The following is a 72,089-nucleotide window of genomic DNA, read 5'->3' on the forward strand; positions in this document are numbered from 1 at the left end:
CACAGCTATTTCTTCTGGTGGGAGGAGTGCCCTCCTGGCAAGTATGTTGACGACGGGGGAAAGACAGAACGCCTGACTCAACTGTGCCCCTGGTTCATCATTTTGGCCATTTTTTTTGTTTTTGCTTTCTACTAAAAACAGTTTTGATCAAAATGAGAGTCGGATTAACGTACTTGTTCGATTTTTGATTTGAAAACCGTGCAAGTCAGGCTGTAAGCACTGAAAATTTTCCTTCTTGGGTCCAAGAAAATGGTCCGGTTTTGGAAAATGGAATAGTTTTCGAGAAAGTAGTCCACCTCAGTAAAAAATTTCAAAAACTATTTTTGCAAACAGCAGATGCTCAATGAGCATGGAACTTACCCTTTTGAGATGCGCAACCTCGGATCGGAGGCAATGGAAAATTGCCCCTAGTTTGAAGAACGCCGCACGGCAACGGAAAGTTGCCCCTGGTTTGAATGGCGGCTCGCAACGACTAGTGGCAACGGAAAGTTGCCCCTTGTTTGGATGGTGCCGCAGCAATTTGCAGACAGTCTTCATTCTCGATGGCCGAACTCTTGGACACAGAGATGACAAAGACGGTCACAACAAATATATGGACACAGTCGCCTTTGGAAGCGTTGGCGACTAGACTTTGGGATGAAATCGAAACCATTGCATGGACTGAGATGCTATGAAAGCGTTGGGGGCTGGACTTTATGATGAAGTTGCCTACGTATCCCAGACATGGGAATCAAGCCTCACGTAGTTCCGGGTAAGGTACACTCAGGTATTTTAACCTTTACTTTTCAGGCTCTAACTTTTGCCAAGGTGCCCGATGCGGGTTTTCGACCTTGCAAGCTTCTTTTCATTTTTCCTTTTTTTTTCATTTCTTTTTCTTTTCTTTTTTGCATTTTTTGTCTTTTTGTATTTTTCTCTTGCTCTAACTTTTGCCTGGGTCGCCCTTCCGGGTTTTCGGCCCAGCGAGCCTCTCAAAGGGTAAAAGTGTAGCAAGTCCATGCCAAATGGTTCCTGAAATTGAAGCCCCTCTGTGTCTAGGAGAACGGCTGTTGCAATGATTTGCGAAAGAATCCTTCCCGGTTACTCCACGAGCTTCTTCCGGCGAGATCTACTCCTTCTGATTTGGCTTTGGTGCCTCTTTCTCGAGGGCTACTTCCAATCTGGCCATACAGACCTTACATGACGTTTGATCGTTGAACTTTCTGAACGTTCTGAACGGGTTCAAAGATTGAACGGGTTGAATCTTGAGGCTGAGAGAGATCCTAGGCTGCGCAATCTCAAGAGCGATTCCACACAAGTCTTCACAGGGCCGCGTAAAACATTTGTTTTTGAAAGTTTTTAAGAAAGCGACAAATCGCTCGCGCTGAAGATAGTGTGGAACCAATCTGGATCAAGCCAGGGTCCTTCCCAGTACTCACGCTGACAAGCATGATTCCATTCATTAAGGGCTTAGCATGCTTCTCTTTCTCTCAAAATGATCAAAATTTTGCAAAACCCGAGGAATTCCTTCCTCTTCGTTTTTGTCACCGCAGGGTTCGAAAAGTTTTGAAAAACTTTAGGTGAATGCAATGAGTTTGGTGCGTAGGAGAGCAGGCGAGATGTACTGTCAGCCCAATCAAATTCTCTGGCACTTATGCTGAAAGCAAGCATGAAAGTGAGATAGCAACAGCTGTTTCATTCAGATTTGTTGGTGTAACTGGCCCCTCGGCAGAAACAGACTTACAAACAAAACGGGTAATTACAAGACAAAACGGTGTTCGGGACAACAACCCCAGAATCACCTGGTATTCTATACAAAGGGGACTGACTCGATACAACAAGACAGACCCTTAAGCAAAAAGACTGACTCGAGACAAAGAGATAGACTCAAAACGAAAGACTGAGTCGATACCCAAGCCAGGATTTACAAAGTTAGCGTTCACAGCCACTCAAAAATGCATGCCAGACGCCACATTCAAAATACACCGGACGCCGCCCGCAAGTGGTTAACCTTCTGATTACATACTTGCAGTATCTGTGTCCTCAAAATCCAATAGCTGAGTGGTAACAGACTTGGCTGAGGTGGGCGGGAGGATAACCTCGTTATCAATCAAATCTTGCACCTCATGACGGAGGCGGAAGCAATTGTCGGTAGCATGGCTTGTCTGCTGGTGGTACGCGCAGTATTGAGGAGCATCATGCGTAGCGGGGAGATTCTTCGGGAGAGGCCGAGGCTCCAAGGGTTTAAGGTGCCCTTTCTCGGCAAGGATCTGTAGTGCCTTGGACAAGGGCATGTAGAGAGCATGAAAGGTCCTGCACCCCCGGGGCAGGTATTTTGGAGTCTAAGTGCTCTTACTAGCTGCACAGGCGAAAGGGTCGACAGGCGCCACCTTAGCTTTCTGATCTTTCCCGGGTGCAGGGGCGGGAATAGGAGGAACTGCCTTGGCACGACGGGGCCTATCCCGATTTTCTGACTGGCTTGAACTACCCTCAGATGGAGTGGGGAAAGCATCCTCCACAGTCTTTGCCACAACTGCGGATATTTGTTGCTTGTTCATCCCCCCCGGCTTTCAAAGCCTCGACTGCCCACAGCAGTTGTTCAATAGGATCGGCATCTGCCTTCATTTTGTCCTTTCCTCCGGCCTCAGCCTAGTCAAGGGTTTGGGTTGCTACTTCAGAGCGATGCCCGGTTGTTGCTGACATGTCGTGGCTGTAGCTGGAAGCCACCTCTGGCTGGCTGAGCTCTATCACAATCCGCCCCAGCAGCGGAGGCTCCTGTGGTATGAAATTCCCGGCATACGGTGCCGCTGGGGGTGAAGCTGACATTCCGTAGGCCAGATCCGCCACAGACCTCTGGAGATCACCTATCATCCCCATCAGTTCGAATGTGGTAGGCTTGCGAGCCTGATACAACTGGGGTGCCCAGACCGGGTGCACAACAGGCCACCTGGGTGGATGTGACACATCAGTGTTGGCCTCACTTTGCAGAGTGATCCCCTGCTCCAATGCAGCCGTCATAACTACGATCTCTTCTGAATTCTACGTCATCATAAGCCCTGCCTCGGCAAGGGGGCCGCTGGCTATTCTGTACCGGCTCTTGGACACTCTGAACTGAAAGGAGAAATAAACAGCATTTCAGCCCAAACAGATCAAACACTGGTGTAGCTGAACAACTGTATTCCACAACTGATCACTGTTCCCAGAAATCACTGTCCCCAAAAACTGAACCCGATACCCACAGATAACTGATTCTCATAACTGATCCTGATACTGGTGTCCTCAGATCTGATACTCAAACTTGCAAACTGATATATACTTTCCCTGTAGAAATTCATTCTAAAAGCACATAGCAAGTAAAGAGACCCAAAACACCCCTATGTTGGGGTAGGGTTTCCCTGTCCTATTTTGTCAGGAGCTAGGGTTCTACTATGCACACAGCAGTTCTCAAACAACCTAACATCGGGTAAGCAACCTGTCCTAACTTGGAATGGTCACTATGGATCCGAATATGCACTAGGTCGAATGGTCGAAAAGGGTGCCCCAGTAAAAACCGGGGTTTGTGTTCCCATACTATTAGAGCCCATAGCTGGTCAGCCCTATGGTCATGCCTTGACAAGACAAGCCTCCGGCAAACCGTTCAGGAATGGCAGATGGCAAACACTGTGTTCCTAGGCGCACCAATGCAAATGCAATGCAAAGAGACACATAAATGAAGTCAAAATGGGATATCACGAGTTCGAGTCAAGCTCTCTAAAATCCCCAGTAGTGTCGCCAGAAACTGTAACAAGTCCGCGAGGGGACCCCGCTATAGTTCGGACTCTCGATTTGTGTCACGGTTCTTAATCTGAACCAAAGAGTCCAAATCTGGCAAATCGTTTTGAGAAACAGATTTTTGAAAAAGTAGTGCCAAACATGGACTGCTTTGCATGATACAGAGTCACCACCTAAATATTTTAAATTGGGGGAATTTAGGAAACCCTGACTCGGTGCCGAAGGCCACATGTCCGTCATCACCGGAGTTGTCTCGGCTCGGGAGCTTGGGTACGATCGGGGAAGGTCAGCTATGAGCACCCCCTTTTGCCCGGTTCGAAGACCGGCCTCTACTAACCATGATATCCGATTTTGAAAACGTTTATGTGTTCTTATTCCATTTATTAACCTAGAATTACTATGTTATGCGCGCAACAAACAAGTATAGACTAGATTGCCTAATTTGGAAATAAGCATTGCATATCCGTTTGTTTTGGAAAATGTTTTGGATTTGCTACTCGCAAGTAGGCTAAAATGCGAATTTCAACGAGTTTTTCCAACTCAAACAACCCAACCACCACCCACAGGCATGTAAGCAGTTTAACACATAAGCATTTAGCCGCATGGCAAGCATACTGTCATGGCAACACTCACACGCATGCGGGATGCTAAAGCGTAAATACTTACATCGTACTCCGTGCCAAAATAATAAACTAGTTAGCAAACATGCGTGTCCTAGTTCATGTTAAATTGTCTAATGCAACACATACAGGATGCAATTAGATAGGCTCGGCTAACCCTAAACATGGCGTGTAAAATACGATTAATCGATGCACGTATTCAAATTGGAATTGAAGTACAAATGCAGTTAGCATGATGTACCGAGCCTAATGTATGCAATACAAATGCATGAATGCACGCATGCATAGCATAAGGTATGCTAATTTTAAAGATGCCCTAATCTACCATCATAAGCAGGTAAATAAAAGAGAAGAAAGAAGTGGGGATTGGAAGACATACACTCCACTCACACACACTTATTACAGATTTGCCCTCACTCAGAGGGACCAAATAAATATTACAAATTAATTAACTACGCAAGCTAATTAAATATTACAAATTGCCTAATTAATTAAGCAAATTAAATTAAGCTAAGAAAACAGTAAATCGCCTCGGGAAATGCGCCGCCATGCATGAGCTGCCTCTGTTTTCCTTCCTTCACTCCTCTGGAGGCTGCCAAAACCTCAGGACTGCTTCCTTGGATATTGGGAGACATCATCGGCTGCATGGAATTTCCACCGGCAGTGGGATGTGGCCACCGGCACAAAATGAAGCTGTCGGCAGAGAAATTATTGCCGGTCGGCACTTTACACTGCCGGTCGGTAGAGTGTTCCTGCAGAATCTGCAAATGACAGCAACAAAGGGCAAGGCAAAGCATGGCAGCACAATTCAAGGCATATATGCACCAATCATGTCCCTTATCATGGTAATGACTCAAAGGGGCATGTGTCTCGATTCTCGGACCACCAATCACGCATTTCCATGCATGATGGCCCAAAGAACCAAGTATGCAACTTTGATTTCAAATGCGTGCAAACCAAATCAAACCAAAGTCCCAATCCCTATCACCAAATCAAGGGGCAAGGAATGCATGTTGATGGAATGCAACCTAAGCATGTTATCATTCATGCAACATGAACAATGCAATGTACTTATGCAAAGCATACAAGCAAACATGCAAGGTAAGCATGCAAACCAAATAGAGGATGGACTTAAGCATGAATTAGGCAGCCCCAAATAGTCCTAAAACAGTGGCCAAAATGCCCCAAAATGGAGGCTAAACACACATGCACACATACATATGTTATGGTCCAAGCCTCAAGCATTAAACAAGCAACATTCAAGCACACTCGAAAAGAGATTTCATGGACAATTAGCATGCAACATGAGCTCTAAAATCATGCTATAAAATGATGCCCAAATCATGTTAAACAAGATAGGCAAATGCATGCAAGCATGGTCCAAATACTTGAGGCAAGTCATGAAGCTTTGAAGCAAATTTAGCATAACAATCACGGCATGCATTAAACAACTAAAAAACAGATTTTTAGCATGTTAAAACAAGGCTAAAGGACTACTTAGATGGCATCTAAGTGGCTCAAATTTAGAGGCATGCATAATAGTCAAAACATGGAGCATGCAACACATGCTTCCAAAGCATTAAAGAGGCATGCAAGGCAATCAAGCAAGCATGTTTAAGGGACCGGAATAGCATGGAAAATGATTCCAAACCATTGAAAATTATACAAGCGATGCATGCTACACACTTATGCACTTAAGACCAACAAGCCAAACATGCAAAGAGGCTATACTAAGCATGCCAAGATCAACCCAAACACTTATGGACAGACCTAAAACATGTCAAGATAAGCACAAAATCTTCACAAATGTAAGCCTAAAACATGCTAGAAACAAAGGCACACAACCTAAGACATGTTAAGGGATCACAAGGCATTACATTGCAACTATGCTAAGCATGCATGGAGTACCAAAACCAATTTAAAATCATGTTATATTATGGAAATATAAGCATGAAAAACAGTCTATACATTCTCAACACACACTGGAACATAGGCTCCCTTTAGAGGCCAAAATGGGTCCATTTCAAGGACAACAAGGAGAGGGGGTGGCCCTCCCCTTTTGGAGACTTCAAGGCACCATCTTCACCACTGAAATCCCTCAAGATTTCAGTGGTGAAGAGGCCCAAACACCAAAGTCTCGAAACTAGCACAAAATGGCACAAAATGAGGCCTTTCAAGGCCTAAGAGGAGTCAAACACCTCCAAACCACAAAACACTCTTAATAAACAATCAAGAGGCCTAAAAACAGAACTTTTTTTTGTATTATACACTAAGCTCAAAAACGATTTTAAGATAGGTAGAAATACAATGCAAGATTGGGGAATAAAAAGGCTACATTCTTACCCTTGAAGACCCCTTCACAAATGGTGCTCCAATGGCCCTCCTTAGCTTGAATCCAACACCAAAACTTCAAAATCAGTCCCTTAGAACCTCAGTTTCAAGAGGAAGGTGAAACACTAGGTGCTTGTGTGCAATAGTATGGACTAAAACACACACAAGAGTAATATAGAGATAGGATGTGTATGTAACTCAAACCCTAAAACCAGAGCTTGGTCTGTGTTTTTCTCTCCCTAAAATGTCTAAACTCTCTAACCCTTGCAACAAGAGAGAGCCCCTCTCTATATAGAAGCTTTTGTCTTGAAAAGGTTACAAGACAAGCTTCATAAGAGGGAGATCCCTCCATACACGTGTATGGAGGAGAGCAAAAGCAAGACAGCTGTCTTAAAATATCTGCAAAAGCAGATGCACAGTAGTCGGCCGGCCAAAAATGCCATCTTGGCAAAATTGAGTGCCGACCGGCACTAAAAAGTGCCGACCAGCAATAAAATATGCCGACCGGCGAACTATAGTGCCGATGGAAGCAAAAACCAGCCGATAGCCTCTAGCCACTGCCGGTGGTGGGTGGGGATGGTCTACAAGCCCTACCCTGCCTCTCAAAGGCAAGATGTCAGTGTTTGGTGCAAAACCATACACTAAACGGTCGAGTTCGGAGATCCTGAGGCAAGGCGCGTAGCCAAGGCCTCCGGGAACTCCAAACGAACACAAACATGGATGATCACCGAGTGTTCAAACGGTGACATCCAAGTCTTGAGGACGGTCAAAAATGGGGTGTCTACAAGTATGTTCTTCTGATCACGGCCTCAAATCACTCACAAGCTGATTCACGTAATCTGATGCACGGCACGACACCTGAAACACTGATCTCACAGCGTGTGATACACTGCATACATTGCATTCTACACTGTACTCTGCACTGATAAACTGCTCACGGCATTCATACATTGTACTCATACACCGCATTCTACATTAATAGATTGTCCACGACATTCACACACTGTACTCATACACTGCATTCTGCCCTGATAAACTGTCCACAGTATACTGATTCATCTGCCTTTTATGTACTTTTTTAGCCTCCCTTCCAGATTCCCATGGTAGGAGGTGCTCCAGCTGGACCTTCCGTCCCCGCCCGAGGGAGAGATGGGGAGGGCAGAGTATTCCCCCGCACCAAGGCGGGGCACATTCATGTCGGGAGTAGTTCGCGGGGTCCCGTTCCTGATGATGACGACGATGAGGATGACGAGTCTGAGGCGGAGGTAGAGTTGGAGGCGGTGTCATCGGAGGAGGAGACCGGAGGTGGTTCTAGCTTGGGCTCTGATGACGATGCTAATGATGCTCCTGGACCTTCGTCCAGGAAAAGGACTAGGACAGACCGATAGCCCTCGGAGTCGCTTGACATGGATACAAATTTTTGTTATTTTTTCCTTTTTCTTGTACTTTTCATTTTTGTTGGTAGTTAGGATACTCTGTACTGCCGCAGGCAGATTTTTGTTTTCCTCGAAACATTGTACTTAAAAAAAGATTATGAAATGAACAAATTTTTTGCTTAAAAAGTGTTACATTCACATATCTCATGTATTGCATCGCATGACACCATATTACACCTCGATGTGAATGGAATTGACCTGTTGTCTAAAAAATTGAGCACTTGTACGGTAATAATCAGATAACTAAACAGCCAACAGCAAAATAACCCAAGCAACCCACTGCCTGATTCTGGACACACAACCCTTACTCTACTCGGGATTAATCTGCATACAGCCCGTAACACGGCATTTGGTTCATTTTGCGCACAGCAAACTTTAAACACAATAGCCCAATCTGACAAGACGGCCTTCAAAGGTGAAACCGGCTAGGGTTGAAACATGCTCAGATGCCCCAAATTTTCCCTTCCTTCTTTTGGTTCGCCCAGATGTAGAGAACGGCACTGCATTCTGAGCATAAACGATTTTTGAACTTAAATAAGGGTTTTCAACCGGGGTATCGAGCCTACAACTGGGCACAGCGGGGAGGACTCAACAAAGGTACATGACCTAAACACAACGAGACACGCTCGGAAGAAACCTAAAGCAAAGGTTGAGGTAAACAAAACAAAAGATACGACATACAGACACGTTAACGAAGGCGGGGGACCTCAGATCACGAGGAGCCAGTTCAATCTGGGTATAGTTTCCCACCCTTTTCTCATTTGTGATTCTCACATCACTCTGGCACTCAAGCTCGGTTTTTCTCTCAAAACCCTTTGGCTCGCTTTTTCTCTCAACTTACACCTCTCTATTCTTTATTCTCTCATTTTTCGTCTCTCCCCAAGCTGATTAATGAATGAATAGGAAGTTGTGGGTTCGTGTCCGATGCCGTTAGCTCACAACTATTTCTTCTGGTGGGTAGAGTGCCCTTCTGGCAAGTACGTTGACGACCGGGGGGGGGGGGAGACAGAACGCCTGGCTCAACTGTGCCCTTAGTTCATCACTTTGACCATTTTTTATTTTTGCTTTTTTTACTAAAACAATTTTGATTAGAATGAGAGTCGGATTAACGTACTTGTTCGACTCTTGATTTGAAAACCATGCAAGTCAGGCTGTAAGTACTGAAAATTTTCCTTTTTGGGTCCAAGAAAAAGGTCCAGTTTTGGAAAATGGAACAGTTTTCGAGAAAATAGTCAGCTTCAGTAAAAATTTTCAAAAAAATAACTATTTTGCAAACAGTCGATGCTCAAAGAGCATGGAACTTACTCTTTGAGATGCGCAACCTCGGATCGGAGGCAATGGAAAATTGCCCCTGGCTTGAAAGGGGTAGATGGCAACGGAAAGTTGCCCCTGGTTTGAATGGCGGCTCGCGATGACTCGTGGCAACATAAAGTTGCCCCTTGTTTGGATGGTGTCGCAACAGTCTGCAAACAGTCTTCATGGGCGGTGGTCGAGCTCTTGGACACAGAGATGACGAAGACGGTCACAACAAATATATGGACACAGTCACCTTGGAGGCGTTGGCGACTGGACTTTGAAGCCATTGCATGGACTGAGACGCTATGAAAGCGTTGGGGGCTGGACTTCATGATGAAGTTGCCTACGTATCCCAAACATGGGAATCAAGCCTTACGTAGTTCCGGTTAAGGTACACTCGGGTATTTTAACCTTCACTTTTCAGGCTCTAACTTTTGCCAAGGCGCTCAATGCGGGTTTTCGACCTTGCGAGCTTCTCTTTATTTTCCTTTTTTTTTGTTTGTTCATTTCTTTTCCTTTTCTTTTTCGCATTTTTCTTTTCTTTTCTTTTTTCTTTTTTGCTTTTTTGTATTTTCTACTTTTGCTCTTTTGTATTTTTCTCTTGCTCTAACTTTTGCCTGGGTCGCCCTTCCGGGTTTTCGGCCCGGCGAGCCTCTCAAAGGGTAAAAGCGTAACAAGTCCATGCCAAATGGTTTTTTTTTTTTTGAAGTTGAAGCCTCTCTGTATCTAGGAGAACGACTGTTACAACGATTTGTAGGAGACTCCGTCATGGCTGCCCCACAAACTTCTTCTGATGATATCTAATCTTCTTCATTGGCCTCCGGTGCCTCTTGCTCGAGGGCTACTCCTGATCTGGCCATACAGACCTTGCATGACGTTTGACCGTTGAACTTTCTGAACGGGCTCAAAGTTCGAAAATGAACGGGTTGAATCTTGAGGCTGAGAGCAATCCTAGGTTGCGCGATCTCAAGAGCGATTCCACACAGGTCTTCACAGGGCCGCGCAAACCATTTGTTTTTGAAAGTTTTTAAGAAAGCGACGAATCGCTCATGCCGAAGATAGTGTTGAACCAATCCGGATCAAGCCAAGGTCCTTCCCAGTACTCATGCTGACAAGCATGATTTCATTCATTAAGAGCTTAGCGCGTCTCTCTTTCTCTTAAAATGATCAAAATTTCGCAAAACCCGAGGAATTCCTTCCTCTTCGTTTTTATCACCGCGGTGTTCAAAAGGGGTTTTTGAAAAACTTAGGTTAATGCAATGAGCTTGGCGCGCAGGAGAGCAGGTGAGATGTACTGTCAGCCCATTCAAATCCTCTGGCACTTACACTGAAAACAAGCACGAAAGTGAGATAGCAACAGCTGTTTCATTCAGATTTGTTGGTGTAACTGGCCCCTCGGTAGAAACAGACTCAAAAACAAAAACAGGTAATTACAAGACAAAACGGTGTTCGGGACAACAACCCCAGAATCACCTGGTATTCTATACAAAGAGGACTGACTTGCTACAACAAGACAAACCTATAAGCAAAAAGACTGACTCAAGACAAAGAGACAGACTCAAAACAAAAGACTGACTCGATACCCAAGCTAGAATTTACAAAGCTAGCATTCACAAATGCTCAAAAATGCGTGTCGGACGCCACATTCAAAATATACCAGATGCCACCCGCAGGTGGTTCACTTTCTGATCACATACTTGCAGTATCTGTGTCCTCAAAATCCAAAAACTAGGTGGTAACGGACTTGGCTGAGGTGGGCGGGAGGATAACCTCGTTGTCAATCAAATCTTGCACCTTATGACGGAGGCGGAAGCAATTGTCGGTAGCATGGCTTGTCTGCTGGTGGTACGCGCAGTACTGAGCAGCATCATGCGTAGCGGGGAGATTCTTCAGGAGAGGACGAGGCTCCAAGGGTTTAAGGTGCCCCCTCTCGGCAAGGATCTGAAGTGCCTTGGACAGAGGCATGTAGAGAGCATGAAAGGTCCTGCGCCCCCGGGGTAGGTACTTTGGAGTCTGAGCGCTCTTACTAGCCGCACAAGCGAAAGGGTCGGCAAGCGCCACCTTAGCTTTCTGATCTTTCCCAGGTGCAGGGGCGACAATAGGAGGAACTGTTCTGGCATGACGGGGCCCATCCCGATTTTCCGACTGACTTGAACTACCCTCAGGTCGAGTGGGGAAAGCATCCTCCATAGTTTTTGCCACAACTGCGGATACCCGTTGCTTGTTCATTCCCCCGGCTTTCAAAGCCTCGACTGCCCACAGCAGTTGTTCAATGGGATCGGTATCTACCTTCATTTTGCCTTTTCCTCTGGCCTCAGCCTGATCGAGGGTTTGGGTTGATGTTGATATGTCATTGTCGTAGCTGGAGGCCATCTCCGGTTGGCTAAGTTCGATCACAATTCACCCCAACAGCGGGGGCTCCTGGGGTACAAAACTCCCGGCATATGGTGCGGCTGGAGGTGAAGCTGACATTCCGTAGGTGAGATCCGCCACAGACCTCTGGAGATCACCTATCATCCCCATCAGATCAAATGTAGTAGGCTCGCGAGCCTGGTATAGTTGGGGGGCCCAAACCGGGTGCGCAACAGGCGACCTGGGTGGATGTGGCATATCAATGTTGGTCTCACTTTGCAGAGTGATCCCTTGCTCTAATGCAGCTGTCATAACCACGATCTCTTCCGAATTCTGCGTCATCATAAGTCCTGCCTCAGCAAAGGGGGAGCACTAGCTATTCTGTACCAGTTGTCCGAACTGAAAGAGACAACAAACAGCATTTCAGCCCAAACAAATCAAACATAGGTGTAGCTGAACAACTATACTCTACTGCTGATCACTGTTCCCCGAAATCACTGTCCCCAAAACTGAACCTGATACCCGCAGATAACTGATTCTTATAACTGACACTGATGTCCTCATGTCTGATACTCAAACTTGCAAACTGATATGTACTTCTCCTGTAGAGATACACTCTAAAAGCACATAACAAGTAAAGAGAGCCAAAACACCCCTATGTTGGGGTAGGGTTTCCCTGTCCTATTTTCTCAGGAGCTAGGGTTCCACTATGCACGCAGCAGTTTCAAACAACCTATAATCGGGTAAGCAACATGTCCTAGCTTGGAATGGTCACTATGGATTCCGAATATGCACTAGGTCGAATGGTCAAAAGGGTGCCCCGGTAAAAACCGGGGTTTGTGTTCCCATACTGTCAGAGCCCATAACCGGTCAGCCATATGGTCATGTCTCGACAAGACAAGCCTCCGGCAAACCGTTCAGGAATGGCAGATGGCAAACACGGTGTCCTAGGCGCACCAATGCAAATGCAATGCAAAGAGACACATAAATGAAATCAAAATAGGATATCAAGAGTTCGAGTCAAGCTCTCTAAATCCCCAGCAGAGTCGCCAGAAACTGTAGACGTCCCCGAACGCCCCGGGAGGGTGAATCCCGTTCTGTTCATCTTGGGGTTACTACAGCTCAGACTCTCAAATTGTCACGGTTCTTAATCTTGAACCAAAGAGTCCAAATCTGGCAAATCGTTTGGAGAAACAAATTTTCTTAGAAAAAGAAGTGCCAAACATGGACTGCTTCGCCAGATACAGAGTCGCCACCTAAATATTTTTTAGGGGGGAATTTAGGAAACCCTGACTCGGTGCCGAAGGCCACATGTCCGTCAACACCGGAGTTGTCTCGGCTCGGGAGCTAGGGTACGATTGGGGAAGGTCAGCTATGAGCACCCCCTCTCGCCCGATCCGAAGGTCGGCCTCTAATAACCGTGATATCCGTTTTTGAAAACGTTATGTGTTCTTATTCTAGTTATTAGCCTAGAATTACTGTATTATGCGCACAGCAAACAAGTATAGACTAGATTGCCTAATTTGGAAATAAGCATTGCATATCCGTTTGTTTTGGAAAGAGCTTTGGAAGTTTCTACTCGCAAGTAGGCTAAAACACAGATTTCAACGTGTTTTTCCAACTCAAACAATCCAACCTTCACCCACAGGCATTCAAACAGTTTATCTCATATAAGCACTTAGCCACATGGTAAGCATACTATCATGGCAACATTCACACACATGCAATATGCTAAAGCGAAAATACTTACATTGTACTCCGTGCCAAAACAATAAACTAGTTAGCAAACATGCATGTCCTAGTTCATGTTAAAATGACTAATGCAACGCAAGAAAAATGTGATTATGATAGGCTCAGCTAATCTACGATGACATGTGAAATGCTACAACTAACACTTATTCAATTTGGAAATTGAAATGCAGATGCAGTTAGAATGATGCGCCGAGCCCGGTGCATGTAAGACAAATGAATGAATGCACGCATGCATTGCATGAGGTATGCTAATTTAAACGTGCCCTAATACTAACCATCAAAGTAGGTAAATAAATGGGAAGAAATAAGTGGGGATTGGAAGACATACACACCACTCACACACACTTATTACAAATTTGCCCTCGCCCGGAGGGACCAAATAAATAATACAAATTAATTAACTACGCGAGCTAATTAAATATTACAAATTGCCTAATTAGCTAACAAACTAACTAAGCTAGGAAAAACAGTAAACTGCCTCGGGAAGAGAGCCCAATGCAATGTGTGCTCGGGTCTTGCTCGGAAGTGCACCGCCATGCATAGGCTGCCTCTGTTTTCCTTTCTTTACTCCTCTGGAGGCTACCAAAACCTCAGGGTTGCTTCTCTGGATACTGGGGAATGTCATCGGCTGGGTAGAATGCCCACCGGCAATGGCATGTGATCACCGGCCATTGGTGAAGCTATCGGCAGAGGGAGGATTGCCGGTCGGCACTTATAACTGCCGGTCGGCAGAAAGCTCCTGCAGAATCTGCAATTGATAGCAACAGAGGGCAAGGCAGAGCATGGCAATACAATTCAAGGCATATATGCACCAATCATGTCCCTTATCATGTTAATGACTCAAAGGGACATGCTCCTTTGTTCTCGGACCATCAATCGCGCATTTCCATGCGTGATGGCCCAAAGGACCAAGTGTGCACATTTTGATGTCAAATGCAACGCAAACCAACAAACCAAAGTCCAATTCCTATCACTAGATCAAGGAGCAAGACATGCATGCTAAATGTAATGCAACCTAGGCACACAAGCTAAGGATGCAACTTGGAAATACAAGATGCACATGCAACCATGCAAACAAACATGCAAGGTAAGCATGCGAGCAAACAAATAATGGACTTAAACATGATTTAGGCAACTCTAATAAGGCCCAAAACAGTGGCCAAAGTGACCAAAATAAAGGACTAAACACATACACACATGCGCATGTTAAAGGGGCCAACACTTAGGCACAAATGGGACAACTCTCAAACACATTTGAAAGAGGGTAATCATGGACATATGGCATGCAAGATAAGCATTGAAAATCATGTTAAGATGGTGTCAAACCAAGCAAACAAAATAGACAAAGCATGCAATAAATGGCCCAAGTACTTGAAGCAAGTCAAAGGGGCTTAAACCATGACCAAGTCAACCAAGCCTCACAAGGCTAAGAGGACTTAAAATAGGTTCAAGGCAGACCTAGACCATGAAAAGGGGGCCCCCTAGATGGCATCTAAGTGGCTCAAATTCAAAGGCATGTACAATGGCCAAAACATGGAACATGCTACACAAGCTTTCAAAGCATTAAAAAGGTGTCCGAGGCAAGCATACAAGCATGTCAAAGGGACTGAAATTACATGACAAATGGTCCCAACCCACTAAATTAAGGCAAGGATGCATGCTACACATTCACATACTTAAGGCCAACAAGCCAAAAATGCAAAGGAGCTACACAATGCATGCCATGGCCGACCCAAACAACTATGGACAGACCTCTAGCATGGTAAAATAAGCATAGAAGCTTCACAAAACTAGACCTAAAACAAGCTTGAACAAAGGTTTACAGCCTAAGGCATGTTAAGGCAATAAAGTGGCATTACAAGGTAGGTATGCTAAGCATGCATGGTGTACCAAAACCAACAATAAACAGAGGCATATTATGATATAATAGGCACAAAAAACAACCAAGGCATGGTCAACATGAAGCTTAGCTAGATGCTCCCTTAAGAGGCCAAAAATTGTCCATTTCAAGGACAATAAGGAGAGGGGGTGGCCCTCTCCTTCTTGGGACCTCAAGGCACCATCCTCACCTTTGAAATCCCTTAAGATTTCAGTGGTGAGGAGGCCCAAACATCAAGGTCTCAGAGCTCACTCAAAATAGCATAAAATGGGGCCTTTCAAGGCCTAAGAGGGGTCAAACACCTCCAAACCACAAAACACTCGAAACAAACTATTTAGAGGGCCTAAAAATAGAACTTTTTTATGTTATACACTAAGCACAAAAACAGTTCTAAGATAGGTAAAAATACAATGCAAAAATGGGGAATAAAGGGATTAGTTTCTTACCCTTGAAGACCCCTTCAACAATGGTGGACCAGCAGCCTCTTTTAGGTTGAAACCAGCTCCAAAACCTCAAAAACAACCTCTTAGAACCTCAGTAGCTAAGTGAAGGTGAAACACTATGCGTTTGTGTGCAATAGTAAGACACAAACACACTTGAACACACACAAGAAGGAGATATAGAGATAGGATATGTATCAATCCTAACCCTAGAACTCAAAACCCTAATATGGCTGTCCAAAATCTCTAAAGTGTCTAACCCTAAGCAAGGGAGAGAAGGGCTCCTCTTATAGAGCTTTTTGTCTTGTAAAGCTTACAAGACAAGCTTCTAAAGAGAGAGATCCCTCCATACACGTGTATGGAGGGGAGCCAAATGCAAGACAGCTGTAATAAAATATCTGCAAAAGCAGATGAACAGTAGTCGGCTGCTCAAAAATGCCATTTTGGCAAAAGGGAGTGCCGACCGGCAATAAATAGTGCCGACCGACAATATACATTGCCGATGGCAGCAAAAACCAGCCGGTGGCCTCTGGCCATGGCCGGTGGTGTGTGGGGATGCCTCACAAGGCATTCCTTGCCCCTCCAAGGCAAAATACAAGTGTTTGGTGCAAAACCAGACACTAAACAGTCAAGTTCGGAGATCCTGAGGCAAGGCGCGTAGCCGAGACCTCCGGGAACTCCAAACGAACACAAACATGGATAATCACCAAATGTTCCAACGGTGACGTCCAAGTCTTGAGGATGGTCAAAAATGGGATGTCTACAACTGGTCGGGCATAGGTGGGAGAGGTCAACACACTAAATGCAAGGTGGTGGTGTGGTGGTCGACCAGAAAAGATGGTCCAAAGACCAAGAAAGCCAGTTATCTGACAAGAAAACTAGCTAGAAAAAGGAAAAGTGGTCGGCCAGGAGAAATACTAGTCTCCCACCCTTGTACCACCTTCCAAACAAAGAAAACAAGGCTTGTACCAAAAACAAACCAAAGTGGATGCAAGACGGGAAATTGGGAGGCAAAGCACGCAGCCGAAAGCCCCGAAAACTAGCTGACGAGCACCAAAAGTGGTATGCAACCACAAAAGTGGGCTCCCGGACCACAGTGTTCCTCTAGGCAGAGGCAACAAGGTATGGTTCAAAAACCACGCCAAACAGAGAATGTTAAGCAGTCTCAAGACAATCCAAAAATCCGAAACTAGTCTCCGAACGGAAAAAGTGGCCTACGACCACGAAAAGTAGTCTACGACCACAGAGAGATGGTCTATAAGACCACTCCCTCCCTCCGAGAAGGGAAAACAAGACTTGGTCCGCAAACCAAGTCAAAGCACAAACAGTTCAGAGGCCCGGAGGCAAGGCTCTCAGCCAAAACTCCAAAGCCTCTAAACGAGCACAACATGCACCATCACCGAGCGCTCAAACGATGACGTCTGAGTCTTAAGGCCGATCAAAAATGGGGTGTCTACAGGTGTGTGGGGACATATTTTCTGAGTACCAACACGTGGCCAAGGTGACGCCGAAGTGTCAGCCGAGGTGCCACGTGTCCTGGTCGTGATGCCGAGGTGATCTCGGCTAGGCCGAGGTTATCTGCGAGAATACCAGAATTTGGGATAAGCGGATAAGGGACAAGAGTCCTAGAATGAGGAAAGACCTTAGGATGGATAAGGATAAAGCTCTTTAGGGAGTTTATCTTTATCTATTGGAGAGTCCAAGATAAGCATTGAGCTGAAGTCCATTGAAGCTAGGCTTCTATTGGGCCTAGGATTGAGTTGGCTATAAAAGAGAGGCACCCCCATGGGTCTAAGGTACACAATTTATATTCTGAATAGTGAGTTAAACACTTTGGTCATCTTTGGAAGATATTTAACTAACTTGATTGTCGGAGTGCCCCCGGGTGCACGAACCACCACCGGAACCTTTTCTTTCTGTTACAGGTCATTCAGGTGCCATCTATTCTACTAGTGCTCTCCAGTTGAATACTAAGTTGGCAGTATGGTCAGAAATTGACACACACAATTTGGCGCCGTCTGTGGGAAAGAAAGGAGAATAGATGGCCAACGACGAACAGAAAGAAAAGGTTGGGGATGACACACTTATTGGGAGTGGAAGACCTATTGACCTAGACGTCGAGGGAAACAACTGCAACGAAGAAACTCGTGATAAGAATCACGAAGGAAAGGATGTCGGCCAGAAGGGCGACGTACAGAAGAAATCAGACCGAAACGAGTACTATAACGAGGATAACCTCCAGGTATGGAAGGATAGATGCCTACGGAGGGACGAAGAGATGAAGGGGATGGCGAACAAATTGGTAAACCTGCAATCGGTTGTCAATTTCATGATGCAAAACAACGTCAGGCAGCCATCGTTCCCGCTACAGGACACGCCGATTCCAGTGGCCAATGCCCAGAAATGAGCACAGAAAACAATCCCTGTAGCCCCCAGCACACCAGGAGCGAAAAACACTCTCACCGGCCTTCAAGAGAGGTCAGGCGAGGAGAGTCGAGAAGGGAAGAATCTTGAAGGACACATCGCACCAAGGAAGTAGACCCCAAAGAAAATCGGCATGGTCAAAGGCAGGAGTTGTGCTTCGACGCAACTGATGGAGAAAGGTTGAAGAGGGGTCACAATGAAGTTGAGAGTAGTGCACCTAAAAGGCTGAAGTCAGGAGATAGCCGAGCTCCTAGGTGGACCAAAGAGGACTTGAGAGATTACCTCAAGAGGAAGCAACAAAATGCTGAGGTAACTTCCCCTATTAAGCTGAGAACACCATTCTCGGTGGCCCCAAAAAGATTCAGTATGCTGAGTTTCCAGATATACGATGGTAAGTCAGACGCCAACTTTCACGTTGGTTTATACCTGAACTCGATGGCATTGTACACTGGGAACGAGCTGTTGCTTTGCAAGGTGTTCCCCTTATCCTTCGGGGAAATTGCATCAGATTGGTTTCACAAATTGCCAAAAGAAAGTGTGAAGATCTGGGAAGGCCTGGCCGAGATGTTCGTGGCCAGGTTCGTGACAAACAAACTACAGCCAAAAAGGGTAGACACCCTGATAGCTCTGAGAATTAGTGAGGATGAAGGCCTTAGGGCCTACGTAAAAAGGTATTATGAGGTGTTCAACCGAATACCCGAGTACAACCAAGAGGTGGCAGTCGTGTCTTTCAAGAACGGCCTAAAAAATGATTGTGCACTACGAAAGTCATTGGCAAAGACATTGCCAAAAAGCATGGAGGAGCTCATGGCCAAAATTGAGAAGTATGCCAGAGCCGAGGAAGACACACCAGGGATTAAGACGACAAAGCAAGAGAAAAGAAACAGCTCGCCGAAGCGAGGCCGAGGTAACAACGGATCTAACAAACAAGGGATAGGACTGAGGACAGCACAGGCAGTCATAACTGTATTCCGAATCCCAATTCACAAAGTCCTGGATAAAATCTGAACCCAACCCTATTTTAGAGCACCAGCAAGGGTACCAGAAGAGTTTATGGGAAGAAGCCTCGGAAAGCATTGTGCTTACCATAATGAAGATAGGCATCTGACTTAGGGGTTGCAGAGCCCTGATGTCACACCTGGAAGACCTGGTAAGGCAAGGCCATTTGAGGGACCTTGTAGATGAGGCCAGGACAAAGAATGAGCAAGCAAGACTGCCTCAAGCACCAGCAGCCCCACCTCCCCCGGGACAGCAACCGCAGACAGGCGGACCTCGGGTGATTAATGTAATTCACTCGAAGGTCAACAAAAATGAAATACGGGGGGAGACCCAGAAGGTAAAACACTTGCAGCATGTGTACCGGGTTCGATAGAAAAGACCTCGGGCTGAAGAGTGCCAGGGACCAGTAGTGTCCTTTCCTGAAGCCGACCTGGAGATGGTACAACATCCACACAACGATGCCTTGGTAGTATCCCTCCAGGTTGGGGAGCGCCAAGTGAAGCGCATCCTAATTGACCAAGGCAGCTCTTGTGACGTCATGTATGTCAGATGTTACAAGGAGCTTGGCCTTCACCCAGACGATATGGAGCACTCCAGTGGCCCAATGGTCGGGTTCAATGGAATGCCGATGTGGCCACTAGGAGCAGGAAGCTTGGAAATGCAAGCTGGCACCAAGAAGATAAAGACAGAGTTCACCATAATTGACACGCTCTTCCCTTACAATGTTATCCTTGGGAGGCCATGGTTGCACGCAATGGGGGCTGTTCTCTCAACATTGCCTCAGTTATTGAGGTTCCCAACAGAGCATGGGATAGAGGAGGTCAGACGGGATTAGCTGCAGGCAAAGAACTACTCCATGGCAGCAATGAAATCCACCTGCAGCATACGAGAACCAGAAAGGGCAGAGATCGAAGACAAGGACGTGGAAGTCCTAGAGGACGTCGGCAAGGGGCCAGCCTAAAAGAGTGAAGAAGCCCTAAAGAAAATCCTCATCCAGCAGGGGGATGAAGAACGCTTCTTCCTTCTCTGCTCGGGCTTAGCCGAAGAAGAGGAAAAAGAACTGGAGGCATTCTTGAGAGCAAACATTGAAGTGTTTGCCTGGACGCCTTATGAAATGTCAGGCATTGACCCCGAGGTCACTTGCCATAAACTGAACATAGACAGGTCGGCCAAACCTGAAATCCAACGGGCAAGAAGACCAACATTGATGCATGTTGAGGCAGTGGAAGTGGAAGTAGACAGACTTCGGGAGGCCAGAGCCATTCGAGAGGTAAATTACTAGACATGGCTATCAAATACAGTGCTAGTGAAGAAAAAGAATGGTAAATGGAGGGTCTGCGTGGACTTTACCAACCTAAACAAGGCATGTCCTAAAGACAGTTTTCCTTTACCTAAGATTGACCAACTGGTGGATGTCACTTCAGGGCATGGAAGGATGAGCTTCTTGGATGCCTACAAGGGGTACCATTAGATAGCCATGTATCCCCCAGATGAGGAGAAGACTGCGTTTATCACCCCGAAAGGGTTGTATTGCTACAGAGTGATGCCTTTTGGGTTGAAAAATGTAGGAGCAACTTACCAAAGATTGGTAACCAAGATGTTCAGACACCTAATTGGCCGAACAGTGGAGGTATACATCGATGACATGGTCGTGAAAACCAGAGAACCTAAGGACCATCTAGAAGACTTAAGGACAGCCTTTGACATCCTAAAAACATATTGGCTCCAACTCAATGCATCGAAATGTGCATTTGGAGTTGGATCTGGTAAGCTCTTGCGATACTTGGTGACCAGAAGGGGCATTGAGGCCAGCCCATATTAGATCAAGGCCATCCTAGAGCTGAAGAGCCCGACGTCGGCAAAACAAGTGCAGATGCTGACTGGAAGGGCTGCGGCCCTGAATATGTTCATAAGTAGAAGCTCAGACAAGTGCAAACCTTTCTTCAACTTAGTGAAAAAAGGCACAAATTTTATGGATAGAAGAGTGTGAAGTCGCCTTGGCCGACTTCAAGAAGTATTTGACCACGGCTCCAATTCTCTCAAATCCAAAACCTGGAGAGGAGTTGTTCCTGTACTTAGCAGTCTCAGAACATGCGGTAAGTGCAGTGGTAATCCGAGAAGAAAAAGGGGAACAAGGGGTTGTTTACTATGTAAGTAAAACCCTGGCTAATGCAGAAACCAGGTATTTACCCTTGGAGAAGTTAACGCTGGCTCTAGTAATGGCTTCAAAGAAGCTGAACCACTACTTTCAAGCCCACAAAATTGTGGTGCTAACTGAACATCCTTTGAAGTCCCTGTTTGAAGCAGGGAGATCTGACAGGTACAATAACCAGATGGGCAGTGGCCTTGGGCCAGCATGACCTGGAATATAGACCCAGAACAGCAATCAAAGGCCAAGTTTTGGCCGACTTCGTGGCAGAGTTCACATTAGGAGCCATCATACATCGGGCTCCGTTGAGCCGAGACGAACGATGTCCAAGCGAGCAAAGAGAAGCCCAGCCCAAGGCAACGAAACAAAGGAAGGAAGAAAAACTCAGACCCTGCAGCATTTACATCGGCGACTCCTTTCGACTGTTTGTTGATAGGAGTTCAAACCGACAAGGAGCGGGGACAGGAGTAGTACTGGTATCTCTAGATGGACAGATATTAGAACAGTCCATTCATTTGGGGTTCAAGGCCTCAAACAATGAAGTAGAGTATGAAGCACTGATTGCAGGACTGAAACTGGCAGTAGCAGTAGAAGTAGATGAGGTGATAGTCTTCTGTGACTTTTAACTTATAGTCAACCAGACAACAGGCGAGTTTGCAGCCCGAGACGAAAGGAAGTCGGCCTATGTAAAGGAGGTCGGCAGATTGGTGGCAATGTTTCAGAATTGCTGACTACAGCAGATTAGCCAAGATGATAACAGTCACGCTGACGCCCTACCCAACCTGGCTAGTGCCATACAACCTGGAAAGGCAACGACGATAATGGTTGACTACTTGTCGGGCCCAAGCATCAAACCACTGACCACAGAGCGTGAAGCAATGTGTGTGGACATGGGACCAAGCTGGATAGACGCAATAATAGCATTCCTGAAAGAAAGAAAGCAGCCAGATGATCACAAGGAGGCACACAAGATCATATTGAAGTAGGCAAGATTCAGTCTGACAGCAGAGGGACATCTCTACAGAAGATCCTTCACTGGACCCCTTTTGAGGTGTGTACATCCTTCACAAGTCGAAGATTTTTTGTACGAAATACATGAAAGAGTATGTGGAAACCACGCTGGGGGCAGATCACTTGCTCATAGGACCATTACCAAGGGGTATTGTTGGCCCCACATGCAGAGAGATGCAGAAGCCCATGTCAAGAAGTGTGAAAAGTGCCAAAGGTTTGCACCTCTGATACACCAACCAACAGCAGACCTAAACCCAATATCCAGTCCTTGGCCATTTGCCCAATAGGGCATGGATCGTGTGGAAAAACTGCCCCATGCATCTGGGCAAAGGAGGTACCTTCTGGTAGCAACAAATTACTTCACCAAGTGGATAGAAGCTGAACCCCTTGCCAAGATTAGAGACGTGGATATGAAGAGCTTCATATAGAAGAACATCATCACCAGGTTTGGGATCCCAAGAGCAATATTTACAGACAATGGAACACAATTTGACAGTAAGTTAATCAAAAGCTTCTGCCCAAAATTCAAAACCAAGAATTATTTTTTGACCCCAAGTTTTCCTCAAAACAATGGACAAGCAGAAGCGTCCAACAAAGTTATCTTGGACGGGATAAAGAAGAGGCTGCAAGTAGCAAAAGGAAAGTGGGTAGATGAGTTGCCCAGTGTACTCTGGGCATATCGGACTATGCCGAGAAGATCAACGGGAGAATCCCCATTTGCCATGGCCTATGGCACAGAAGTAGTCATTCCGCTGGAGGTCGGCATCCCAGGAATTAGAACCCAGGCAGTGGAGAATGGAACTAATGATGTACTCTTAGCCCAAGATCTGGATTTGCTAGAAGAAAGAAGGGAGAGGACTGCAATTTAGCTGGCGGCATACCAACAGCAGCTTGTCAGGGCTTATAATAAGAAGGTCAACCCAAGGGAGTTTTAAGTCGATGACATGGTCTTGAGAAAAGTCATCGGCAACAAAAAGGATCCCAGAGAGGGCAAGCTTGGCCCGAATTGGGAGGGACCCTATAGAATCATCTCGGTATTGGGCAATGGGGCATATCGGCTTGAAGATAATAAAGGCAAAAAGTTGCCAAGGCCCTGGAATACTTGCAATCTGAAATTTTTTTATCATTAGACTTTCTTGTTCTTTGTTATTAGCCAAAGTAATAAATAAAGTTTAAGCTCGATTTTTTTCACTTGTGACTGATAAGATAGTTAACAATGTTTCTAGAATGCATGCATAATGAGAACCCAAGTGGAAAAAGGTTCCTGGAAAGGTTGAATGTATAAGCTAAAATTGGTTTAACACTTGTTGAAATTTGAAAAAAATTTATAAGTTGAAGTTAAACCGAGATCATGTTTAACGTTTGTTGAAACTTGAGAAAAATTTACAAGTTGAAGTTAAACCGAGATCATGTTTAACACTTGTTGAAATTTAAGTTTACAATTTGAAGTTAAACCGAGATCATGTTTAACACTTGTTGAAATTTAAGTTTACAATTTGAACTTAAACCGAGGTCATGTTTTAACACCTGTTGAAATTTAAGTTTACAAGTTGAAGTTAAACTGAGGCCATATTTAACGCTTGTTGAAACTTGAGTTTACAAGTTGAAGTTAAACCAATGCCATGTTTAACACTTGTTGAGTGGAGCCGATGTAAGATAAATCTCGAATACCTACAAATTGTGTGTCTCAATTTCCAACCACACTTCCAACTCAGTATTTAACTGGAGAGCATTGGCAGAATAGATGGCACCTGAATGACCTGTAATAGAAAGAAGAGGTTCCAGTGGTGATTCGTCCACCCAAGGGCACTCCGACGATCAAGTTAGTTAAATATCTCCCAAAGATAACCAAAGTGCTTAACTCACTATTCGGAATATAAATTGCATACCTTTGACCCATGGGGGTGCCTCTCTTTTATAGCTAACTCAATCCTAGCCCCAATAGAAGCCTAGCTTCAATGGACTTCACCTCAGTGCCTATCTTGGACTCTCTAATAGATAAAGATAAACTCCCTAAGAGCTTTATCCTTATCCATGCTAAGGTCTTTCCTCATTCTAGGACTCTTGTCCCTTATCCGCTTATCCCGGATTCCGGTATTCTCGCAGATAATCTCGGCCTAACCGAGATCACCTCGGCGTGACGACCAGGACACGTGGCACCTCGGCTGACACTTCGGCATCACCTTGGCCACGTGTTAGTTCTCAGAAAATATGTCTCCACAACTGCCCCCTAGGTTCTATTACCTCGGCATCCTGAGGTGATGGAAACTATATCAGTACTCCCTCCTAGCATGTCGGCTAACCTCACTTCTTTATTCATTGCCGAAGTAAGAACTTGTTGGCTCAGTATGACCATGACCTATAGTTTGCATCCATCAATGCCTCAGAACCATTAACTAGGTTTGTTTCAAGCTTCTCAGCCGAGATCATTCTCCAGGCCGAGGTACTGCTCCATTAAATCAAGAATTCCAAGAGCTCCTTCACGCGTATGAGTTGTCATGCATAACAACTCAACCGTTTTAGCCACACGCCTTCCCCTCACTGGATCGTACTTGATACGCACCTGTAAGTTGTCTTGTGTCTAGGTGCGCCGTGTGACAGGCACGTCACCCTAGACGTATTGATGGTATTTCACTGCCATTCTTCGCGTTTGATCAAAATCAACTTTCTCTCTTCATCTCTTCACTTTTGCATCCTCGTTCTCAAGCTCCCAACTCCTTCTCTCTCTAACTTTTTCTCCCAAATCTGCCATTGTTGCTCTCGCGAAGCTTTCTGCAATTACTTCCATTCATTCTCTTCCGGTGAGGATTTTGCTGTACTTTTTTCGGTTGCTGCCACCGTCTGATCTCGGCGACCCTAATCTCCCTTGTAAGTCACTATTCCTTCGTTTCGATTTTTGTTCTTTCCTCAAACTGTTATATCTGTATACTCCAATTGCAATGTCATTCACATTTGTATTTTTGAATCCAACCATGTATTCTGAGCACATTTATCTCATGATTTTGCTTTTTGCCCAAACTGTTCTTTAATATACACACAATACCCACATACTTTTTCATTCTGCCACTGTTCTTGGCCTTGCACCCTGGCACACACTCTGTCACAGTGTTCTTGATGATTCATCACTATTCTTGGTTCTGAATCGTTGCTCTTGTTTCTGTTTGCCGTGTTTTTTCTAGATTCTTGCCTTCAATCTCCATTTGCTTAGACTTAGGTTTGAGATTTTCCATAGAACACACGAATCTTAGGGAAAAATTGAAATAACCTTTACTTTGGATTGCAAAAAATCTTTACCGTAGCGTTTGTTTAGGTTTTGCCGAGGTCTTATGAGCCTTTACAGAACACTTTATTTCCAACTTATACACTTTCCCCCTAAGCCGACGTCACGGGTATGTGGGAACATAGGGTAAACACCCCAACCAAGCTGGAATATTTTAGGCAGGAGTTTTCCATCCCCGCCGACATCCATCTGAGGTTTGGCTGGGGAGGAAGACTCCATCATGCCCACAACTGATTCTATGCCTTTTCCCGTTGTAGCTTTTATTAAGTGTGGACTTAGGCTCCCACTAGACACCATCTTCCGTGAGATACTCCATTACTATAAATTGAACCCAATGCAGCTCGCCATCAATTACTACTGTGTCATCAATGGTATAATAGCCTTAGCCGCACAGGAGAATACTAGGGTCACCTTAGCCAATATCCAATACTGCTACACCATGTGTAGCCTCTGTAGACACCCCATTTTTGACCGACCTTAAGACTCAGATGTCATCAATTGAGCGCTCGGTGATCGCGCATGTTGTACTCGTTTCGAGGTTTCGAAGTTCTTAGCCGTGAGCCTCACCTCCGGACCTCGGGACCCTTTCTACTTTAACTCAATCCGCGAAACGAGTTTTATTTTCTCTTCCTGGAGGGAGGGAGAGGTCTTGTAGACCATCTCTCAGTGGTCGTAGACTACTTTTCGTGGTCGTAGGCCACTGTTCCCGTTTGGAGACTAGTTTCCAGTTTTCGAAGCCGTCGGTCGTGAGCCTCGGTTCGGGACCACTTACCATTCTCCGTTTGGCACGTTCTTTGGAACACACCTTGTTTCCTCTATCTAGAGGGACACTATGGTCCGGGAGACCACTTTTGTGGTCGTACGCCACTTTTTGTGCTCAACAACTAGTTTTCGAGGCCCCCGGCCGCGCGCTTTGCCTCCCGAACTCTCGTTTTGCATCCGTGTTGGTTCATTTTTGGCATGAACCTTGTTTTCCTTGTTTGGGAGGTGGTACAACGGTGGGAGACCACCTTTTCTCCTTGGAGACCACTTTTCCCCGCCAGCCGATTTTCTTGTCGGGAAACTGGTTTTCTTGATCTTTGGACCACATTTACTGGTCTCCCACCACACCTTGGGCTTGCTTTCAGTGTAGAGACCACGAACGCCCTTGGCTGACCACTTTTTATCTAGGAGACCACTTGCCCTGGTCGGCTGACCAGGGAAAGTGGTCGGCCGACCACCTTTTCTGGTCGGCTGGTTTCCTCCTGTTTTGTCAGATTGTGTGGATGCCAGCTGTGCCCGCTGGAAGGCACAAAATGTATCCTCCATGATTGGAATCCAAGATTTTAGCTTCTTGAGGAAGCTTTATCTTCAAACCTCTATAAGAGAGGCCCTCCCTCTCCTTTGCACAGGTTCAGAATTTGGTTGAAGGCAAAATACATATCTCTCTCTATATCTCTATATTTTGGCTCAAAGTGGGTATTGTTGTTGACCTATTGCACCACACCTCATAGCCATACACCTCCACCATTGATCTGAGGTTCTTGGAGGGTATTTTCAAAGGTTGAAGAGTTAGTTTTTGGTCCCAAAACTTGCTGGTTTTGCTGAGCTTCAAGGGTAACTCATTTTCTCTCTTTTTAAGCTCTATCTTGATCTTTCCCTTAGCCATACTTTCATGCATATTTAGGCTTTTTTGTCAACTGAAAAAAGCTTCATATTTAAGTGTTTTTAATGTTTGTTTAAGGCTCTTTTGGTGTTGAGGGTCATCTACCCTCTTGCATGCTCTATTTAGCCTTGTTTTGTGCCATGCCATGAGACCTTTGTGTTGATCTTTGCTTGGCCTTTTAGCCACTGAAATCCAACGGATTTTCAATGGTTGGCATGTGATTTTGAGGGCCTAAATCAGAGAGGGGAGACCCTCTCTCTTTTGGCCTTGTTTGTTTGCATTTTTGGCCTTTCAAAGGAGCACATACTTTCATACTTCCAAAGCTTGGTTCAGGCACTTTTTGGTGACTTTTGGGACCTGCCTAGACTCTGTCTATGGCTGGTTTGGTCAGCTTGTGTTTGCCTCTTGCATGTGTAGAATAATCCCTTTCATGGCTTATCAAAGTAGCACCTCATTCTTGCATGTATTGGTCATGTCTCAGTGGGTTTTTGGCCATCATTTGGCATGCCATGATTCTGTTTTTGGCTGGTTTGGTTGCCTCTCATATGCTTCATATGCTTGTAGTGTAAATCATGTTTACTAGCTTGAAATGCATGATGTTTTGGCCCTCTATTCTAGCATATTTTGGCCATGATCCAAACTGATTTTGTTCATATTTTGGGCTGCCTTAGCTCTGTTTTGAGGCTTCTTGGTCGAATGATGCTTTCCATGCATGCTTGTAGTGTAATAGCCTTGCCTAGCTTTCAGTTTTTGAGGTCCCTTGCATGCTTAACTTGAGGTATTTGCACACTTTGGCATTATGAGGAATGTTATTTTAGAGCTTATTTCTTGGCCATATTCTCATGTTTGTCACTCTTTCAATGTGCTTGAGAGTTGCATCATTATACCCCATTTGTGAGCCATTGCATGAGCTTCATTTTTGTGCCTTTCAAGCCATCATCTTAGTTCACTTTTGCTCCTATTATGGCCTGCATATGGTCTGTTTGGAGTTGGTATGGCCATTTGAGCATTGCCTTGCATGCCTATAGTGTAATAGACTTCATTAGTTTCGGTGCTTGAGCTATTCAACATGCATTGTGTGAGTTGTTTACATCATTTGGAGTCATTTTGTATGCCATTTCAGAGTTGGAACATGTGTCCTTGCACTCCATATTTCATCCTTTTCAATGCATTTGGAAAGTTGTGTTTTATGCCTTAGACTTGGGGCTATTGCATTGGGCATGTTTGCATGAGTTTTGGAGCCTTGTTTTCATCATCTTTGGTCACTGATTTGGGTGTGGCTGAAGCCCATCTAGTTTGGTTTAAGTCCATTTTGCATCGAGTATTCCATTGTAGTTCATAGCATTGAGTATGCCACGTTGTCGCATGATTGATCATTGCATTGTGCATGCCTTGTTCATCCCATTGTGTATATTAGATCCATGTGCATTGTGTATGCTAGTGTCATGAGCATTGTGCATGCCATGTAGCTTATAGCATAGTGTATTCTAGTTGCATGTTTGCATGCTATCCCTTGCATGTTTGCATCACTTAGTTGCATTGCATTAGGATTGCAATGCTAGAGTTGTATTTGTGCATTATGTGTTTGTTGCATTGTGTTTGGGATAGGAGTTAGTCTGAACACGGGAAACGAGGGACGTCTCGTACTTGAAGTGACGAAATGTGCCTCGATTCCTGGTTGCCGACATTCTTGACTACCCATGATGGAGTTGTTGGCTTTAGGTGCTTGTGTGTGCATTCATTTCACAACGAGTCATGCAATTCGGCTCCTTGGCCATCATGCATCGAAATGCATGATTAGTGGCCCGAGGGTCGAGGACTACACTCCCTTGAGCTTATGCAATGATGGGGAGAGTGGTCGTGCACACATGTGTTGCAAATACTTTGTCGTGCCTCTCTCTTTCCCTTTGTTGCAAAAAACCAGAAACCAGGAGAGGAAACTAGTCGGCCGACCAGATTTACTGGCAGGCCGACCACTTTTTTGGTTTCCACCACAAAAGGTGGCCGGTAGTTGGTCTCTCATGCCTATAAGCTGGTCGGCAACCTTCCCACAGATTCCTGGAGTGGAGTTTCATCTCTCTGGAGTTTTGTGCAAATTTCTGAGATCAATTGCAAACAAAGGCGAGTTGGGACGTCGCGAGGGATTTCCGAACAAGGCAATTCAAGCACACATGCGTCCTTTGTCATTCAAAGCAGAGCTAAGGCAGCCCACATTCATTTAGTTTGTATGCTCATTTAGATTGCTTACTTAGTTAATGTTGTGTAATAATTAGCTGTAGCTTATTATTCATTCCGTTGTGTAATAACTTGTTTAATTAGATTAGCTTAGGTTAGCTAGTTGGTTTTGTATTATTTATTCGGACCCTCCATCGAGAGGGGAAATTTTGTAATAAGTGTGTGTGTGTGTGTGATGCATGTCTTCCAACCCCCATTTCTTTCTCCTTTTTATTTACCAGCTTACGATGGTTAGTTTTAGGGCATGTTTCCATTAGCATCCTTATCCTCGCATGTTTGCATCCATTCATTTGTCTTGCATGCACCGGGCTCGGCGCATCATACTAACTGCATTGTATTTCAATTCTTGTTTGAATACATGTATCAAATTACATTTCACATGACATTTTAGAATAGCCGAGCCTATCTTAGTTGCATTTTGCATGTGTTGCATTAGGCATTCTCCACATAGCTAGGATCATGCATTGATTTCTAACATAGCTTTTGTTTTGGCTCGGAGCACTCGGTAAGTGTTTATGCTTTAGCATCCTTGCATGTATGTGAGTGACTGCCATGATAGCATGCTTACCATGAGGCTAACTGCTTAAGTGATATAACTGCATGAATGTCTGTGGGTAAAGGTTGGATTACCTGAATTGGAACAATTCATTGATTGCGAGTTTTAAGCCCACTCGAGGGTGGCAAAATCCACATTTTAGCGTACTTGCGAGTGACAAACCGCTTTCAAAAACAAACATGAGATGTTTTTGTTCCAACTTAGGCGATCCAGTCTATACTTGTGTGTTGTGCGTATCACATAGTAAATTCTAGCCAATAACCGAAATAAGAACGCATATGTTTTCAAAAACAAGATATCATGTTTAGTAGTGGCCGATCTTTGATTGGGTGAGCGGGGGTGCTCATTAAATGACCTTCCCCAATCGTACCCAAGTTCTCGAGCCGAGGCAACTTTGGTGATGACGGACACGTGGCCTTAGGCACGAGTCAGGGTTTCCTAAATTCCCCAAAATAAAATATTTAGGTGGCGACTCTGTATCTGGCAAAGCAGTCCATGTTTGGCACTCCTTTCTAAAAATCAATTTTTCAAAACGATTTATCGGATTTGGACTCTTTGGTGATTTATCAATCTTACACTACACGTTGTGAGGTCAGATTAAGAACCGTGACATTTGAGTCCGAACTATAGTGAGCCCAATGAACAAAACAGGATTCTCCCGGGACGTTCGGGCGCGTCTACAGCCTCAAGTTGGAGAAAGGCTATATTTACTACCTCAAGCTGAGGTCCACAGAGTATAAAATCGTTGCCGACCTCCCAAACTCCAACAAGGGAGCCGGGGAGGATTACTTCATTATCTCGGGGAACTGGGAGTTCGCTCCAGATGAGGACCTCCACCTCTACCCTCTTCCTCGAACAGTTTTTGTAGAGGGTAATGGTAAGAGCCGAGTGTTTATGCTTACTTGTTTTTAAAGTCTTTAATACTTCGTTTGTTCTAATGTCTGTTTTTCTTGCAGCTCTTCCTCAACCAGCAAAAGACTTCCGCAAGTCCTTTTTCCCCAGCAAGGGCTTGAAGAAGTTGTTCGATCTACCCATTCCAAAGCGGAGAGCTCCTTTGCTACTCAACTTCATTCCCACCTATAAGTCGGTTCTTCCTGACGTTCAAAAGAAGAAGAAGAAGAAGAAGAGTCAGTCTCCTCCGTCCGTCACTACTCCTCCCACAACTACTTCATCATCTCGGCCAGATCTGGGGTCAACCTCTGATCTAGCAGAGCAGCCATCTACCTCAACTCCACAACCGATCTCACCATCTCAACGCCGATGACGACACCGAATTGTTTTTGATGCTAGATGGGCTGCAAGAAAGCAGTCGCTGAAGACCTCTTGGTCGACATCCCATCCTTCGTCGACGCTCAACTAGTACCAACTCAGCCTCCAAAGCCAAAACAAAAAAGGCTGAAGAAGGCTTAGCCAAAGGCAATGGTGACTCAGATTGATACCGAGGACACCTTGTCAATTTCAAAATTGGCTTCAATCAAGAAAACCCCCTCCATCCTCGAGAAGAGGCCCACCGAGGCCGAACCATCCCAATCAACTCAGTCAAAGAGGCCGGGGTCCGAATCTACCACGACCTCGGGGCCAATGAAATCAGATGCCCCCTAGGCCCCCCCAATCACCATCGAAGACAAGTCGGTCAAAGCAGGCGACAGTGCGACCGACCTTGAAGTCGGTGTCACCCTCTCAACGGCGTTCCTCCTTCCAAACGATCTCAACCAAAACGCCGAGATGAGCCAGTATGAAAACTTCGCCTTGATGTTGCAACACTCCGTTCAAGTAAGTCCCTTGACTTGGTAATTTTCTTTCTTTATTTCTCCATGCTTAGAGAATTTCTACTAACTTTTGTTCTGTTCATCTTCTTTCAGGCGATCCAGCACGCTCACTCCTTCTCAATACAAGCTTTTGAGGTGAGGAAGGAGTTGGCCGACAAGATTAGGGAGGTCTCTGGTTTACAAAACCATCAAGAAGACTGAGGCCAAGATGAAAACTTTATCCGACCAGGCCGCGGTGGCCATTAAAGCCAAAGACGAGGCCGAAGAAAAAGCTAATGCTGCTGAGGCTATTGCCAAGGTCCTCGTGGCTGAAAAGAAAGAGGTCGAGACCAAGATGGCCGACGCCCAAAAGGAACCACAAGATGCCTTGGCCACAAAAGTTGCCGAAATCAAGGCCGCAAATGAAAAGGCGTACAATGAGGGGGTGGCCGATGTCACGGCAGACTACAAGAAGCAAGTAAGGCAGGCATGCAACAAGGGTTTCACCCTTAGTTGGATGGCTGCCCTCAAAATGCTTGATGTCCCCGAGGACTCCCCCCTCAAGAATGCCGACGTCCTTGGCTTACCCTTCCCCCCTACTCCAAGCCAATCCGAAGACGATTCTGAGTCTGAGGAGGAAGCTTTGGTGAGGAAATCGACGGAAGCTGTTGGGGCCAAGTCCCCTACTCCAAATGAGCAAGTCCTAGACTTGACTTAGGATGAGGAGGGTGAGGAGGTCTCCCAAGATGCTACTCCGGAGAAGGCAACATCGGACGTGCCTATTGCCGACAAGAGCCTCGACCAAACGCTTCAAGAAATAGATGCCGAGCTCGCGGCTGAGAAGGCCGCTGAGATGTCTTCCCAGCAGTCTTTGGAACTCCAGACCCAACCAGCAATGGCGCCAAAGAGTCCTAGTTTGGTGTTTTTCTCCTTTTTTCTGTACTTTGTACTTTTTTTCCTTTCCTTGAAACAATGTAAGCTCTCCATGTGACCAATGTGCCTTCTTTTGAATGTTAATACAAATTCCTTTCCTGAATGTTTGTATCTTTGTCTTCTTTTTATTGTCTTGTACAATTCTATACTTGGAATAATTTGGATGTCTCCAAAATTCACCTTATCTGTGCGATCTTCTCGGGATGATATACCTCGGTTATACCCACCAACGATTTATCTCAGCCTAGACTTAACACTTTAAACCAACATCCTCTAACATGACCTCGGTTTAACTTCAACTTGTAAATTTTAAAATTTCAACAAGTGTTAAACATGACCCCGGTTTAACTTCAACTTGTTTTTTTTTACAAATTTCAACAAGTGTTTAAACATGACCTTGGTTTAACTTCAACTTGTAAATTTTTCACAAATTTCAACAAGTGTTAAACATGGCCTTGGTTTAACTTCAACTTGTAAACTCAAGTTTCAACAAGCGTTAAACATGGCCTCGGTTTAACTTCAACTTGTAAACTTAAATTTCAACAAGTGTTAAAACATGACCTCGGTTTAACTTCAACTTGTAAACTTAAATTTCAACAAGTGTTAAACATGATCTTGGTTTAACTTCAACTTGTAAACTTAAATTTCAACAAGTGTTAAACATGATCTCAATTTAACTTCAACTTGGAAATTTTTCTCAAATTTCAACAAGCGTTAAACATGATCTCGGTTTAATTTCAACTTGTAAATTTTTCTCAAATTTTAACAAGTGTTAAACCAATTTTAGCTTGTACATTCAACCTTTCCGGGAACCTTTTTCCAACTCTCTGTCCCCTAATGTGAACTTAAGTTCCACTTGGGTTCTCATTGTGCATGCATTCCAGAAACATTCTCAACTATCTTATCAGTCACAAGTGTAAAAAATCGAGCTTAAACTTTATTTATTACTTTGGTTAATAATAAAGAACAAGAAAGTCTAATGATAAAAAAATTTCAGATTGTAAGTATTCCAGGGCCTTGGCAACTCTTTGCCTTTATTATTTTCAAGCCGATATGCCCCATTGCCCAATACCGAGATGATTCTATAGGGTCCCTCTCAATTCGGGCCAAGCTTGCCCTCTCTAGGATCCTTCTTGTTGCCGATGACTTTTCTCAAGACCAGGTCACCGACTTGAAACTCACTTGGGTTGACCTTCTTATTATAAGCCCTGGCAAGCTGCTACTGGTATGCCGCCAGCTGAATTGTAGCTCTCTTCCTTCTTTCTTCTAGCAGATCCAGATCTCAGGCTAAGAGTGCATCATTAGTTCCATGCTCCACTGCCTGGGTTCTGATTCTTGGGATGCCGACCTCCAGTGGAATGACTGCTTCTGTGTCATAAGCCATGGCAAATGGGGATTCCGCGTTGATCTTCTCGGCGTAGTCCGATATGCCAAGAGTACACTGGGCAACTCATCCACCCACTTTCCCTTTGCTGCTTGCAGCCTCTTCTTTATTCCGTCCAAGATAACTTTGTTGGACGCTTCTGCTAGTCCACTGCTTTGAGGAAAACTTGGGGCCGAAAAAAAATTCTTGATTTTGAATTTTGCACAGAAACTCTTGATTAGCTTACTGTCAAATTGTGTTTTATTGTCAGCAACCATTGCTCTTGGGATCCCAAACCTGGTGATGATGTTCTTCCATATGAAACTCTTCCAATCCACGTCTCTAATCTTGGCAAGGGGTTCAGCTTCTATCCACTTGGTGAAGTAATCTATTGCTACTAGCATGTACTTCCTTTGCCCAGAAGCTTGGGGCAGTTTTCCCACAAGATCCATGCCCCATTGGGCAAACGGCCAAGGACTGGATACTGGGTTTAGGTCTGCTACTGGTTGGTGTATCAGAGGTGCAAACCTTTGGCACTTTTCACACTTCTTGACATAGGCTTCTGCATCTTTTTACATGTAGGGCCACCAATACCCCTTGGTAATGGCCCTATGAGCAAGTGATCTACCCCCAGCGTGGCTTCCACATACTCCTTCATGTATTTCGTACAAAAAATCTTCGACTTGTGAAGGATGCGCACACCTTAAAAGGGGTCCAATGAATGATCTTCTGTAGAGATGTCCCTCTACTGTCAGACTGAATCTTGTCGACTTCAATCTGACCTTATGTGCCTCCTTGTGATCATCTGGCAGTTTTCATTCTTTCAGGAATGCTATTATTGCTTCCATCGAGCTTGGTCCCATGTCCACACACATTGCTTCACGCTCTGTGGTCAGTGGTTCGATGCTTGGGCCCGACAAGTAGTCAACCATTATCGTCACCTTGGCCACGTGTTGGTATTTGAGAAAATATGTCCCCACAAGTTGAAGTTAAACCAAGGCCATGTTTAACACTTGATAAATCTCGAATACCTACAAATGCACATAATTATTCAGTAAGGTGTAGACACCCCATTTTTTACCGACCTTAAGACTCAGACGTCACCAGTTGAGCGCTCGGTGATGTTGCATTTTGTGCTCGTTCTGAGGTTTTAGAGTCTCGGCTGCGAGCCTTGCCTCCGGACTTCGGGGCTCTTTTTGTGCCTTGCCTCGATTTGCAAACCGGGTCCTATTTTCTCCGTTTTCTCTTCCCAAAGGGAGGGAGAGGTCTCGTAGACCATCTCTAAGTGGCTATAGGCTACGTTTTGTGGTCGTAGGCCATTTTTCCCGTTTGGAGCCCAGTTTTCGATTTTCAGAGCCGTCGGTCATGTGCCTCGGTTCGAGACCGCTTAACTACCTCCGTTTGCTCCAGTTTTTGGCACACACCTTATTTCCTCCCTTTAGAGGGACACTGTGGCCCGGGAGACCACCTTTGTGGTCATACGCCACTCCCGGTGCCTAACAGCCTATTTTCGGGCCCCCGAATCGCGTGTTTTGGCCCCCAAACCTTCGTTTTGCACCCGTTTTGGTCCGTTTTGGTAGAGACCCTATTTTCACTGTAAGGGAGGCGGTAGTACGACCACCTTTTCCCTTGAAAAACCAATTTTCTCATTTTCTCTCTCCAAAAGTCATTTTTTCTGACAGAAAGCTAGTTTTTTCCACTTTTGAGCCACTTTTTCTGGCTTTTCATACCACCATTGTGTTCTACTCATCTGGGAGGCCACCAATATGGGTAGGCTGGCCAGAAATTCATCCTGACCCTTTTGAACCCCCTCTAAAAGACAGCTTTTCTATCTACTGAGTCACATTTTCTAGTTTTTCTCTACCACAGTTGTGTTGCACTCATCTGGGAGGCCACCATTTTGGGGTGGCCGGCCAGAATTTCTTGTTGACCCTTTTGACCACTGGTCGGCCAGCCACCTTAGCTGGTCGGCCAGTTTCTTGCTTTTTGCGCTTCTCAAGTGCAACACAACTGCGCCAGCTGTTTTGCACTTGACCCACTGTTCGAGGGTTTTGTCCCTGTTTTGGTCCTTAAAAGGGGGTTTTCACCCTTTCCTTAGAGAGGAAGATGGTTTGGCCCCTTTAGTCAAGGTTCTTGAGGAAGTTTGACCCTCTTTGGTCTAGCTTCTTCAAGAACCTTGACCCTATGGTTAAGCTTCCTTTAGAAGCTTTGAACCCCTCTCTTGGCTTCTCCAAGAAGCCTCACCCTTCTCCCTATATATAACACACACTCCACCTCTGTTTGAAAAGGTTAGAAGCTTTGGGTTGAGATATATACACACAAATCTCCATCTTCCCACTTCAAGCCTCCAAACACCCTTGTTCTTGGCCACTTTACACTACAACTCCTAGCCTACCACCTCCACCATCCATTCCAGCACCTTGGAAGTCATTTGCAGAGGTTGAAAGCTCACCAACGTGGTCCAAAAGCTGCTGGAGGTCGGCTCTTCAAGGGTAAGTGTCTATTTCCCTTAAACTTGAATTTTTTTTGCTTCATTGCTTAGATTCACTTGCAAGTATTTCTGGGCTTTGTGATAAACTAGAAAGTGTCATATTTTGAGCTCCTCTTCAACTTTGTTTAAGGAAACTTTGCTGTTTGAGGTAATCTACTTCCCCTTACCCTCTATCTCTCTTTTAGGGTTGTTTTTGCATCATACTTTAGCCTTACTTGTGAACATTTTCGAGATTTGTTATAAACTGGAAAAAGCCTTGTTTTGACCTCTTCTTTAATTTTTCTTGAGGTCACTTTTCTGTTTGGAGTCATCTCCTTCCTTGCATGCTTCATCTCTTCATGATTAGGGCTATACATTAGAGCATTTGCATTGGACTTATTTTGGCCTCTTAGCCACTGAAATCCAAGGGATTTTTAGTGGCTTTGATGAGATTTTGAGCTTTGAAATCATAGAGGGGTGACCCTCTCACCCCTCATTTTCTTTACTAGCATCATTGGCTTTCCAAAGGGGCTCTATTTTGCATGCATTGGAGTCACTTTTTGGGCCTAATTTTGTGGGTTTTAAGGTCTGCCTTAGGTCTGTCCGGGGCCCTTTTGATCATATTTTATGTCTATAGTGCATGTGTAGAACAATTCCATTCAAGGCCTTTTGAGAGGGCCTTTCATCGTATGCTTTCTTGACTGATTTCAGGGCCAATTTTGTGAGTTTTAGGGCTGTCATAACTCATTTCCAGAGTTGGTTTGGTCATGCTAACTGTCTATCTTATATGTGCTTAACAACCCCTTGAATGGCCTTCCAAAGAGGCCCCTCATTTTTCCATGCATTGGCTGCATTTCAGTGATTATTTGGGCATATTTTAGCATGTTTTATTCACTATTTTTGGCTGATTTGATGAGTTCTTAGTTGCTTCATATACATGCCATGTAAACCATGCTTGCTAGCCAATGTTGCATGCTATTTTTGTCCATCATGTTACCATCTTTTGGCCATGTTCTAAACTAGAAATGTGCATGTTTTGGGACTTCCTTGGCTCTGTCTTTTGACTTCATGATCAAATAATGCTTGCTTTGTATACTTGTAGTTCAATACATGTGCCTAGTTTTGAGTTTCGAGGCTTATTCCATGCATCGAGTGCCATATTTCCATGTTTCGGGATCATTTAGCATCATGTTTCAGTGCTGGAAATTATATGTTTGTATGCCATCTTTAATCCCTTGCCATGCTTTGGTAGAGTGGCATTTTATGCCTTAGGTTCGGTCCTCGGTATGCGTACATGTGTACATGCATTTCGGTTGTCTCTTTTCCATCTCATGGCCACTGATGTGAGTGTGGCTGAGGTCCACTCATGTTGGTGTAAGTCCATTATGCATTGTGTATGCCTTTTCAATTCATAGCATTGCGTATGCTAGGTTGCATGTTAGAGCATTGTGTATGCCTTGTTACATCGAGCGTTGTGTATGCCATTTCATAGCATTGCGTATGCTAGGTTGTATGTTAGTCACATTTTGTATGCCATCTCATTTGCATCGTGTTTGGGATAGGAGTTAGCCCAAGCACAGGAAACGAGGTACGTTTCGTACTTTGAGTGACGGAACGTGTCTCAATTCCCTATCGCCGACACTCTGGATGACCCATGATGGAGTTTAGGTTTTGTTGTGTTTTCATGTGCATTCATCTCATATTGAGTCGTGCAATCTGACTCCTCGGCCATCGTGCATCGATTTGCGTGATTGGTGGCACAAGGATCGAAGACTACACTCCCTGAAGAGTAGTCATGCATACATATGTGAAAATACTTTGCCATGCCCCTTTCTTGCTCTTTATTGCAGCAAATCAGAAATCAACAGCCTTCTGGAGCTTCGCACAACATTCTGAGATTAATTGCAAACAGAGGCGAATCGGGGCATCGCAATGGATTTCCACGCCAGGCAACTTAAGCATGCATCTTTTATCATTCAGAACAGAGCTGAGGCGGTCCATAAGCTTGCATGCTAGTTTATTTGCTTTCCTAGTTAATTTGTTAATTAATTAGGGTTTTGTAATATTTAATTATTTATTTGGACTGTATTATTCTTTCGAACCCTCCGAGCGATGGCACAACTGTAATAAGTGTGCGTGCGTGTGATGTATGTCTTCCAACCCCACGTCTTTCTCCCTTTTATTTACCTGCTTATGATGGTTAGATTAGGGCATGTTTCAATTAGCATACAGTATGATAGCATGTTAGCATTCATTCATCTGTATTGCATGCATCGGGCTCGGCGCATCATACTAACTGTATTTGTATTTCAATTCCAAGTTGAATGCGTGTTGGCTATGACATTTCACATGTCGTTTTAGAATAGCCGAGCCTATCTTAGTTGTATTTTGCATGTGTTGCATTAGGCATTTCTGTATAGTTAGGATCATGCATGGATTTCTAACATAGCTTTTGTTTGGCTTAGAGTACTTGGTAAGTTTTATGCTTTAGCATCCTCGCCACTCTGTGAGTGACTGCCATGATTGCATGCTTACCATGAGGCTATGTGCTTATGTGATATAACTGCCTGAATGCCTGTGGGTGAAGGTTGGGTTATTTGGATTGGAACAATTCATCAATTGTGAGTTTTAAGCCCACTAGATAGTGGCAAATCATCTTGTTTTCTAAGCCCACCTGAGGGTGGCAAATCCACATTTTAGCCTACTTGCGAGTAGCAAACCGTTTTCAAAACAAACATGAGATGTTTCGTTCCAATTCAGGTAACCCAGTCTATACTTGTATGATGTGCGCATCACATAGTAAATCTAGGCTAATAACCGGAATAAGAACGCATAATGTTTTCAAAACTAGATATCATGGTTAGTAGAGGCCGATCTTTGATCGGGCGAGCGGGGGTGCTCACGAAGTGACCTTCCCCAATCGTACCCAAGTTCCCAAGCCGAGGCAACTTTGGTGATGACAGACACGTGGCGTTAGGCAACGAGTCAGGGTTTTCCTAAATTTCCCAAAAATAAAATATTTAGGTGTCGACTCTGTATCTGGCAAAGCAGTCCATGTTTGGCACTTCTTTCAAAAAATCTGTTTTTCAAAACGATTTGACGGATTTGGACTCTTTGATGATTCATCGGTCTTGCATTGCACTCTACGAGATTAGATACAAGACTGTGACTTTGAGTCCTGAACTGTAGTGAGCCCAATGAACAAAACGGGGGGGGGGGGGGGATTTCCCTCCCGGGACGTTCGGGGACGTCTAGAGTTTCTGGCGACTCCGCTGGGGACTTAGAGAACTTGACTTGAACTCATTATATCTTGTTTTGACTACACTTATGTGTTTCTTTGCATTGCATTTGCATTGGTGCGCCTAGGACACCGTGTTTGCCATCTGCTATTCCTGAACGGTTTGCCGGAGGCTCGCTTCGAGAAGCGTGCCATAAGGCTGACCGGTTACGGGCTCTGCCAGTGTGGGAACACAAACCCCGGTTTTACCGGGTCACCCTTTTTGACCATTCGATCTAGTGCATATTCGGAATCCATAGTGACCATTCCAAAACTAGGACAGGTTGCTTACCCGTTTATAGGTTGTTTGAAACCGCTGCGTGCATAGTCAAACCCTAGTTCCTGACAAAATAGGACAGGGAAACCTTACCCCAACATAGGGGTGTTTTCGCTCTTACTTGTTTGTTATGTGCTTTTAGAGTGCGTCTCTATACGAATGCATGTATCAGTTTATAAGTTTGGGCATTAGGCCTGCGGGCACTAGTTCAGTATTTTGGGTATCAGGCCTGCGGGCACCAGTTCAGTATTTTCGAAATCAGTTATCTGCAGGTATCAGATTCAGCTTTGGGGATAGTGATTTGGGAATAGTAATTTGGGAATAATGATCGGTCTTTGAGAACAGTGTATCAATTGCGTGTTAAATATACCCGACTGTGTGTTGTGTTTATTTACGCCGTTGTGCTGTCCGTTCGTCTGCTCGTTTATTTCCTTATTATTGCTTTATTTATCTTTTTGCTAGGTAGTTTAGCACAATTGCTCCAGACCAAGCAGATATTCCCCAAGCACTCTGGACAAGAGGCCGCCGACTCAATTGATCTGAGGATCTGGTCGACGGACAACCAGTGTTCCACTCTCTACCCCCGGTTATCAGACGGAGGTCAAAAAGGCCCAGTGTATCTGAGCAAAGGTTGCCAGAGCAGCGGATTACCCCATCAGTGGAACGTCGGATTGAGATCCCAATAGTTGCTATAGAGATAGACCTGCCAGTAGTTCAGACAGATCAGGGTAGTATAGCGGGACTGACAGGAGTTGAGGAAATGATGCGTCAGATGCAGGACACCATGAGAGCCATACAGCAGGATGCTGTTCGCCGAGATGAATTTGCCAAATAACAGGCCAAGATCATGGCCCAACAGTCATAGTTAATTGCCAGATTGCAACAACAAGCCGGAGCGTCTGCTTCACACCCAGTTCCTCCCCCACTAGGAATCCCGACACCCGAAGAGGCACCAAATGTCCAGGCAGATACAGACATACCAACAGGGCCAGCTCCGCCCCCAATTCTGCCCCAGCTATCTAAGGCACCTACATCTGTCAATCAACCGGACTCTCCCTTCGAGTTCGAGGTAGACCATACAGCAGTGAAATTGAGCAAGCTTGAGAAGTTGTTCAAGAAATCCCAAGGGGTAAAGGCTATCCCGGATATCGAGGACGGATATACCGACGTGGCTGTTACGCTACCGGATAGGTTTAAAATGCCGCAAATTGATTGCTTCGACGGATCTAGGGACCCCATGGTGCATCTCCGGCTATTTTCAGATATACTACGGCCATTGGGCCTCACCAGACCACAAAAGCTTTCACTATTCGGCCGGACCCTGTCGGGTGTGGACGCTATCTGGTATGCGAAGTTAGAGGATGATGTCAAGCGGAGTTGGGATGAAATGGCCGAGGCCTTTGTCGCGCAATGCTCTTACAATACCCAAATCGAGATTACGACTCGAGATCTCGAAACAACAAGGCAGGAGCCTAAGGAGAGCTTCTCTGATTTCGTAACTCGGTGGAGGGTGAAGGCTTCGATGATGACCCTGAGGCCTACCGACAAAGACCAAATCAGGATGATTGTGCGCAATCTCCAGCCAAAACTGATGCAAAAAATGATTGTGCTCCCCTTTCCCACTTTTTCAAATCTACATGAAATGGGGGTACAAATCGAAGATGCAATGAAACAGGGTCTGATTGACCAAGATGGAGAGAAACCCAGAAGAACCTTTAATAGCAACAACAATACAGGCCCAAGTGGCGCTGCAACTGGAAGAACTTCGGAGGTGAGCATGGTCACCACCATTCCCCCTCCCCTTCCAAGACCCATGGCAGCTACACCTTTCTCCAGCGCATCCGGAAGCAACACACAAACCACTCGATTCCAACCCAGAGGCCAAAGAACCTTCACCCCACTGTATATGCCCCTGTCCAAGGCTCTAGGGGTATTAATCAAGAAAGGGCACTTAAAGCCCCTGGAGTCGAGGCCATTGCCAAATCCACTCCCTTCTTCGCATAACCCAGCAAAATACTGCGCATATCACCAACAACATGGTCACGACATTGACCAATGTTTTAATTGCGTCATGAGATTCAAGACCTCATTGACAAGCAGGTGATTGTACCTCCAGAAAAACCCAATGTCACAACAAACCCTCTTCCACCGCACAACCAAGATCCACCTCCCAAAAGAATCAACTTCATCCAGACTGGGGCCGTGTCTTACGATCCCAGCATATATATCACTCCTTCCCACCTGCCCAAGCCGGAGGTGCTCCTTCCTGACTGCACTGACTCTTTGTGCATGTTGGACATCTCTAGAACCCAACCCGAGCTAATGGTGGTGACTGGCAGAGATAGAACAGAGGAGATTTCAGAAGAATGTGGAATTGTTCAATTAGGGTTTGAGCAGTCTGGGAGTGTCGCTGGGGAAACCTACGATCCGAGTGATTACATTCTGCCAACGGGCCAGTTTGAGCCTAATATTGAATTGCCAGAGAGGGCAGAGCTGTGTGTGATCCGAGGAGATGTATTTGAGCAGGGGACAGATGGTTTGACAGTTGTGGAAGAAGACTTGGCCAACCTCCAATTTTTCAACGACCAAGATCTAGGAGACACGGCAGTCAACTGGTTTGATTATGAGGAATCGACAGAGGCTACTGGGTGGCTTGATGACGTGCCAGACGTTGTTGACGAAGCTCAGTTAGAACAAGGCCCGGCAGGGGCAAGTATATCAGTGGTGGCCGGAAATCAAAATGAATCGCCGGAGAGCGCCGGTGCTAAGAATTTCGCTCGAGACTTGGGCATTATGAATGCGGGAATTGTTGAACAACCAGCTGTACTGACGTAGCTAGAACAAGAAAGGTTTGAGGACACCGAGAGAACTACGAAAGCTAAGGGCCTTGAGGGGACTAAGAGTGCTGTGTGCACGAAGATGAAGAATGATGCGAGCATGTGGACGGAGAGTACTGCGGGTGCAATTGAACCGGAGCCAGGCAGGCGTCTGTTGGCTGCCAACGGAATGTGGTGGGAGGACAATGATTTATGTCTTGCCCACACGAATGAGGATTGGGGAGCAATCAGCCAGATGATACCTGGTATATCGACGAAGTCGATCATATGACGAGAAGTGGGCGGTATTTCAAGCCCCCGCACCTAGACCAGCCAGAGGCATCTGGGAAGGATAAGGAAGTTGAGAGACAGAAAGAGAAGCAAGTGAAGAAGAGGCTGTACTGAAGCAGTTAAAGAAGATACAAGCAGACATCTCCATCTGGGGACTGCTTATGGCATCGCGAGTACACAGACAGGCTGTCTTATCGGCCATGGACAAGGCCAAGCTCTCTATAGACACCACGCCCGAACAGCTAGTGGGCTTAGTTTTTTCCAGAGGAGCTACCCCGATGTTGACCTTCTCTAACAAAGAACTGCCACCTGAGAGTGCGAACCACAACAAACCACTCTATATCTCCGTGGAGTGCAGAAATAAATGGATACCAGTGGTGCTTGTCGACATAGGGTTCGTCATCAATGTATGTCCAGCGAGGACTGCCTATGCAATCGGCTTGAAGATCGTGGACTTTGTGCCAACTGCCCAGGTGATTCGGGCATACAACAATACAAGCAGAGAAGTCATGGGGACAGCAAAAATTCAGACCAAGGTTGGGCCAGGGCAGCATGAAATTGACTTTCACATCTTGGAGGTTCCCGCCACTTTCAATCTTCTCTTGGGGCGGCCGTGGCTGCATCAAGTGAAGGCGGTTTCTTCTACCTTGCATCAAATGGTGAAATACCCCCATGGAAAGGGAGTAGCCATTGTTTTTGGGAATTCATCGATCCATCCACCGCCGGAAGTATCTACGTCAATTTTAGAAATTGAGCACGGTATAGAGGATGTGTTCTTATCCGGTTTTACTCTAGCTGAGGCCCGGGTCATGCGGAACATCATAGTTGTTAATGAGGGGGTGTACGTCAGTGCTCAATCGGTATACCTCGTGAACAAGCTTCAACATATCCTCGGGATGGGATTGGAAAAGAGTGGCCGAAAGGGCGTCGTAGCATCGGCCGAGGTGCCACATAACCCACATACCTTTGGCTTGGGTTATCTGCCCACCAAAGAGGATTGGATAAGGAAGGGTAAGGAGATGGCTGGGAGAGCCAGAGCGAAGAAGGCGGGGAAGCCTTTTGACTTAATGCACCGGCCCATTCAGGGTACCCTAAACAGACGCTTCATCTGGGAGGGGGAGGACTTTCCGTTCTGTGGCTTCCCAAAGCCGTGGCTGAACGCAGAGAGGAAGCGCGTGCCAGGATTTGAGATCTTCTTTGACCTGTAGTTACCCGGGGATGACGTTGCCGAAGAGCAGACAGACCCATTAGCTGAGGTTGAGCAGAGTACAGAAGTGTAGTCTGAGGACGCTGAAAATGAAATGGGGGTAGCGCTGGCATGTCTACTTTCATATCCTTCGATCGAACAGAAGTGCTTGGGGGATAACTTCTCGGTATGCATGATCGGGAATGGAACGGATGTGGGCCTACTAGCAACTATTTTGGATGCATGTATTGCACCCTCTCTCATTTGGCAGTATGAAGAGGGATTTTTTTCCAGCAGCACCGAGTCAGGTAGTGAGCCGGAATCTGATTCCACCGAATCTTGTGAATCGGAATCAGGTTCCAGCTCGACTGAGTCTGAGTCCGGTATTCCTGGGGATGATAACTCGGATGCCACAGTCTTGTCCAGGTTGTCTTTTTCCTTCTCTTTTGAGTCTGTTGTAACCGAGGAATCGGACGATTTGGATGTGCTTAATGAGAATGATATGGCTGTGGTTTCTGAGTACTTTTCTGTGCCCTTGATTTATTGTATTAATTCAGACTTTCAAAATTTTGATAAAAACAACGAGGAAGAGATTCCTCCGGTTTTGCAATGCTTAATTGAACAACAGCAGGAAAGATTTGTTAAACCCTTAATGGAGGAAATCACTACTGTGAACATCGGTACTGAGGAGGACCCGCGGCTGGTCCAGATTGGGTCCACGTTGTCTTCGGAGGAACGCGAGCGCTTAGTCGTTTTATTAAAGGATTTCGAAGATGTTTTCGCGTGGTCCTACGAAGACATTCCTGGAATCGATCCTGAGATTGTACAGCACCGGATCCCTCTTGACCCCGAGGCCTGACCCGTTAAACAAAAACTCAGAAGGATCCGCCCGGATTGGGCCCTCAAAATTAAAGAAGAGGTCACCAAGCAGATTGACGCAGGTTTCCTGCTAGTATCCGAATACCCAACTTGGTTGGCTAACATCGTTCCAGTGCCAAAGAAGGATGGCAAGATCCGAGTATGCGTGGATTTCAGGGATTTGAACAGAGCTAGTCCGAAAGACGACTTTCCCCTGCTGCACATTGATGAGTTAGTGGACTTCACAGCGGGGCATGCTTTGCTTTCGTTCATGGATGGATTTTCGGGCTACAATCAGATAGTGATGGCACCAGAAGACCGGGAAAAGACTGCCTTCACCACCCCGTGGGGGACGTATTGTTATAGAGTGATGCCGTTTGGGCTGAAGAACGTTGGAGCTACATATCAACGGGCCGCGACCACGATATTGCATGACATGATCCACAAAGAGGTTGAGGTGTACGTGGACGACATGATTGTCAAGTCCAATGAAAGGGAGGGTCACTACACTGCCTTGCAAAAATTCTTTCAAAGGATCAGAGAATTCTGATTGCGGTTGAATCCTCAGAAGTGTACGTTCGGTGTCACAGCAGGGAAAATGCTGGGGTTTCTCATTACACAGAGAGGTATTGAAGTCGACCCTTCCAAAATCAAGGCCATCCCAAAAATGCCACCACCAAGGACTGAAAAGGAGGTGCGAGGCTTTATGGATAAAGTGAAATTCATAAGACGGTTTATCTCAAAATTAACCTCAACTTGTGAACCACTTTTTGGTCTCCTGAAGAAAGGAAAGAAATTCCAATGGGACGGTCGATGCCAAGCTGCTTTTGAAAAGATCAAGGAATATTTACAGAACCCACCCGTGTTGTCACCGCTGGAGCCAGGGAGACCATTGATATTGTATCTTTCAGTAACTAAGACTACAATGGGCTGCATCGTCACGCAGGAATCAGAGGACAAAGTGGAGAGGGCCATCTACTATCTGAGCAAGAAGATGCTAGAGTATGAGACTCGCTACACACCATTGGAAAAGGCTTGCTTAGCTTTGGTATGGGCTACCAGGAAGCTGCGGCACTACCTGTTAGCTCACTCTATAATGTTGGTTTCACGACTCGATCCCATCAAATATCTTTTCGAGAAACCAGCACTTACGGGTAGGCTAGCTCGTTGGTTGCTGTTGCTTTCCGAATTCAATCTAAAATATGTGACACACAAGTCGGTCAAGGGAAGAGTAGTAGCAGCATTCTTAGCCGATCATCCAGTGAAAGGAGGTGAAGCAGTTGAGTACTTATTCCCAGATGAGGCCATTTTGCATATTGACGACGAGTTTTGGATTGTATTTTGACGAAGCGTCAAACAAGTACGGGTATGGGATAGGGGTGTTACTAATAGCACCCGACAACTCCCGTATCCCTCTAGCATTCAAACTACGATTCAAAGTCTCGAACAACAAAGCAGAATATGAGGCATGCATTGCCGGTCTAGAAGCAGCCCTGGAACTAGGGGCAAAACGGTTGGACGACATCGGGGACTCGAATCTTGTTGTATCTCAAGCAAAAGGAGATTGGAAAGTCAAAGAAGAAAAGATGATGATGTATCATCAGGCCTTGGATTTGTTAATTCCTCGGTTTGCGAAGCTAAACTTTGCTCATCTAGTAAGAGAGAACAGCAGGTTCGCAAATTCACTAGCAACTCTATCTTCCATGATAGACATCCCGTTTGGAGTCTGGATGCGTCCAGTCATTATTGACCAGAAATTTGCGCCAGCTTATGAGTCAATTGCTACTATAGACGAGGTTCAAGATGAGAACCCCTGGTATTACGACATTTGGAACTTCTTGGAGAAAGAGGCGTATCCACCAGGGGCAAATGCCAAGAATAAAAGGGCAATCAGAAGAATGGCCATTCAATTCATCATCTGCGGAGGTAAATTATACAAGAGAGGTCATATGGGAATGCATAAGCTATGCGTTGAAGCTAAAGAATCAAAACGCCTGATGGAGGCCATCCATGGAGGAGAATGTGGAGCACATATGAACGGGGTAATGCTAGCACGGAAGATCCTCAGACAGGGTTACTACTGGTCCACCATGGAGGAGGATTGTATTAGCTTTGTTCGGCGATGCCACAAATGTCAGATCCATGCAAACCGCATGAACATCCCGCCATCAAAGCTGTACAATATGACTTCGCCATGGCCATTTTCAGTTTGGGGAATCGATGTGATCGGGGCTGTCACTCCGAAGGGGTCTAACAGGCATGAGTTCATCCTGGTTGTGTAGACACCCCATTTTTTACCGTCCTCAAGACTTGGACGTCACCGTTTGAACACTCGGTGATTATCCATGTTTGTGTTCGTTTGGAGTTCCCGGAGGCCTCGGCTCGCGTGCCTTGCCTCAGGATCTCCGAACTTGACTGTTTAGTGTCTGGTTTCACACCAAACACTTGTGTTTTGCCTTTGAGAGGCAGGGTGGGGCTTGTAGGCCATCTCCACCCACCACCGGCAGTGGCTAGAGGCCACCGGCTGGTTTTTGTCCCCACCGGCAATATAGTTTGCCGGCCGGCACCTTTTGTTGCCGGTCAGCACTATTTTGTGCCGGTCGGCACTCTTTTTGGCCAAGATGGCATTTTTGGCCAGCCGATTGCTGTTCATCTGCTTTTGCAGATATTTTTAGACAGCTGTCTTGCTTTTGCATCCCTCCATACACGTGTATGGAGGGATCTCCCTCTTGTAAAGCTTGTCTTGTAAGCTTTACAAGAGATATAGAGAGAGGCTCTCTCTTGAGAAAAAAGAGGGACTTAGGTTAGAGAGTTGAGATATTTTGAGAGCAAAAACAGCCATTGTTGAGCTCTAGTTTTAGGGTTTGAGTCAGATACATTTTCTATCTCTCTTTCCCTCTCATTTGTGCACAAGGTGTTTTGTGTCTTACTATTGCACACAAACACCTAGTGTTTCACCTTCCTTTGGCTCTTGAGCTTCTAAGGGACTGGTTTTGACGTGTTGGTGTTGGATCCAAGCTAAAGGAGGCCATTGGAACACCATTTGTGAAGGGATCATCAAGGCTAAGAAACTTAAACCTTTATTCCCCATTTTTGCATTGATTTTCTACCTATCTTAGAGCTGTTTTTGTGCTTATTGTATAACATAAGAAAGTTCTTTTTTTAGGCCCTCTTTATTGTTTATTAAGAGTGTTTTGTTGTTTGAGGGTAGTTGACCCCCCTTAGGCCTTGAAAGGCCTCATTTTGGGCCATTTTGTGCTAGCTCCGGGATTTTGGTGTTGGGGTCTCTTCACCACTGAAATCTTGAGGGATTTCAGTGGTGAATATGATGCCTTGAAGTCCCAAGAAGGAGAGGGCCACCCCCTCTCCTTGTTGTCCTTGAAAAGGGCATGTTTTGGCCTCTTGAGAGAGCCTATGCTTGAGTGTGTGTTGAGCATGTTTAGGCTGTTTTTCATGCGTATATATCCATAATATAACATGATTTTAAGTTGGTTTTGGTACTCCATGCATGCTTAGCATAGTTGCCTTGTAATGCCTTGTTATGCCTTAACATGTCTTAGGTTGTTAGCCTTTGTTGGAGCATGTTTTAGGCTTGGTCTTGTGAAGATTTCGTGCATGTTTTGCCATGTTCTAGGTCTGTCCTAGGTTGTTTGGGTCGAATTTGGCATGCATCATATAGCTCCTTTGTATTTAGGCTTGTTGGCCTTGAGCATATGCATGTGTAGCATGACATCTTTGCATCGATTTGGTGATTTGGAGTCACTTTATATGTTATTTCAGTCCCATTTCCATGCTTGTTTGATTGCCTTGCATGCCTCTTTAATGCTTTGGAAGCTTGTGTAGCAATGCTCCACGTTTTGGTGTCTATGTATGCCTTTGTATCTGAGTCACTTAGATGCCATCTAAGGAGTCCTTTGGCCTTGTTTTGACATGCTAAAAATCTGTTTTAGTAGTTTAATACATGCCATGTTTGTTGTGATAAACATGCTTCAAAGCTTCATGACTTGCTTCAAGTATTTGGACCATGCTTGCATGCATTTGCTTGTCTTGTTTAACATGATTTGGCATCATTTTATAACATGATTTTAGAGCTCATGTTGCATACTAATTGTTCATGATTGTCCCTTTCAAGTGTGCTTGAGAGTTGTTCAATTTGTGCCTAAGGTTTGGACCAGAACATGTGTATGTGTGCACGTGTGTTTAGCATCCATTTTGGGCATTATGGCTACTGTTTTGGGCCTATTTAGAGCTTCCTAATTCATGATTAAGACCATCTTTGCATTCATTTGCATTGCCATATGTATGCTTGTATGCTTGCATAGGTTAGTTGCCATGCCATGTTGCATCCTTAGCTTGTATGCTTAGGTTGCATTGCATTTTGTATGCATTCCTTGCCCCTTGATTTGGTGATAGGGATTAGGACTTTGGTTTGATTGGTTTGCATTGCATTTGAAATCAAAGTTGCATACTTGGTTCTTTGGGCCATCATGCATGGAAATGCGTGATTGGTGGTCCAAGAATCGAGGCACATGCCCCTTTGAGTCATTATCATGATAAGGGACATGATTAGTGCATATATGCCTTGAATTGTGCTTCCATGCTTTGCCTTGCCCTCTGTTGCTATCATTTGCAGATTCTGCAGGAACATTCTGCCGACCGGCAGTGTAAGGTGCCGGCCGGCAACAATTTCTCTGCTGACAGCTCCATTTTGTGCCGATGGCCACACACCAGTGCTGGTGGTGATTCCACTCAGCCGGTGGCACTCCCCAGTATCCAGGGATGCAGTCCTGAGGTTTTGACAGCCTCCAGAGGAGCAGAGGAAAGAAAACAGAGGCAGCTTGTGCATGGCAACGCATTTCCCGAGGCGGTTTATCTGCTTTCCTTAGTTAATTTAATTTGTTAATTAAATTAATTGATTTGTAATTATTAATTAGCTTGCGTAGTTAATTAATCTGTAATATTTATTTGGTCCCTCCGAGCGAGGGCAAATCTGTAATAAGTGTGTGTGAGTGTGTGTATGTCTTCCAACCTCACGTCTTTCTTCCCTTTTATTTACCTGCTTATGATGGTAGATTAGGGCACGTTTAAATTAGCATACCTTATGCTATGCATGCGTGCATTCATGCATTTGTACTACATGCATTAGGCTCGGTACATCACGCTAACTGCATTTGTACTTCAAATTCTAAACTAAATATTTGATAGTTGCGCATTCTCACATGCCATGTTTAGGATAGCCGAGCCTATTCTAGCAACACTTTGTATGCGATGCATTAGGCACTTAACATGGACTTGGATCATGCATGTTTGCTAACGAGTTCTTTGTTTTGGCACGGAGTACGATGTAAGTATTTCCGCTTTAGCATATCGCATGAGTGTGAATGTTGCCATGACAGTGTGCTTAACATGTGGCTAGATGCTTATGTGTGTTATAAACTGCTTGGATGCCTGTGGGTGAAGGTTGGATTGTCTGAGTTGGAAAAACTCATTGAAATCCGTGTTTTAGCCTACTTGCAAGTAGCAAAATCCAAAGTATTTCCAAAGCAAACGGATATACAATGTTTATTCCCAAATTAGACAATCTAGTCTATACTTGTTTGCTGCGCGCATAATATAGTAATTCTAGGCCAATAACCGGAATAAGAACACATAAACGTTTTCAAAACAGAATATCACGGTTAGTAGAGGCCGATCTCCGGACCGGGCGAAAGGGGGTGCTCATAGCTGACCTTCCCCGATCGTACCCAAGCTCCCGAGCCGAGACAACTCCGGTGATGACGGACATGTGGCCTTTGGCACTGAGTCAGGGTTTCCTAAATTTCCCCATTTTAAAAAAATATTTAGGTGGCGACTCTGTATCTGGCAAAGCAGTCCATGTTTGGCACTACTTTTTCAAAAATCTGTTTCTCAAAACGATTTGCTAGATTTGGACTCTTTGGTTCAGATTAAGAACCGCGACAACAAAAATCGCGAGTCCGAACTGTAGCATGAGGCCCACGCGCGGGCGCTGTTACAGTTTCTGGCGACTCTGCTGGGGAGTTTTAGAGAGCTTGACTCGAACTCATGATATCCTGTTTTGATCTCATTTATGTGTTTCTTTGCATTGCATGTGCATTGGTGCGCCTAGGAACACAATGTTTGCCATCTGCCATTCCTGAACGGTTTGCCGGAGGCTTGTCTTGTCAAGGCATGTCCATAAGGCTGACCGGCTATGGGCTCTGACAGTATGGGAATACAAACCCCGGTTTACCGAGGCACCCTTTTTGACCATTCGACCTAGTGCATATTCGGATCCATAGTGACCATTCCAAGTTAGGACAGGTTGCTTACCTGATGCTAAGTTGTTCGAAACCGCTGTGTGCGTAGTGAAACCCTAGCTTCTGACAAAATAGGATAGGGAAACCCTACCCCAACATAGGGGTGATTGAGCTCTCTTTACTTGCTATGTGCTTCTAGAATGTGTTTCTACAGGAAAAGCACATGTCAGTTTGCAAGTTTGAGTATCAAACCTGGGGACACCAGTATCAGTATCAGTTGTGAGAATCAGTTATCCGCAGGTATCGGTTCAGTTTTCGGGAACAGTGATTTCTGGGAACAGTGATCAGCAGTAGGGTACAGTTGTCTGGCTACACCCGTGTTTGATCAGTTTGGGCTGAAATGCTGTCTGTTTTTCCTTTCAGTTCAGAAAGTTGCAGAGTTGATATAGAATAGCCAGTGTCTCCCCTTTGCTGAGGCAGGATTTATGGCGGCACAAAATTCAGAAGAAGTTGTGGTTATGACGGCTGCATTGGAGCAGGGGACCGCCCCGCAGAGTGAGGCCAGCATCAGTATGTCACACCCACCCAGGTCGCCCGTTGTGCACCCGGTCTGGGCTCTCCAGTTATATCAGGCTCGTGAGCCCACCACCTTCGAATTGATGGGGATGATAGGCGATCTCCAAAGGTCTGTGACGGACCTCGCCTATGGAATGTCGGCTTCACCGCCAGCGGCGTCATTTGCCGGGAATTTCGTACCACAGGAGCCCCCGCTATTGGGGTGGATTGTGATAGAGCTCAGCCAGCCAGAGGTGGCTTCCAGCTACAGCCGTGACATGCCAGCACCGACCCAGACCCTTGATCAGGCTGAGGCCAGAGGAAAGGACAAGGCAAAGGTAGATGCCGATCCTATTGAACAACTGCTGTGGGCAGTCGAGGCTCTGAAAGTCAGAGGGATGAACAAGCAACAAACATCTGCAATCGTGATCAAAGCTATGGATGATGCTTTCCCCGCTCCGATCAAAGGCAGTTCAAGCCAGGTAGAAAATCGGGATGGGCCCCGTCATGCCCAGACAATTCCTGTCGTTCCCAACCCTGCACCGGGAAAGGTCCAAAAAGCCAAGGCAGCGCCAACCAATCCTTTTGCTAGCGCATCTGGCAAGAATCCTCAAACTTCAAATTACCTACCCTGAGGACGCAGGGTCTTTCACGACCTCCACATGTCTTTGTCTAGGGCATTGCTAATATTGGCGAAGAATGGGCATCTTAAGCCTTTGGAGCCCCGGCCACTCCCGAAGAATCTCCCCACCACTCATGATGCTACCTTGTACTGTGCGTACCACCAACAGTCCGGCCACAGTACCGATGGATGTTCTCGCCTTCGTCATGAAGTGCAGGATTTGATCGATAACAAGGTTATCCTACCACCCACCTCAGGCAAGCCCGTCACCACTCAGTTGTTGGATTTCGAGGGCTCAGATACTGCGAGTATGTGAAATGGACCGCCTGCGGGCAACATTTGGTGTATTTTGGATAAAGCGTCTGGCACGCATTTTTGAGCATCGGTGAAACCGAGTTTTGTAAATCCTAGCTTGGATATCGAGTCAGTCTTTTGTTTTGAGTCTGTCTCTTTGTCTTGTGTCAGTCTTTTTTTGCTTAAAGGTCTGTCTTGTTGTATCGAGTCAGTCCCCGTTGTATATAATACCAGGTGATTCTGGGGTTGTTGTCCCGAACACCATTTTGTTTTGTAATTATTCGTTTTTGTTTTGAGTCTGTTTTTGCCAAGGAGCCAGTTACACCAAATCAATCCGAACGGAACAGCTGTTGCTATCCCAACTTCATGCTTGCTTTCAGCATAAGGGCCAGAGAATTTGATTGGGCTGACAGTACATCTTGCCTGCTCCCCTGCGTGCCAAACTCATTACATTAACCTAAGTTTTCCAAAAAACAAACTTTTTTGACCACTGCGGTGATAAAAACGAAGAGGAAGGAATTCCTCGGGTTTTGCAAAATTTTGATCATTTTGAGAGAAAGAGAGGCGTGCTAAGCCTTTTAATGAATGAAACCATGCTTGTCAGCGTGAGTACTGAGAAGGATCCTGGCCTGATCCAGATTGGTTCCACACTATCCTCGGCGCGAGCGATTTGTCGCTTTCTTAAAAACTTTCAAAAGCAAATGTTTTGCGCGGCCCTGCGAAGACCTGTGTGGAATCGCTCTTGAGATTGCGCAACCTGGGATCGCTCTCAGCCTCAAGATTCAACCTATTTGTTTTCCGACTTTGAACCCGTTCAGAGCGTTCAGAAAGTTCAACGGACAAACGCCATGAAAGGCCCGTGTGGCCAGTTTTGAAGTAGCCCTCGAGCAAGAGGCACCAAAAGCCAAAATCAGAAGGAGCGGATCTCGCCGGAAGAAGCTTGTGGAGTAACCAGGATGGATTCTCCGCAAATCAGTGCAACAGCCGTTCTCCTAGACACAGAGAGGCTTCAACTTCAAGAACCATTTGGCATGGACTTGCTACACTTTTACCCTTTGAGAGGCTCGCTGGGCCGAAAACCCAGAAGGGCGACCCAGGCAAAAGTTAGAGCAAGAGAAAAATACAGAAAAGCAAAAAATACAAAAAAGACAAAAAAGAAGAAAAGAAGAAAAATGAAAAAAAGAAAAGAGAAAAAAGGAAGAGCAAAAAAAAAAGAATGGAAAAGAAATAGAAAATGAAAAGAAGCTCGCAAGGTCGAAAACCCGCATTGGGCGCCTTGGCAAAAGTGAGAGCCTAAAAAAGTGAAGGTTAAAATACCCGAGTGTACCTTAACCGGAACTACGTAAGGCTTGATTCCCATGTTTGGGATACGTAGGCAACTTCATCATGTAGTCCAGACCCCAACGCTTTCATAGCATCTCAGTCCATGCAATGGTTTCGATTTCATCCCAAAGTCCAGTGGCCAACACCCTTCAAGGTGATTGTGTCCATATATGTGTTGTGACTGTCTTCATCATCTCTGTGTCCGAGAGTTCGACCACCGCCAATGAAGACTGTCTGCGAATTTCTGCGGCACCATCCCAAACAAGGGGCAACTTTTCGTTACCATGAGCCGCCGTGAGCCGCCATTCAAACTAGGGGCAACTTTCCGTTGCCTCCCACCCCCCCTTCAAACCAGGGGCAATTTTCCATTGCCTCCGATCTGAGGTTACGCATCTCAAAGAGTAAGTTTCATGCTTGTTGAGCATCGACTGTTTGAAAAATAGTTTTTCACTGAGGTTGACTATTTTCTCGAAAATTGTTCCACTTTCCAAAACTGGACCATTGTCTTGGACCCAAAAAAGGAAAATTTCCAGTGCTTGCTGCCTGACTTGCATGCTTTTCAAATCAAAAAATCGAACAAGTACGTTAATCCGACTCTCATTTTGATCAAAATTGTTTTAGTAGAAAGCAAAAACAAAGAATGGTTAAAATGATGAACTAGGGGCACAGTTGAGCCAGGCGTTCTGTCTTTCCCCCGTCATCGACGTACTTGCCAGAAGAGCACTCCGCCCACCAGAAGAAATGGCCGTGAGCTAACGGTATTGAGCATGAACCCACACCGTTCTATTTATCCATCAATCACCCCGGGGAGGGATGAAAAATGAGAGAATGAAGAATAGAGAGGTGTAAGTTGAGAGAAAAGTGAGGAAAAGGGTTTTGAGAGAAAATCCGAGCTCGAGAGCCGAGTGATGTGAGAATCACCAATCAGAAAGGGTGGGAAACAATGCCTAGAGAAACTGGCTCCTCGTGGTCCGAGGTCCCCCATCTTCGCTAACGCGTCTGTATGTCGTGTCTTTGGTTTTGTTTACCTCAACCCTTGTTTTAGGTCTTTTTCGAGCATGTCTCGTTGTGTTTAGGTCGTGTACCTTTATATTTGAGTCCACCCCGCTGTGTTCAGTTGTAGGCTCGATATCCCGGTTTGAAAAACCCTCATTCGATTTCAAAAATCATTTATGCTCAAGAATGCTGTGCCATTCTCTACATTTGAACGTGTTTCGACTCCAACCGGTTCCATCTTTGAGGTCCGTCCTGTTAGATTGGGCCGTTTGTTCAGAATTTGCCGTGTGCAGAATGAACCGAATGCTGTGTTATGGGCTGAATGCAGATTAATCCCCAACAGAGTAAGGGCTGTGTGTCCGAGAATCAGGCAGTGGATTGCTTAGGGTTATTTTGTTGTTGGCTGTTTAGTTATCTGATTATTACAGTGCAAGTGTTCAATTTTCAGACAACCAATCAATTTCGTTTACATTGAGGTGTAACATGATGAGATGCGATGCAATGCATGAGATATGTATATGTAACACTTTTTTAAGCAAAAGTCCGTTTCATTTCATTATCGTTTCAAATGTACAAGTTTTGTAAACAAAAATCTGCCTGTGGCAGTACAAGGTAATCTAACTACCAACAAAAGGAAAAGTACGAAAAATAAGAAGATAGCAAAAATCTGCATCCATGTCAAGTAACTCCAAGGGCCGTCAGTCCGTCCTAGTCCTCTTCCTGGACGAGGGTCCAGGAGCATCATCAGCGTCGTCATCAGAGCCCGAGCTGGAACCGCCTCCGGTCTCCTCCTCTGATGACTCGGACTCCGCCTCGGCCTCCGCCTCTGACTCCTCGTCATCATCATCGTCTGGGACTGGAGCTCGCGAGCTACTCCCGACATGAGTACGCCCTCCCCTGGTACGGGGAAATATCCGGCCCTCCTCATCTCTCCCCCGGGCAGGGACAGAAGGCCCGGCTAGAGCACCTCCTGCCATGGGAATCTGGAAAGGAGGCTGAAAAAGTACACAAAAGGGAAATGCATCAGTATACTGTAGACAGTTTATCAGTGCAGAATGCAGTGTATGAGTACAGTGTGTGTATGCCGTGGGCAGTTTATCAGTGCAGAATGCAGTGTATGAGTACAGTGTGAATGCCGTGAGCAGTTTATCAGTGCAGAGTACGGTGCAGAATGCAGTGTATGCAGTGTGTCAGATACTGCGAGATCAGTGTATCAGGTGTTGTGCCGTGCGTCAGATTATGTGAAGCAGTGTATGAATGGTTTGAGGCCAGTGTTAGAAGGACATACCGGTATGCTGTAGAGGGCTAAGAGATCAAAAGTCCGCTGAAGCATCCCCATCATTGAGGCATTCATCGCCAACGACTGACGGGTGTACCAAGGAGAGGCCTGCAAGTGGAGAGCTTGGAGAGTCCTCGGCAGAAGGCGCCGAAACCCGCTCGATCCACGATACGTCGGACCGCGCTAGGGAGCTCATCATACCACTCCCGAGCACCAGTATTCCCATACCCACGGATGGTATGGGAACCTTCCTGCAAACAGAAAATAACAATTACAAGACAACATTCAAAATGCAGTTTTGAAAAAGCAGATAAAGCATGTGTGCAAGTTTGACAAGATTCAGGCAAATACCGGGTGACGGTGTGCTTGCAGTGAAATACGTACGATGTGTCAGCATGTTCGGGTGTTTCAGAACAGGTATAGCATGCATGCAGGTTTGACAGATTCAGACAAATACTGGGTGCCAGTGTGTATGCAGTGGAATACAGTGAGTGCAGTGTGTTTGAGTAATTCAGGGCTAGTGCAGTGTGTGTGCATGTGTCAGTCTCAAGCAGATATCAGTTGTATGTTTACAGTCAACTACAGTCTACAGCATATCAGTTTTCAGCAGTTAAAGAATACAACTAACTATGACAGTTTTGTATCCTACATTGCGGAAAGTAAAGCAGAAGAAAGAGAGTTACCTCGGAAGTGCCGAATGAAAGGTGGGAGGTAGGCTCACGCAGTAGTAGCTCAGGCGCCACATGCCTCTCGAAGCTCCAGAACTGACGCAGGCCGTCGGGGGGCAAAACATGGATCGCCGACTGGTAGGTCGCCGGGTCGAATAGGCGCTCGCTCAGTGGTAGGAGCTCGACCCCGGGATCCATCTCGTGGTCCGGGGGAGTCCCGCCACGTGGAATATCGTCCGCCATATCAAGAATGATAAGAAAATGGCCGAAGGAAGGAAAACCGGGCCGGAATACGAAGAGTCAACCGAAAAGTCAACTCCCGAGAGGGTCGAAAATGGCCGGGAAGGCCGGAATGTGAAAGGGCACGGAAATGAAGAGGAAAACAAGGGGAACAAACCCCGAAAAGGCAAGAACGCCAAACGAGGCACCGAAACAAGAATGTGATCGGTTGAAAATGTCCGAAACGCGAAGAAAATCGCGAATCCGACGACGAAACGGGCGTAGAACGCGAAGAAACGGGCGAAAAATGAGAGGGAAACGCTCTAGAGAGAGAGTGTGAAGGATTTCGGCGGAAGAGGAATGAGAAAATAGGGTTTTGAAACCCTATTTTATAACACCCGTAGTGAAAAGTCGAATCTGCCCCGATTCAGCAACTGTTTGCCGGTCGGCAATATTTTGTGCCGGCCGGCAATATTTTGTGCCGATGGAGTTATTTTGCAGCCGGTGGACAGCCGGTGGCCTCCCCTTCCGGCCGGTGGTGTTCCCACAACCTTGTCTAGGCCATTTGAGAAGTTTTTGGTCTTCATAGCTCAAGAAGGTGCAAGAAAGTGCATTTCCGATGCTCAACCGGCCTCCATTTTGACCTCGAACTGCGGCTTCCGTGCGTGGCACTCCAATTCATACAAGGTGTATCCTTTTCGTATCCTTTTGACTTGTACAAGGTCCAAAGTTGCCCCATGTGTATCGCATATCAATCGCACTATTTTGTGCATTTCAAATCATCGCACTGTTTTGTGCATTTCAAACCTGCGCACTGTTTTGTGCATTTCAAATCGGCGCACTGTTTTGTGCATTTCAAATCGTCGCACTGTTTTGTGCATTTCAAATCGTCGCACTGTTTTGTGCATTTCAAACCGGCGCACTGTTTTGTGCATTTCAAATCGTCGCACTGTTTTGTGCATTTCAAACCTGCGCACTGTTTTGTGCATTTCAAATCGTCGCACTGTTTTGTGCAATTCGAATCGTCGCACTGTTTTGTGCATTTCAAACCGTCACGCTATTTTGTGCATTGCATTCCGTTGCGCGGTTTTGCGCATCTCATTACATTGCCTTCGTAGACCGCATGTTTGTAATCATTTCTTTACTTGCGTAGACCGCATGTTAATTACATTACCTGCGTAGACCGCATGTTTGTAATCATTTCTTTACTTGCGTAGACTGCATGTTAATTACATTACCTGTGTAGACCGCATGTTTGTAATCATTTCTTTACTTGCGTAGACCGCATGTTAATTACATTACCTGCGTAGACTGCATGTTTGTAATCATTTCTTCCCTTGCGTAGACCGCACATTTATTGTTCAATTTCTTTCCTTGCGTAGACCGCATAATTGTTCAATTTCTTTCCTTGCGTAGACCGCACATTTATTGTTCAATTTCTTTACCTGCGTAGACCACATGTATTGCTTGCGTAGACCGCATAATTGTTCAATTTCTTTCCTTGCGTAGACCGCACATTTATTGTTCAATGTCTTTACCTGCGTAGACCGCATGTATTGCTTGCGTAGACCGCATAATTGTTCAATTTCTTCCCTTGCGTAGACCGCACATTTATTGTTCAATTTCTTTACCTGCGTACACCGCATGTATTGCTTGCGTAGACCGCATAATTGATCAATTTCTTTACTTGCGTAGACCGCATATTTATCGTTCAATTTCATTACCTGCGTAGACCGCATGTATTACCTACGTAGACCGCATCTTTATTAATTTCATTACCTGCGTAGACCGCATGTTTTGATTGCGTGGACCGCATCTTTATTAATTTCATTACCTGCGTAGACCGCATGTTTTGATTGCGTAGACCGCATCTTTATTAATTTCATTACCTGCGTAGACCGCATGTATTGCTTGCGTAGACCGCATTATTATTTTCTTTACCTGCGTAGACCGCATGCTTTGATTGCGTAGACCGCATTATTTCTTTACCCGCGTAGACCGCATGCTTTGATTGCGTAGACCGCATCATCGTTCAACTTCATTACTTGCGTAGACCGCATGTTTTGCTTGCGTAGACCGCATGATTGTTTAATATCATTACCTGCGTAGACCGCGTGTTTCATTTGCGTAGACCGCATATTAATTTCATTACTTGCGTAGACCGCATGTTTTGCTTGCGTAGACCGCATAATCTGTTGATTTCATTACCTGCGTAGACCGCATGCTTATGATCAATTTCGTTACCGGCATAGACCGCATGCTCCACTTACATGTCTGTATTTCCACAGCATTGTTATGCTCCCCACTTGTTTTGCGCTGTCACGCATTTTGAGTATACTACTATGCATGTTGCTAACAATATTCTACCTGTTAAGTTTGTTTTCTTTTCAGGCACGATATTGTATGTACGGTTCATTTGAGGCTGGTGCAACCAGACGAGCCACACAGGTATTGTATCTACCGAGTGAAACGTATTGAGAATTGCATAATTCTCTTACATCCTTTCTGCATTGTAGTGTAGTTTGGTGTATGCTAGCTTAAAACTGTCGCATGTATGCTTCGTTACAGCTTTCTTTACATGATCATAAGTTATGCCCGGCTTCGTGCATTGTCTTGCATTTTGCCCCTGCCTTCGGGCGCATATCTTGATTGTCTTGCATGTTTGTCTAAGTCTTCGGCCTTGTCAAAAATGGGTCGTCTCTGGGCTTTGACATTCACTCCCGTCATTGTTATGACTTTCGAGTTCTGTCAAAGAGGGGCAACTGTAGACACCCCATTTTTGACCGTCCTCAAGACTTGGACGTCACCGTTTGAACACTCGGTGATTATCCATGTTTGTGTTCGTTTGGAGTTCCCGGAGGCCTCAGCTCGCGTGCCTTGCCTCAGGATCTCCGAACTTGACTGTTTAGTGTCTGGTTTCACACCAAACACTTGTGTTTTGCCTTTGAGAGGCAGGGTGGGGCTTGTAGGCCATCCCCACCCACCACCGGCAGTGGCTAGAGGCCACCGGCTGGTTTTTGTCCCCACCGGCAATATAGTTTGCCGGCCGGCACCTTTTGTTGCCAGTCAGCACTATTTTGTGCCGGTCGGCACTCTTTTTGGCCAAGATGGCATTTTTGGCCGGCCAATTGCTGTTCATCTGCTTTTGCAGATATTTTTAGACAGCTGTCTTGCTTTTGCATCCCTCCATACACGTGTATGGAGGGATCTCCCTCTTGTAAAGCTTGTCTTGTAAGCTTTACAAGAGATATAGAGAGAGGCTCTCTCTTGAGAAAAAAGAGGGACTTAGGTTAGAGAGTTGAGATATTTTGAGAGAAAAAACAGCTATTGTTGAGCTCTGGTTTTAGGATTTGAGTTAGATACATTTTCTATCTCTCTTTCCCTCTCATTTGTGCACTAGGTGTTTTGTGTCTTACTATTGCACACAAACACCTAGTGTTTCACCTTCATTTGGCTCTTGAGCTTCTAAGGGACTGGTTTTGAAGTTTTGGTGTTGGATCCAAGCTAAAGGAGGCCATTGGAACACCATTTGTGAAGAGATCATCAAGGGTAAGAAACTTAAACCTTTATTCCCCATTTTTGCATTGATTTTCTACCTATCTTAGAGCTGTTTTTGTGCTTATTGTATAACATAAAAAAGTTCTGTTTTTAGGCCCTCTTTATTGTTTATTAAGAGTGTTTTGTTGTTTGAGGGTAGTTGACCCCCCTTAGGCCTTGAAAGGCCTCATTTTGGGCCATTTTGTGCTAGCTCCGGGATTTTGGTGTTGGGGTCTCTTCACCACTGAAATCTTGAGGGATTTCAGTGGTGAAGATGATGTCTTGAAGTCCCAAGAAGGAGAGGGCCACCCCCTCTCCTTGTTGTCCTTGAAAAGGGCATGTTTTGGCCTCTTGAGAGAGCCTATGCTTGAGTGTGTGTTGAGCATGTTTAGGCTGTTTTTCATGCTTATATATCCATAATATAACATGATTTTAAGTTGGTTTTGGTACTCCATGCATGCTTAGCATAGTTGCCTTGTAATGCCTTGTTATGCCTTAACATGTCTTAGGTTGTTAGCCTTTGTTGGAGCATGTTTTAGGCTTGGTCTTGTGAAGATTTCGTGCATGTTTTGCCATGTTCTAGGTCTGTCCTAGGTTGTTTGGGTCGAATTTGGCATGCATCATATAGCTCCTTTGTATTTAGGCTTGTTGGCCTTGAGCATATGCATGTGTAGCATGACATCTTTGCATCGATTTGGTGATTTGGAGTCACTTTATATGTTATTTCAGTCCCATTTCCATGCTTGTTTGATTGCCTTGCATGCCTCTTTAATGCTTTGGAAGCTTGTGTAGCAATGCTCCACGTTTTGGTGTCTATGTATGCCTTTGTATCTGAGTCACTTAGATGCCATCTAAGGAGTCCTTTGGCCTTGTTTTGACATGCTAAAAATCTGTTTTAGTAGTTTAATGCATGCCATGTTTGTTGTGATAAACATGCTTCAAAGTTTCATGACTTGCTTCAAGTATTTGGACCATGCTTGCATGCACTTGCTTGTCTTGTTTAACATGATTTGGCATCATTTTATAACATGATTTTAGAGCTCATGTTGCATACTAATTGTTCATGATTGTCCCTTTCAAGTGTGCTTGAGAGTTGTTCAATTTGTGCCTAAGGTTTGGACCATAACATGTGTATTTGTGCACGTGTGTTTAGCATCCATTTTGGGCATTATGGCTACTGTTTTGGGCCTATTTAGAGCTGCCTAATTCATGATTAAGACCATCTTTGCATTCATTTGCATTGCCATATGTATGCTTGTATGCTTGCATAGGTTAGTTGTCATACCATGTTGCATCCTTAGCTTGTATGCTTAGGTTGCATTGCATTTTGCATGCATTCCTTGCCCCTTGATTTGGTGATAGGGATTAGGACTTTGGTTTGATTGGTTTGCATTGCATTTGAAATCAAGGTTGCATACTTGGTTTTTTGGGCCATCATGCGTGGAATGCGTGATTGGTGGTCCAAGAATCGAGGCACGTGCCCCTTTGAGTCATTATCATGATAAGGGACATGATTAGTGCATATATGCCTTGAATTGTGCTGCCATGCTTTGCCTTGCCCTCTGTTGCTGTCATTTGCAGATTTTGCACGAACATTCTGCCGACCGGCAGTGTAAGGTGCCGGCCGGCAACAATTTCTCTGCCGACAGCTCCATTTTGTGCCGATGGCCACACACCAGTGCCGGTGGTGATTCCACTCAGCCGGTGGCACTCCCCAGTATCCAGGGATGCAGTCCTGAGGTTTTGACAGCCTCCAGAGGAGCAGAGGAAAGAAAACAGAGGCAGCTTGCGCATGGCGGCGCATTTCCCGAGGCGGTTTATCTGCTTTCCTTAGTTAATTTAATTTGTTAATTAAATTAATTAATTTGTAATTATTAATTAGCTTGCGTAGTTAATTAATCTGTAATATTTATTTGGTCCCTCTGAGCGAGGGCAAATCTGTAATAAGTGTGCGTGAGTGTGTGTATGTCTTCCAACCTCACGTCTTTCTTCCCTTTTATTTACCTGCTTATGATGGTAGATTAGGGCACGTTTAAATTAGCATACCTTATGCTATGCATGCGTGCATTCATGCATTTGTACTACATGCATTAGGCTCGGTACATCACGCTAACTGCATTTGTACTTCAAATTCTAAACTGAATATGTGATAGTTGCGCATTCTCACATGCCATGTTTAGGATAGTCGAGCCTATTCTAGCAACACTTTGTATGCGATGCATTAGGCACTTAACATGGACTTGGATCATGCATGTTTGCTAACAAGTTCTTTGTTTTGGCACGGAGTACGATGTAAGTATTTCCGCTTTAGCATATCGCATGAGTGTGAATGTTGCCATGACAGCATGCTTAACATGTGGCTAGATGCTTATGTGTGTTATAAACTGCTTGGATGCCTGTGGGTGAAGGTTGGATTGTCTGAGTTGGAAAAACTCATTGAAGTCCGTGTTTTAGCCTACTTGCGAGTAGCAAAATCCAAAGTATTTCCAAAGAAAACGGATATACAATGTTTATTCCCAAATTAGACAATCTAGTCTATACTTGTTTGCTGCGCGCATAATATAGTAATTCTAGGCCAATAACCGGAATAAGAACACATAAACGTTTTCAAAACAGAATATCACGGTTAGTAAAGGCCGGTCTCCGGACCGGGCGAAAGGGGGTGCTCATAGCTGACCTTCCCCGATCGTACCCAAGCTCCCGAGCCGAGACAACTCCGGTGATGACGGACATGTGGCCTTCGGCACCGAGTCAGGGTTTCCTAAATTTTCCCATTTTAAAAAAATATTTAGGTGGCGACTCTGTATCTGGCAAAGCAGTCCATGTTTGGCACTACTTTTTCAAAAATCTGTTTCTCAAAACGATTTGCCAGATTTGGACTCTTTGGTTCAGATTAAGAACCGCGACAACAAAAATCGCGAGTCCGAACTGTAGCATGAGGCCCAACGTGGCTTTTCATAAGTCGTCTACATATCGGCCGTAAACCAATGGAGCGGTCGAGGCCGCCAACAAGAATATCAAACACATATTGCAGAAGACGGTGGAAACCTATCGGGATTGGCCAGACAAGCTGCCGTTTGCTCTGTGGGGTACCGGACTTCAATTAGAGCTTCTACTGGGGCGACTCCATATTCATTAGTTTGTGGGATGGAGGTCATTCTACCTATTGAAATTGAGGTTCTGTCTTTTGCGAGTGTTGGCTGAGTGTCAGATAGCCGAAGCAAATTGGCAACAGAACAGATTTGAAGAACTCATACTTTTGATGAACGCAGACTGAAAGCACTGTACCTTGTTCAAGGTTATCAGCGCAGAATTGCCCGGGCTTTCAACAAAAAAGTTAAGTCCAGGAATCTAAAAGAAGGAGATTTGGTGCTCAAGGACAACCGAGCTCCCATCCACGACCCAAGGGGCAAGTTCAGACCCAATTAGACTGGTCCCTACATCATCAAAGCTATCTGGTCAAGTGGGGCTGTGGTTCTAATGGACCTAGATGGCTTGGAGTTCTCGCAACCGATCAACATGGACAAGTTGAAGAAATATTACCCCTGAGAGGCTCGCCAGGCTGAAAACCCGAAAGGGCGACCTAGGCAAAAGTTAGAGCATTGAAAAATTGGAAAATATAAAAACTGAGCTCGCAAGGTTGAAAACCCGCAAAGGGCGGCCTTGGCAAAAGTTAGAGCATAAAAGGAGAGTGAAAATACTCGAGCGAACCTAAGCCTGAACTACGTAAGGCTTGATTCCCATCTTTGGGATACGTAGGCAACTTCATCCTGAAGTTCAGCCATAAACTTTTCCCCGATCAACTTTGTCCATTTGATCATCTCGGTCATCTTTGTCTATTCAGCATTCAAGAATTCGGTTATGATCTCCGGTGCAGTGCTCTTTAGACTAAGGGCAACTTTCCGTTGCTGTGCAGTGCCGCGGTACTCTTCAGACTAGGGGCAACTTTCCAGTTGCAGGGATCCGAAGTTGTGCATCTCAGTGACAGATTTCAGGCATGTCCAGTTCTGATCCATATCAAAAATGGTTTTGAAAAGTTTTAATAAAAGTTGAGTTTGTTCAAATTAATCTTTTTACAACTTAGACCATTTTCGGACCAAAGCGGAAAATTTTCAGTACCCACAACCTTCAATTTCATTGACTTCAATACAGAGTTCTCCTGCTCTTGCATACAAATTGAAGTTGCTTTTTTTATTACAATCATAAAGAAAACTTGAAAGTACTAATAAAGCAATAAATTCGGGGCATAGCTAAGTCAGGTGTCCCTACGCCCCCTCCTAGAGCTGGTCGAAGCCTCTGATGCCAAAGTAGGCCCTTCCTGTGCCTCTTCATTGAGCCAATCCAAGCACTCATCAGACAAGGTGCAACTGAAAGTGGGAGCAGGAGCCAGGAGCTCTCTAGTCCCCCATGCTGTGGCATACCGGGCAAGCTGTGCGCCTCGAACCGGGAATGCAGCAGGATACTCTATCCCCTCTGGCGGGCAAGTCTGATCATGACCGAACTGGCGCCGGAACCGGAACGGGAACGGAAAGTAGAACACACAGTGAGTCAGACCAATCAACTGGATCCCGGTCTGCCGGGACATGCTATAGCTCATTGCCGGAAGATTGAGCCAAGGACAGCGCCAAGCAATGCGATCCGCAGACAAATTGCACATCCAGTCGAACCACCATCCCTCATCAAGGGCATCGACTAGTTGTTGTCGAAAGAAGTAGCCGCGAGCTGAGTAGACTGGGCAAGAGTCCACAACCTACAATTTATCCATCAACCATACCTGGGGAGGGATGAAAAATGAGAGAATAAAGAATAGTGAGATGTACGATGAGAGAAAATTAAGAAAAGGGTTTTTTGAGAAAAGCCGAGCCTAAGGGCCGAGTGATGTGAGCAATATATATGTGAGAAAGGGTGGGAAACATTACCTATAGCAGTAGTGGACTCCCCGTGAATCTAGTCGTCTCTCGGCGATAGAAAGCATCCAAGCCCATCAGCGTCTCGGCCAATGTCATGGCAATGCAGCTCTTTCCTTCTTTCAAGCCTTGAGCAACTTCAATCAGACGAATGCTAGATCCGCTAAAGCCCGGGGCAAGCAAAAAGTGAGATAGCATGCACAAGCAAAGGGCGTGTTGCCGAAAACCTTGCCAATAATGGTCGCCGCGGTTCCCGGCATCAGAAAAGCGATGAATCAAGCCTAGGACATCCAGCTCCCCGTTGCAGATCAGAGACCGAGCATCGTGCATGGTGAGCCCACACATCTGTCCTAAAGCTTGGGCGTGACCGAAGCGAAACTGGGACAAAATCTCTTCATGGCATTCAGATTCCATCAAAACTTCAAAATCTTCGAAGGTCAGACACATCTCTTGCCCGCCGAAGCTAAAGACGTGTGTTACCGGATTCCAAAACCTCGCCGCGGCATGGAGGAATGGAATGTGCAGCGAAGTACGGCTCAGCGTGAATAGTGCGTTCAAGCCGAAGCCCCGAAAGTTCAACTTTTCCGAGCCATCTAGAGAAGCAATCCAAGCTGTGAGATTTTGGGTGAGAAATGCCTCCATTTTGGTGAAAAAGTAAGATGAAATGAGAGAACCACGAGGCTGGAGTTTTTAAAGACGATAAGGCACTATTTGCGGGACACGTGTCGAAAATTTGATGGTTGCCAAGCTAGGTGGCCGGCCGGCCACCTTTTCTGGCAGGCCGACCACCCTTCTCCCCTCCAATGCAAAAAGTTGGTCGGCCAGCTCCCTTAGGTGGTTGACCATCAAGAGGAGGGTGGCTTTGGTCTTGTTCTAGCTTCTAGAAGAAAGTTCCAAGCATTTCCATGCATTGGGGGCGTTAAAGGTGCGAGTTTTCCTCTGTTTCGGATGCGTTCCGTCACCCAGATCGTCTGAAATGCATTTGTTTATCGAGTTGTTAAATCCTGCTTATTGAGTTGTTGTTTTTGCTTATCGAGTTGTTGCTTTGCTTACCGAGTTGTTAAGCTTACCAAGTTGTTAAGTTTTGTCAAGTTGACGAGTTTTGTGTATTGAGTTGTTACTCTTTGTTTATCAACATTGTTGTGTCTTGCTTATCGAGTTGTAAGTTTAATCAACATTGTTGTGTCATGCTTATCGAGTTGTAAACTTGCTAAGGTTCTGTCCTTTCTTAGTAAGTTAAGTTGCTTTGTTTGTTGCGTCGGTTCACTACCTCACTTTGCAATTTTCAATGCACGATTTCCATTCAATCTCATTTTTGTGCAAAATAATGCGATGCGATGCAAGAACATAAAATACAACACTTTTTTGAACAAAAGTTGTTTCATCCCATCATGTTTCCTTTGTTACAACATTTTACAACAAGGGTACAAGTTTTATAGAAAATAAACCTGCCTAATAATGTACAATGTGCTACAACTACTAGTAAAAAAGGGTAAATAAAGCAGGAACATCTGTGCTCTCAAGCGTAAGAAAAAGAGGCCCTCTTCATCCTCTTCTGCGAAACAGCCTCTGTGCCATCTCCATCAGCACCACTATCTGAATCGAAGCCACTGCCCTCGAAATCCTCCTCAGCATCACCTCCGCCCTTAGAGCCAGACTCAGAGTCATCCTCTCTGCCAGCAGATGTCTCTGACTGACGATGCGCAGACTCCTCCTCCTCACTGGACTCCTCCTCAATGATATGTGCTCTGCGCCCGCCTCGTCTGCAAGACGACTCCCCTCTCCCGGCTCCTCGAGAAGGCCTAGATGGCCCAGCTCCTCGGGAAGGCCCAGATGCCCGGCCTGTGGTCCAGTATATATCGGAGGCATCTGAAAAGAAAGAGCGCAGTTTGAATGCGTCAGCCAAAATATGTATATCGGATGTACAGATAAAAAGCTACATGGAGTGGATGTATGCAAATATAGTACATGGATGTGGTGTGTGTCAGATGTGCTCTCCGCATACAGTCGGTCAATCAATGCAGTGAAATGTTCAAATTCAGCATGTCATCAGAGATATGTTAAATGCAAGAAAACTAAACAGTACCGAGACACCCATAATGGGCAGTTGCGCCTCTCTCCGCAAGACCATGCCTTCGAGGGAGGCCACTAACCCGAGTAACCCTTCAGCATACTCCGTGGTAGGCTGCAGATGCAAGTGCAAATCATCAGTGAATGAATGAATGTTCAAGTATCTGAGTGATAAACCAAAGCTGTAAAACATACCGGTGGTGAGTCAGGGTCTCTGGTGTATGGATGACCTGGCATAGGAGGCTCTATCAAAATTGGGTAGGAAGCCCCGTATCTCCATCCCGTCAACTCATTCGGGATATCTGGCCATCCGGCATGATGATAAGTCAGGGGAATCGGGGGGACCAGTCCAGCCCCACCTCTGGATGTGCCAGCCCTACTAGCTGAAGGAATGTCTCTGGCTCGGGTGCGACTCGAAGACGGCATGCCAGTAGACCTCCTCGAGGGAGTATGAACACCTGTCAATGGAGGCATCAAGTAGGTGTGACGGTAGGTCGCATACTCCCCGTCCTCCAAATGCAGCAGTGCATCAGTGCCCAGCCTGATATCAATGACTCCCTGGGGAGTAAGCCTATCAGCGAGCCGCATATCGTCCGGGGGTGCTGAAGGGACACTCAGCTCAAGGAAGCCCATAGTCTGACGAAGGAAGTGGTCTCCCAAGAACCAGGCCCTACCAACTGGCCCCTCGAACAAGATCCTATACCGGGAGGCAGCCCATCCTCCGGCAAACTAGAATCAGAGATCCCCACCCAGAGGCACCCAGGGCTACCATAAGATCTGCAGATGACCAATGTATAAGCCGATTAGAGATCTCAAATGTGCAAAATAAGTCAGAGATCAACACATAAAGAATTGAGAGTTCTGAAATACCTCGGTCGCCCGCACAGTGTCAAAATACTGTCGTAGGTAAGGGAGAGTCTCCCGGGGCCGTGGCCGGTACTGGCCCTCGAAAACGAGTGAATAAGGGGTCATGAGAGGGGCCTTTACCTCGAGCTCTGGGGCTAGCATCGGAAAGTACGCGAAAACCCATAACTGTGGAAAACAGGGCAAAGGCCATCAGAATACAGAATGCTGAGTGCAGAATCAGAATACAGAATGCTGAGTGCAGAATCAGAATACAGAATGCTGAGTGCAGAATCTGAATACAGAATACTGAGTGCAGAATGTAAAGTGTGACGTGTGTGCAATGTACAGATAATGAAAGGCAAAAATGTGAATCAAGAGGGCAGAAGGTACCTCCCAAGCTCTCCAATAGCCGCCGACTATGTTTCCCCGTCCGCGGGAGGTCGCGCTCATATAGCAATAGAGGGTAGCCAAGCTGGCGCCACCCTAGTCATACTGACTAACCTGTGTAAGGTCTACCAGGGCACTCAGCAAATATAGCCCAACGGTGTTCCCTCTATCGGCAAACAGAGTGGTCCCGAAGAGGAACATCAAAAACCCTCGGGCGTACTGTGCAATCTCCTCAGGAGTCTTGGGCTCAGTCCCCCTGAACTGTGTAGAAAACCAGGTGTATCGAACTCGGCCCGAAGATCGGTCGACCGGTGGGTGAGCTCCCAACAGATGAATCCAGGCAGCCTCCCACTCACCCATGTCCTCATCGTAGGGGATCGCCCAGCCTCCCACGTCAAGGCCTATCAACACGGCGAAGTCAAATGGTGTCATAGTCATATCCCCGGCAGATGAGAAATGAAAAGAGTTGGTGGTGTCCCACCACCTCTCCACCAGGGCGCCCATCAACGTCCTGTTAGCTGGATAGCGAGATATCCCGATACAAAATGGGCCGAACCCTGCTAGATCAACCCAATCGCGGACAGCCTCCGGGAGCTCCGCATACCAATCTCTCGCAGCAATAGAACCGTATCCCCGTGTAATGCGGGAGGACATCTGCATTCATAATGAACACATGTATTCAGTTTCAGAATGGAATGAATAAGCTGTGTGCAATTGAAGGATATGAGCTGTGTGCAAATCAAATTAAATTCAATTTAAAGTTTGGGCTGCGTGTTCAACTTTCAACAAATGTGGGCTGCGTGTTCACAATCAAATTTGGGCTGTGTGTACAGATTTCAGAAATTTAAAGTGTGGGCTGCGTGTTTAACTTTCAACAAATGTGGGCTGCGTGTTCACAATTAAATTTGGGCTGTGTTCAGATTTCAGAAATTCAAAGTTTGGGCTGCGTGTTCAACTTTCAACAAATGTGGGCTGTGTGTTCACAATCAAATTTGGGCTGTGTGTTCAGATTTCAGAAATTTAAAGTTTGGGCCGCGTGTTCAGCTTTCAACAAATGTGGGCTGCGTGTTCACAATCAAATTTGGGCTGTGTGTTCAGATTTCAGAAATTCAAAGTTTCGGCTGCGTGTTCAACTTTCAACAAATGTGGGCTCCGTGTTCACAATCAAATTTGGGCTGTGTGTTCAGATTTCAGAAATTCAAAGTTTGGGCTGCGTGTTCAACTTTCAACAAATGTGGGCTGCGTGTTCACAATCAAATTTGGGCTGTGTGTTCAGATTTCAAAAATTTAAAGTTTGGGCTGCGTGTTCAACTTTCAAACAAATGTGGGCTGCGTTCACCATCAAATTTGGGTTGTGTGTTCAGATTTCAGAAATTTAAAGTTTGGGCTACGTGTTCAACTTTCAACAAATGTGGGCTGCGTGTTCACCATCAAATTTGGGCTATGTGTTCAGATTTCAGAAATTTGAAGTTTGGGCTGCGTGTTCAACTTTCAACAAATGTGGGCTGCGTGTTCACCAACAAATGTGGGCTGCATGTTCACCATCAAATTTGGGCTGCGTGTTCAACTTTCAACAAATGTGGGCTGCATGTTCACCATCAAATTTGAGCTGTGTGTTCAGATTTCAGAAATTTAAAGTTTGGGCTGCGTGTTCAACTTTCAACAAATGTGGGCTGGGTGTTCACCAACAAATGTGGGCTGCGTGTTCACCATCAAATTTGGGCTGTGTGTTCAAATTTCAGAAATTTAAAGTTTGGGCTGCGTGTTCAACTTTTGATCAAATGTGGGCTGCGTGTTCAGAATCAAATTTGGGCTGCGTGTTCGGATTTCAGAAATTTAAAGTTTGGGCTGCGTGTTCAACTTTCAATCAAATGTGGGCTGCGTGCTCACAATCAAATTTGGGCTGTGTTCAGATTTCAGAAATTTAAAGTTTGGGCTGCGTGTTCAACTTTCAACAAATTTGGGCAGTGTGTTCAGATTTCAGAAATTTAAAGTTTGAACTGCGTGTTCAACTTTCAATCAAATGTGGGCTGCGCGTTCACAATTAAATTTGGGTTGTGTGTTCAGATTTCAGTGATTCAAATGATTGAGCTGTGCGTTCAAGACAGAGTATTGTGTTATAGACTAAGCATGCAGAACAAGTTGTGTGCTAAAATGAGCAGAAGTATGGCATGCAAATGTGTTCAGAACAAGCAATAAGTATACATAGCATGAAATGCAAGAAAAATGCAGAATTAAGGCAGTAAATGTAAAAAGGTGAAGTACGTACCTCTCGTGCCTGAGGAGAGAGATGGAACTCCGGCTCCCGCAGTAGCAGGTCCACAGGAGCTCGAGGGTCGAAGTCGGTAAAGTGATAAAAAATTGCCCGATGGAGGACATGAGTCGGAGGATCGTACCTCTCGGGGATGAATGGCTGAATCCTCGGCAGCAGAGACATGATGTCTGGATCGCCTCCGGCACCTGGAGAACCTCCGCCGTGGGGAAATTGACCCGCCATCTCAGCAAAAAGGAGCAAAAATGAGCAAAATAAGCCAAAATTGGAAAAAGTCAACAAAAGTCAACTCTCAGGAAATGAAAAGGTCAACAAAAGTCAACTCCCGAGAAAATCTTCCAAATATTGAGACAAACTTACCTCAAGTGGTGAAAATGAGAAAAGAAGCTCCGAAATCAAATTTTAATTGGTTCAAAGTGAAGAAAACTGAAAGTTTTCGCGAAACAACTTGGCGTGGGGCGTTGGAAAACGCGTATAGAGCGCAGA

Source organism: Camellia sinensis, chromosome 10 (genome assembly GCF_055761805.1).
Source record: "Camellia sinensis isolate YWXY chromosome 10, ASM5576180v1, whole genome shotgun sequence".
In the NCBI taxonomy this organism is placed as follows: domain Eukaryota; kingdom Viridiplantae; phylum Streptophyta; class Magnoliopsida; order Ericales; family Theaceae; genus Camellia; species Camellia sinensis.